A 70,104-nucleotide genomic window follows, 5' to 3' on the forward strand; every position below is an offset into this window, starting at 1 on the left:
ATTATTTATTTATAAATTATTTTTTTATAAATATACTGTTTAGTGTTTTCGTAAAGAAGGCTAAACAATCATTCCATGCTATTAGTACCGTGTAGCAGTCAAGTCAAGCAGTCGCCAGGCGGGCTGACGGCTCAGCGCGCGCGCCTGCCTTGCGCCCCCCGTGCGTGGCGGTGCATGTGCGAGGCCAATGTCGGACGCTCCCGGCCCGCGTGCGTGCGCGCGGGGCGCCCATGCCCTCTTGTTCACCGGGAAAAGGTCGTCGTTTTTATCTTGAACTCACCATGTGGTGTTTGGCAGCGGCACCGGGCAGCTGAGAGAGCCAACCACGTACGTAATCGGATCTCAAGGGCGCGAATGGACAGGGCAGGCGGGTCGAACCACGCACCGATGGATTGCTCGCTCGATTCCTGTCTGCTTTGCTACTAGTATTTGCTAGTAGCTCTTGCTCATGGATTGCATGCACAGAGAATGCTGTGGTTAATTCAGTTGTGATTAAGCCGGTAGAGCTTCGCTATACTGCCCTCTATTGGCAGTACTTTAATGCAAATGATCGTTGTAAACGATTCTTAACTGTCGATTTAGAATCTATTACCATTAGAGAAAATATTATGCTATTGTTGTAGTGTAATATTTTTTGATTCATTAGATTTATATAAAAAACAATGAGAATGAGAATAATGTAAATCATCTATATAAGCTAACATGCTGCGCCGTCTAATGTCTACTTCTATCGATATTATTCTATTATTTTGTGGAGATAGAGATCCGTTGAATGGTTTCACTGTATATTTGTCAACGGGTTTACAAAGAAAAAATTATCAAACTTTCAACCGTTAGATTTCTGCATCAATGAACGGAAGGAAAATCAAACCACACGCGTAGTTTCCCCATGAATGGAAAAAAAAATCAAACCGCATACATATTTGATAAGACACTACTACATATGATCAAATAAGCTACATTTAAAACCGGCACACATGAAACATTTCCAGACACACGGAGGAGGGTCAAAAAATCCAAGAACCGATATATGGCCTCACATGTGCTATTTCTCAACAATCATATACAAGACATTTCGATACGTGGTGACGGTTCACGGTGCTAGGTTGGGGTTGTCATGATCTCGAATCTAGCCGCCACGAGCAGGGAGACCATAGCACATCTTTTAAAAATTGTACATGCCATTTACTTAGAAGTTATATTTAATCATATTGTAATTACACTATGTTACGAGGCTGAAACTCAGTCAGCTCCTCCGTCCTGACTGACGGGATCCATAAACCATCACGCACGATTCATTAAACTCGGCATAAATGCGAGCGTGCGCGGCATGCAAGAATCGCGTGAGGCCGGCCGGCCGCGAGCTGACTGCCATGTCCATTACGGTCATCATCAGTAGAGCAATGCAGGGCAGGCCTGCTTTGCTTTGCTACAGTCCGCATATTTACCAACGAAAAATAATTTATAAATAAAAATTATATATATATATAACTATATAAAATTCAATGTTGAAAAACATACTTTTGAAAAAAATCTAAAAATTAATTTTAAATTTATATTTTTATCTATAATAGTATATATAATCAGAAGCAGCAAGAAGACGAGTGGCATATATCCTTTGCACGTCCGGATCCGCGTCGGGTACACCGTACACGGTACACGCCGCCGGCCGGCCCCGTTCACGTGCGCGCGCGCGCGCCCAGCGCTGCCGACCCACGTCCGCGTGCGGCGGCGCACGCCAACTCGCTCCCGCGCGCTTCTGACGACCGCGGAGTACGTGGACGCCTACGTTTCCGGGATTCCCCCACGCACACGGGCGATCCGCGATCGAGGCCCATGTCCTGGCGAACTTTTACACAAGTGAGAGCCTCAGAACGCGCGGGCGTACATGCAGCCACGGCGCCCTGGGATACTCCTCGCGCTCTCAGCTGCTCCTCGTCAGCTAGCGATGGGTATCGTGGATCAGTCCCTCTACAAGTTAGTATCTTATCTAATTATCTAATTATACTATGATTAAAATATTATAACTATTGATTAGGTAAAGATATCAAATATACTATAACTATTGATTATGCAAGATATCAATTGATTAATATGGTATGTGTTAGTCGTACGCATAGCAATTTTCACGACGAACGCAGGTAAGTGGCGGTGTCTGTTCGTCGGTTGGTTACCATTGATTACCCGAGTCCGTTTCGAGAGGGAAGTTAAATTCAGCACCGGTGCTTTCTTTTTTTTTTATCTGTACCACTACAGCTCAATGCGTGGCACATGAAAACGGATCATCAATCTACTGACCACTGATGCATTTGCACCCGCGAGGCAGGCAATTAATTGAGCCACTGCAGGAGCAGCAGCAGGCTCCAGGACAAACGCACGCACAGATGGGGATTCTCGGCAGACGAGAGAGGAAAAAGAAATGCAGACATTAATTAATTGAATTAAGTAGGGCAAACGCGACCACGCATTAATACAAGATCAGCTTGCTCTTTAGCCTTGAATGTTTATCTCGCTGCAGGAAAGTAAGGTATCCCAAACCATTTACGTCATATAGTTATCATAGCATTAAATACATTACCACATAAGCAAATAGAGTTATAACGAGGAAAGAAGAAAAAAGATAAAACCATTTTTCATGCAAAAAACCATTTCTACACATGAACCAAGATGATTGGTGGATAAAAAGAGAGAGGAGAGATGATTGGATGAGAATTTAATTTGAAGACATCATCCATTAAATATATAATTTCTACGTATATTGTTCCTACGATAAGTATAGAAACTACACACGGTTCTTACGTATAGTGTCTATACCATGTATAGAAACTACTTGATAGTCTATGGATCGACAAGGATCGACCATGGCCTAAGCGCGCATCTCCGGACCCGAACTGAGTTTACTGATCACTTTTTAACCGCTGCATGTAACTTGAGGAAACGACTATGTAGGATCAAAACAGAGTTAAACAGACCTACCAGAGTAGGGTGAATGGTAGAGAAAACCAAAACCTAAAAATCTTTCGCGGAATAAAAAATTACCTCTGTCGAAGAATATCTTGATCGCCTCGCTCCTATGTCACCGCTACCTTGATCGCGTCCCTCCTGTGTCGCCGATCAGATCGTCGAAATCCAGAAAGTCACCAGCGCCGATCAGATCGTCAGAATCTAGAAAATCCCTAGTAAATGAAAGCCGAAAACGTAGATCGAATGAACTTGACTTCATTGCATCAACTAGAATTTACAAAGCGCACCAACAACGCTTCTCTCAAAATTGTTAATCTAGAATCAACAACTATTCAACTCAAATTTTCTAATTCTAATCTAAATATCATAAAAAGCATACCGGGGACAGACCCCCTCGGTACCTATTTATATTTAAAATAATCAAGCTATTTAACTCTATCTCCGACGCTCGTGGCCGCATGCAGAAACAGAATCGAACGCCGCATCCGGACGCATCGGGCATCCGGACGCATCGGTTTGCACAAGCACGTATGAAGCTCGGACTGCTGTTCCATACGGCCACGTCAAGCCATGCATGCACGAATCAGATATGTACGCACGAGATAGAGTCTAGCACATGCTTTCTTGCCGCAGATGATTTCCTCACCACGTACGTACAGGAGTCCATCCATGTACGTTCCTTGCCGCAAAGCCAAACCGGGCCTACGGCCCATACGACTCCAAATTAACATGCTACAGTACCTCACAGGTACTGTAGTATATGTGTGCAGTACCACGTCTCTCTTCCTTTTCTTCACCGGTTTATCTCTAATTTATTTCACGATTTTTCCGGCGCTTGCACATACAACATGTAAGTCCTTTACATATCCATCCCCACACGGCATCCATCTATCATGTATCATCTCGTATTCAACATCGTCACCCCGCATCCTCGATCGTTCAGAACTCAGCTTGTTCCTGAGCCTAGTCACGATCTCACCGCCGTTGACCGATATTGACCTCCGAGAATCACGACTTTAGTCTAACCATATCACGTGACATTCCGACCATCCAGACCTCGGTTTCTCCCTGAACCTAGTCATGATCCTCGCCATTGACCACAGCTGAACTCAAGTCATGGTCCTCACCATTGACCACAGCTGAACTCAAGTCACCCGCACACACAGAGACTCACCATTGACCACAGCTGAACTCAAGTCACCCGCACACATAGAGACAAATCAACCGCTTTCGGGCACAGACAAATCAACCGCTTTCGGGCACAGATATCACAACCTGACCCACATTAGTCACACACACTCACACCAATTTATAAGCCAATAATTTATAAGCCAATTGTTCATCACAAAACCAATTTATAAGCCAATTGTTCATCACAGAACATATTATTCATTACATGTCGGGCACAGATATCGCAACCTGACCCACATTAGTCACACATACTCACACCATGTCACACACACTCACACCATTTATAAGCTAATTGTTTATCACAAAACATAACATATTGTTCATCGCATGATATTACAGACTAATGATATTACAGACTAATCAAACAAGCGTAGTAGCAGTGGTACGAGTAGCTGGGTACAGATGTACAGTAAAGCTTACGTCTCCGATTCACTCTCGCACGCGATGCTTGCCATACTGTCCGTCGCATAAACACCATGGTCACGCAGGTAAAATTAAAACAGGATGGATAAATTAACATTTGAGGCATTGAGCCATGCATCAGGTCGTTGATGAATTACCAAGCGAACTATAGTACCAGTAGTACGTCTCACATGTGCGTGACGTCGTCGTCTGACTCACAACCGAGATAGCTATAGAGAGAAAACACACAATGACACAAGCTAGATTCCTTGCACAAGCACGACGAACAACAGACAGAGGAACACACAGGAGAAAGAGATTAAACTCGACACCATCCAGACTGCGCCACTAGCTACAGCGGTAGCAGCGGCATTTTAGGCCGCATCACTAGTCATCACATGCACTCCACGACGACCACACAGAAACTATGCTACAAAGCTACGACGACGTCGGGCCACGCAGAGAACGCCCTGCGGTTTATATGTCCACGGCCGCGGCCGGCGCCAGGGCCGCCGGTGGAGCTGCCGCCGGCGCGTCGACGGCGGTGACGGGGGAGCTGTCGGCTGGTGCGCCGGGGCCGGCGCCGGCGGCTAGGGCGAGCATCATCTGGCGGAGGCCGCGCGCGTACTCGAGCAGGCGGTCGACGGAGGGGATGGTCTCCTGGACCTCTTCTTGTGCCTCGAACTCCCGGAGCCACGCGTGGAAGAGCGGGAACGCGCCGGCGTCCACGAGGCGCACGCCGGTGACCTCCTCGAACACGGCCAGCCAGTAGGAGCCGCACCCGAGCACGACGTCGAGGAAGCCGATCTGGTCGCCGCCGAAGAACCTCCGCCCCTTGAACGCCCCCTCCCGGAGCTCCGCCTCCAGCAGCGCCAGGCTGTCATGGACCTGCTGCCCCGCCGCCTCCTGCTCTTTCCCCGTCGAAGCGAACACCGCCCCCACCGCCGGCCCAAGCTGCACACGTACATCGCACGCAACAATGTCAATCTAGAACCTGAAGGAGGTCATCTGTGGTGTCACGCGGCGAGCACACACCTTGTCTTCGGCGAAGTGGCACCAGAAGCGAGCGAGGGCGCGGTCGAACGGGTCGGCCGGGAGGAGGGGGCGGCTGTCCGGCCAGGCGTCGTCGAGGTACTGGAGGATGATGATGGACTCGGCGAGCGCGCGGCCGCGGTGGACGAGCACGGGGACCTTCTTGTGCACCGGGTTGTGGCGCAGCAGCTCCTCGCTCTTCTTGCCGAGGTCCTCCTCGGCGTACTCGAAGTCCAGCCCCTTGAGCCGCAGCGCCAGCTGGACGCGGTGCGTGTAAGAGCTCGCCCACGACCCGAACAGCTTCAGCTCCGGCGCCGGCGCCGGCGCCTGCGCCTCGCCGCCCTTCTCCTGCTTCTCCATTAAACCACGAGGTAGTAATCACCACGGCTTCGAACGCTAAGCTCGAGTGCTCTGCAGGAGAGTGATTACTCAGCTTTGTGCGTGGTTGTCGTGTTGGCGTGTGTGGCATTCGGCGGTATCGGAGTTGGCTTTATATAGAAGAGCAGGGGTTCGTTCGGGCGTTCGGGATGGGGGTGTGGTGAGGTGAGGTGAGGTGGGCAGGTGGGGGCCGAGGTTTTTGGTGGGGTCTTGGAGTGCCGTGTTGGGCCAGGGGAACCCGAGGATGGGCCGGGTAGGCTTCCTGGGCAAGGCAGGCACGCCACAGTCCACACGCACACCGCGCGCCGGCTCGTCGTGGACTTTGGACTCCCTGGGGATGTGTGAAACCTGCTCGGTTTAATTACTTAACTGCCTGAGTTGAATAATCAAGGGGAGTTCTCACTGGGCGGTGGATACAGAATACTGGTTGATGAGTAGGGCTGCGTTCGGCGGGAGTATTGTTAGATTAATACTAACATATTAGTATATAATTAATTAATTATTAATTATAAAAATAGAAAAAAAGATTTTTTTAAAATTTTAAGCACCTTTTATTTAGAATTTTTTTAAAAAATGTACCTTTTAGCTGTTCAGACAATATGCGCGTGGAAAACGAGGGAATATGAGAATAGTAGGGGTGACACGAACGGGGCCGAGGGCTGCATTCTTTTTTCCAATTAAGGACTTGTTTAGTTTTAAAAAAATTTTCCAAAAACATTTCATCGAATTTTTGGACACCTAAATAAAACATTAAACATAAATGAACCAAAAAACTAATTACACAGTTATGGAACAAATCTTGAGACGAATCTTTTGAGCCTAATTAGTCCATGATTATTTCATAAGTGCTATAGTAACCAACATGTGCTAATGATGGATTAATTAGGCTCAAAAGATTCATCTCGCAGTTTCTAGGCTAGCCGTGAAATTCGTTTTTTCATCCGTGTCCGAAAGCGCCTTCCGACGTCCGATCAAACATTTGACGTGACACTTCTCCCAAAAATTTTCTCAATCTAAAGGTGGTGTTTAGTTTGCAAAATTTTTTTCAAAAACATCACATCAAGTTTTCGGATACATATTTGAAGTATTAAACGTAGTCTAATTACAAAACAAATTTCATATTCCGGTTGGAAACCGCGAGACGAATTTTTTGAGCCTAATTAATCCGTCATTAGCACATATTGGTTACTGTAGCACTTATGGTTAATCACTTTCTAATTAGGCTCAAAAGATTCGTCTCAAGATTTCTTCCGTAACTGTGCAATTAGTTTTTTGGTTTATCTATGTTTAATGCTTTATTTAGGTGTCCAAAGATTTGATGTGATGTTTTTGGAAAAATAATTTGGGAACTAATAAACAGTACATTTTTCAAAAATGTTTCTATGTAAAAGTTTATTATTTATATTTTTAAAATATATTTTAAATTTTATAATAGCTAATAATATCGTTTACACCAATATTATTAAATAAATATTTTTATCTTTATTTTCAGCTATAAAAAGAACATAACTTAGAGATGGAAACACGGTGAGAGTGAAAGCGGAAGAGCGATTGCAATAGCATAAATGATATAGGTGAACTCTAAGACCTTTTTAACATCTTGAAAAGTAACTTCAGGTACCAAAGTTTATATAAAATTTTAGAACTTTAAAGTACATTGTGCCTCAAAATACTAAAATTTTAGTCTGAAAAATATGGCACCTCAAGATATTTTCTAAGAATGATAAAAAAGCTTAAACTATAAATATTGTCACATCATTTGCGTGCTTAGGTGAACTAGGGTGATAAGGAGGGAAGAAAGATGAGAGATATATATATTTGTATGCACCTACTTACGTGATAGGTTGGTCACAAGTTAATATTGTATTATGCACTAATAATTAACTATTGTATAAATTAATTTTTATATTAGTTATGAACTATGTACTTATGAACTATGTCCTACTCTGTACTATCGATTTTTAGAGCCAATACGTGTATGCTCTTTTTGCCTGATTATTATTATCCGATTTCTTTTGGCTTTTACACACGTACGACTACTCAACTGCTAAATATTTTTTTAACAATGTTCTATATTAAATTTTATTATATCATATATCTACAATAAATACTTAACTTTGTAACCGTTAGTCCATCTTTTACACCATTAAACATATATCAAATAATCAACTTTTATATTTCATCATCAATAAGGAATGAGCACAGCCTGCGTGTCTTCCTCTTAACGCAAGACCAGACCCCACAGCCCTGGTGGATTTGCGTCCGCATTACCAAAAGCAGAACAGCTGCGGCGAAAAACGCGAGAACAGACGCAGCCTTCGAGGAGGGGTGGACTCTGACCTCGACTATCATGTTCCCCAATGCATGCTTTGGCTTGCCGAACAATCCGCCCGGCAGGTTTTCACCGCGGCATTAAGCGTACCAGAGCTCGGTCAAACAAAGTGATGTACTATAAAAAAAAAACAGCCTAATGAAAATTTTGTTCATACGGCCGAATTAGGCTAAAACTCAAAATTTTTTCGCAAAAACATCACATCAAATATTTGAACATCTAAATAAAAAATTTTTTCGCAAAAACATCACATCGAATATTTGAACATCTAGATAAAACATTAAATATATATAAATATTAAAACTAATTACACAGTTATAAGGAAAATTGTGAGACGAATCATTTAAGTCTAGTTAGGACGTGATTAACCATAAGTGCTACAGTAACTAACAAGTGCCGATAACGGATTAATTCGACTCAAAAGATTCGTCTCGCGATTTCCAGGTGGAATCTAAAATTTGTTTTGTAATTAGACTATGTTTAATACTTCAAATATGTGTCGAAAAACATGATGTGATGTTTTTTCAAAAAAACAAATATGTGTCGAAAAACATGATGTGATTGTTTTTGCATTTGTTTTTTTGCAAAAACATCACATCATTGTTTTTGCATTTGTTTTTTCAAAAACATCACATCATATTTTTCGACACATATTTGAAGTATTAAACATAGTCTAATTATAAAACAAATTTCAGATTTCGCCTAAAAACCGTGAGACGAATCTTTTGAGTCTAATTAATCCGTCATTAGCACATGTTGGTTACTCTAGCACTTATGGCCAATCACGTCCTAATTAGGCTCGAAAGATTCGTTTCACGATTTTCCTCATAACTATATAATTAGTTTTAATATCCATGTATATTTAATGCTTCATTTAGATATCTAAAAATTCGATAGAATATTTTTCTGAAAAGTTTTTTTTTTTAAGGTATCATACTAGCCAAGGTCATACAGTGGGTTTGACGGACCATAGCACACCTGCCCGGCCGGCCGGTATTGATGGAAAGTGATTTACGGGTGCTTGTTTTCGTAACTTTTTCCGGTACTTGTCATATCTAATGTTTGAACACTAATTAGAAATATTAAATATAGACTATTAATAAAACTTATCTCATACTCTAGATTATTTCACGAGACAAATCTATTGAGTCTAATTAGTCCATGATTAGCGAATATGATGCTACAGTAAATATTTATTAATCATGGATTAATCAGGCCTAAAAATTTTATCTAATGAAATAGTTTTTATTTATGCAATTAGTTTTATTATCAATCTATATTTAATACTCTTAATTAACGTCTAAATATCCGACGTGACCAGGGACTTAAAAAAGTCTCTAGATCCAAACACAGCTTCTTAGCTAACCGCCTTCACTTAATATACTTTTAATAAATTTTAATTAAGACATACTTCTTTCATTGCAATATAAATATATTTTTATCACTGCACAGTTAAATTTGTTATATCACAAATGATTTAAATGTTCATCGTTAAATAAGAAGATGACATGCACCCTTATAAAAAAATAAACTTTCAACATTATATTGGAGTTAATTTTGGTTTCTTTTCTCGTAGTTTATTTATCGAATTTGACTTTAGATCGTTAAAAATACATATATAAAATTATATTTACAAATTAATTTTTATTTGTAAATATGTCGTTTCACTTATAAGTGGAATAAGTGAAATGATAGGAACCATAGGGTGAGAGATAAGTAGGGGTAAAATGGATAGAGATTTAAATATAAGACGACTAATGAACAAAGAATAATTCACAAATACACCTTTTATAAAATAAATTTAAATTCCAAAAATACAGTTACCGTGGAAAGTAATTTCCTAATGCAGTTTGAAATCAGACGTGGGTCAGATTCGTTTCCTGAAAAACGTAATAATATATTAGTACATGATTAATTAATCTCTAGTTATAAAAAATAAAAGATAGATTAATATGATATTTTAAAGCAACATTTCCTATAGAAAATTTGCGTAAGAAACATACTATTCAATAGTTCGGAAAGCGTGCACACAGAAACGAGAGAATATGAGTTAGTAAGAGCAAGGTCAATAGCATAGGTAACAGTTAGCTCCAAAACCTTTACATGTAACTAAGAGCTAACGTAAAATCAACTTATACAATAGTTACACATAAACATATAATACATCATCAATGAATGATCTATCTCTCATATGTATATAATGTCTTGGAATTTATGCTGCTACTAACTATAAATATATAACCAATTTTCTTCTATCTCATTTTCTCTTTTTTATATTTAAGTATAAATATGACATGACAATATTTTTTTAAGCACATTTTACTCACTCAGGGGGAGAAAGAACTCGGCCTTGGACTTAAGGCTACGTTTAGTTTACAAAAATTTTTGGAAGACAAGTCACATCGATGTGTACGGTCACACATTTAAAGTATTAAACGTAGTCTAATTATAAAATAAACTTTAGATTTCGTCTGGAAACCGCTAGACGAATCTTTTAAGTTCAATTAATCCATCATTAGCATATGTTGGTTACTGTAGTACTTATAGCTAATCATGTACTAATTAAACTCAAAAGATTCGTCTAACGATTTTCGCATAACTGCGTAATTATAATTATAGTGTTTTTGAAACTAAACCGGCCTAAACCAAGCTGCCCATGACCGCCACCGCCCCAGGCGGCCGGCAAGAAGCATACTATCGCCGTTCATGTGGTAGTGGTACGGTACACTCCCCGTTGAACACGTCACAGAAGAAACTGGCCTGTACTTGTAGTGAAGACTTCTCCACTGTGCGTGTACAGCAAGCAGCAGTCGGGCCTGACCGACCACGACCAGACCCGACCTTCTGCGTGGCGTGGGTGGCGAAGCGGGGAGGCAAAGCGAGAGGAGAGGAGGGGGACCGTCGGATGGGGGAAAGCAACAGGGCGCGCGGGTTGACGGCACGGCAGAGAAAGGCCTCCCGAGAACGAGAGGAGAGGTCCGTCCTTCGAATTGTTTCCATCACCCTGGCTGCTACTGCTGCTGTGCCCGGCTGCCTTCCCGCTGTTTGCATCCGCACTTTTCTCGCGTGCCAGGCGTGCATTCCCCACGCACAATCACAGCGAAATGTACCGGTCCGTTCCGTCCGTTTTTTCGCCGTTTGCTAGATCTAGTACTACATCCGACTCAAAATAACCAGTTTTCAGGTTTTTATATAATGATTTAATTCTTCGTCTTATTTAAATTTTTTATAATTAATGTTTTTATTTTTACTGGATGATAAAACATGAATACTACTTTATATGTGACTAATTTTTAATCTTTTGTATAATTTTTTAAATAAGGGGTGTTTAGATGGCAAAATTTTTTAGGGGAAGAGGTCACATCGAACGTTTGACCAGATATCGGAAGGAGTTTTTGGCACGAATAAAAAAACGAATTTCAGGCTAGACTGGAAACCACGAGACGAATTTTTTGAGCCTAATTAAGTCGTCATTAGCACATATTGGTTACTGTAGCATATATGACTAATCATGGATTAATTAGGCTCAAAAGATTCGTATCAAGATTTCTTCCACAACTGTACAATTAGTTTTTTATTCATCTATGTTTAATGCTCCATTTAAATGTTTAAAAATTCGATGTGATGTTTTTGAGAAAATTTTTTTAAAACTAAACAAGGTCTAAGACGAATGGTCAAACGTTGGACATGGAAAAATGAAAAATGAAGTTATTACGGGCGGAGTTAGGGGTTGTTTAGATGGGGCTAAACTTTTTAGCTCGAGTATTAGCTCGATCGATCGCCCAGCTGTGATGCAAAAAACGCAACATCCGCATGTGGTTGTTACAGGCGAAAGGCGATCCCACGTCGGCGGTGGCCGGCGCAGCCGGGTGGTGCAGTGCAGGGAGCCAGGGGATACATACGTACGCGCGCTGCATGCAGCGTGCAAATTTACTCTGGTTTCATGTGTGTGATGATGGCCGGCTGGCCAGCTTTCCTCCGGGAAACAGGCGGAAGCGGGGTGATCAGGGGATGCAACAACCACCTGCAGATGCCCACGATGCAACCGACGAATCTTACACGACACGGCATATGCAGCGCTGTAGCGTCAATGCAGCGTCGGGGGAGCTCTTTCGTGGCATTATGGCTAGTCTAAAACTAGTACATAGGCAATAAAATATTCTATTCAGACACCTAAAAACATTGTTAGTCTATAGCAGTAAAATAGTAAAAGCCACCCATAAGCATGTAGGCTGTCCATAAAGGATAAAATATGTTATTTGTCTCTATTTCCTCTCTCCTCCTAATATTAGTTGCTATCTATATACTTGTGAAGATGACAATAGTTATAGCTTATATATATTGGTACTATATATAATGGTCTACTTTTGCTATATACACTGTGGATGCCCTTAGGCCATGTTTAGATGGCAAAAATTTTTGGAGGTGTCACATCGAACGTTTGACCGGATGTCGGAAAGAGTTTTTCGACATGAATGAAAAAACGAATTTCACTGCTCGGCTGGAAACCGCGAGATGAATTTTTTGAGCCTAATTAAGCCGTCATTAGCACATGTTAGTTACAATAGCATTTATGGCTAATCATGGACTAATTAGGCTCAAAATATTCGTCTCAAAATTTCTCCTTTAACTGTGCAATTAGTTTTTCGTTTCATCTATATTTAATACTCCATTTAAATGTCCAAAAATTTGATGTGATGCTTTTGGAGAAACTTTTTGAGAACTAAACAAGGACTTAGGGCTTGTTTAGATTGAAAAACATTTTGCAAAATGTCACATCAAACTTTTAGATATATATTCGAAGTATTAAACGTAGTCTAATTACAAAATAAATTTTAGATTCCGCCTAGAAACCGCGAGACGAATCTTTTGAGTCTAATTAATCCATCATTAGCACATGTTGGTTACTTTAGCACTTATGTAATTAGGCTCAAAAGATTCGTCTCACGATTTCCCCCACAACTGTGTCATTAGTTTTAATGTTTATGTATATTTAATGCTTCATTTAGATGTCTAAAGATTTGATGTGATGTTTTTGAAAAAAGTTTTTAGGAACTAAACAGGGCCTTAGCGAGAATTCCTACTTTTGAACTGTGTCCGTACCTGCTGGTTAGTTTGCGCTGGCTTTCCAACTGGAATTTTAACATTTTGGTCATTTTATAAAACTTATTGCAGAAATATATTTTTTATCGCGCCAACGTCATTAGCATTGTCGTTGTATAGCACAACGTCACGCTAGTGACGTTGGCGCGGTTAAAAAGGTCTATTTATGCAACAAGTTTTTACAGGTGTTTATTTGCAAAATAAGTTTTTTCAAATCACCAAGATATCAAAATTGGAGGGCTTCCCAACGCGTCAGTTTGCCATGCATCGTGTGTGGTGTATTGGTATAACGTATACGTACGTATTATACGACAATACGTGCTCGACGATCGGAATGTACGCTATTACTCCGTGTCATTTTGCAGGGTTGTCTTGATGCTAGCGTTGTCTCAGCAAGATCTCGTCTGCAGCATCCCGGTTTGGCAGCATTCCGGATACGTAGTGTTGAAGATGAAGTATGAAAAACCATATATTTTTTACTAGTTATTTAATATTTTTAAAAGAGACAATGAACTTATATATATAAAATTTTTTAAAATATTACACCGTCCAGCTGGTCAGAAACGTACATGAAAAACCAATTTTTTATAAAAAAAGAGTAAAGTATATCGGCGGTTCATAAACTTATGTGCATGTGTTATCTAGGTCCTTGAACTCTCAAAATATATTCTTCGGTCCCCGAACTTGTTTGGTGTATCATATAGGTCCAAACGGGCTCTGACCCGCTCCATCCGTTGACTTAGCATGTCACAGTGACGCCTATGCGTTGGTGGGGCCATGTGGGTCCCACATGTCAGTATCTCTCTCCTCCTTATTCTTGTCTCTCCCTTCTCGATTCCTCCACTGACATGTGGGACCCACACAGCCCCACCAATGCGTAGGCGTCACCGTGGCATGCCACGTCAAGCGGATGGAGCGGGTCAAAGCCCGTTTGAACCTATATGACACAACAGACAAGTTCGGGGACCCAATAATGTATTTTGAGAGTTCAGGGATCTAGATGACACATGCATATAAGTTTAGAGACCGCTGGTGTATTTCAAAAAAAAATAATGGAGGACGTGTGATGAACACATATGCACATGTCACATGGTTCCATGCCAAAATAATAACATTTTTTTACATATCACACATATATCAATATAAAAGCAAAGGAGTAATATGCCTTCATTTTATCAAATAATAGTGCTATGTTATTTATAAGTACTTTATTTGATCCCAATGTATTTATCCCATGTATTCACTAACTCCAATAAAATAATCGCTCGAAAGATAAAGTTATCTTGAAATAATAAGATGATAACTGTTGAAGCTATTATGAGACGGATTGATTACTAAGCTATTATATCTATTTCACATTTCAAATTGTAAGACATTCTATATATCATTAGCTAGTACCAATATATCTTATAATATGAATGATGTGTTGTTTTTACACACGAAAGATAAAACATTATTTGATTTTTATATCTATTTAATGCTATAAAATATGGAATTAACTACTATAAAGTTAAAATCTTTTTTAGAATTATAAGAAAATAAACATATATATATAAACCTTTAGCAATAATTATATCATTTAATGGTCAAAAATCTACCCACAAAAGCCAGAAAAAATAAGGGTTCAAAAATATACACACAAAAGTCGGAAAAAACTAAGGGGTGGTTGTTTGGCTTATCAACAAAAAAAACCAAGACACATATTTGCAAATAAGAAACAATTCGTGTATAAACTACGATAAAAAATCCAAAAATATACTATAAATATAAATTTAAAGTAAAAAATCAAATTTAACTTATAAGGCTAAGCAAAAGTGAAATGACAGGAGCATAATAATAATCTCAGACCGTATTTGTTGGTGGTTGTATGTGGCTTAGTTAACTAGCACGAAAAATGTAGCAAAGGATTGATATATGATTAATTAAATTATTAGCTAATAAAAAACTTGAAAAATAAACTTATATGCTTTATCTATTTTTTATTAAAAATATACCGTTTAGTAGTTTGGAAAGCATGTTTGCGAAAAAAAAAAGAAAATAGGAGTTATATATCCGGGCAAACTAACGCTACCTATGAAGAAAATGCAGCCGGCACGGAGCAGCTACCATGCTAGCCCCAAGTCCCAACTAGCTACCATTTGCGTTAGAGCAGTTAAGGTCTTGTTTAGTTCCTAAATTTTTTTTTAAAACATTACATCGAATTTTTGGACACCTAAATAAAACATTAAATATAGATGAACCAAAAAACTAATTGCACAGTTACGGAAGAAATCTTCGTACGAATCTTTTGAGTCTAATTAGTCCATGATTAGTCATAAGTGCTATAGTAACCAATATGTGCTAATGACGGATTAATTAGGCTCAAAAGATTCGTCTCGCGGTTTCTAGGCTAGCCGTGAAATTCATTTTTTCATTCGTGTCTGAAAACCCATTCCGACATCCGGTCAAACATTTGACGTGACAATTCTTCCAAAAATTTTCTCAATCTAAACACCACCTTACAATGGTAGACTATAAGCCAGCTAGCTATAAGCATATTTTAATGTGATAAGATAGAAGAGAGAAGAGCAGCGAGATATATATTTATAGACAGCTGTAACACGGACTCCAAGATACATGTGTGGATGACAGGTGAGACCGTATATTAATTGTGTAGTATGTGACTATTGTATGAATTGGCTATTAAGTTGCCTATAGACTATTTGTAGCCAACAATTAGCTATAATATTGAACCTGCTCTTATAAGCCTTTTTTTAAAGTGTTAGGGCATTCCCAACCCATAATACTATATATGGTTTCTATAAACTTCCCATAATCAAGAAACTAGTACTAAACACTACTCTTCCAATGCAAACACTACTATTCCACACTTAAATTTAATGCTACTTATCTCATATGATATCTTGGATATTGTGTAGAAACCATGTCTCATCATTCTCTTTCCTTATTTATTCACTTGCCACATCATTTTTTATTCTATGTGGCAACTTATTTAATGCTATGGAGACCATCTTAGTCATTAGGTTGGGAATACCCTTACAGCGCTTATCTGTTCTTATATTTATAAAGTAGAATTTCAGCACTATTTATAGTACATATGTCTTCAACCACTTCTCAGTTAAAATGGTTATCATATTATCCCAACGTAAAATCTCACTCCTACTCATTTATTATATATTAAGAAATTTATTAATTATTTTATTATAATTTAATTTGTTACTTATAAATTTTAAGCATAACTTATATTTTACATATTTAGACAAAAAATTACGTAGATTCAAAAATCAATGAGCTCAAATAGAAAAAACCAAAAGCCCGTATAAGAGCATCTCCAACGGCTCATCTATCACATCATCTATCCTGAAAATAGAGGATGAAGATTATAAATTGAGCTCCAACAGAACGACTATCATATCATCTATTTTTAGATATCATCTATGTTAGGAGATAACTTTCATATTTAGATGATCTCTCCATCCTCTAAAGAAATACAGAAGATTTATATATGAATGATCTAGTAGGGTACAAAGAGATACGAAGGATAAAATTAGTTTAGATGACCATTCAAATAAAGATATGGATGACCAATTTTAGATGAGCTGTTGGGGATGCTCTATGTACTCTCCTACATGCGGCCCGCGTGTTTTCCAGGCCTAAGGGGTTGTTTAGATGGAGCTAAACTTTTTAGTTTCATGTCACATCGGATGTTTGGACACTAATTTGAAGTATTAAATATAGAATAATAAAAAAAACTAATTTCATAAATAAGTGGTAATCTGCGAGACGAATTTTTTAAGCATAATTAATTTATAATTAGAGCATGTTTACGGTAGCATCACATAGGCTAATCATGGATTAATTAGTTTAATAGATTCGTCTCCAAGATTATGGATAATTTTTATTAATAATCTACGTTTATTATTTATAATAAGCGTTCAAAAATTTAACTGTTGTCCCAAATACCACCTAACTTACTCGTACGGGCCCAAAAGCCCACGAGTAAACCCCTAAATAATCTCATTTTGACGGTGCTGCCCCTGTCAACGAATCCCTCCACTCCGCGCCGCCGAGTTCGGCGATGTTGGCCGCCGTCCGGCGCCGCGGCCTCCTCCTCCTCCCCCAGCATCTCCGCTTCTTCTCCGCCGTCGCCGCTGCCAGCACCACATCCGACCCAACGGTCGTATCCTACCTGGTCTCCAGCTGCGGCTTCTCCCCTGCCGCCGCCGCCCGCGCCGCCGGCAACGCGCGCTGGGCGCCCCTCGACTCTCGAGCCTTCACCAGCAACGCCGACGCCGTCCTCGCGCTCCTCCGCCGCTACGGCTTCACCGACGCCGACATCTCCGTGACCGTCCGAGTGTTATGCAAGGTCCTCGCATCCGATCCCACCCGGACTCTCCAGCCCAAGCTGGACTTCCTTAGCTCCGTCGGCATCACCGCGCCGCTCCTCCCCAAGGTCGTCTCCCTCTACCCCGCTATCCTCCACCGCAGCATCGAGAATCACCTCGCCCCGCTCTTCGGTTCCCTCCGCGAGGTCCTTGGCTCCGATTCGAACATCGTCGCCGTGCTGCGCCGGATGCCGTTCGCCATCCGCTGCAACTACAAGGCCACCTTCCTCCGGACGCTCCCCGTGCTCCGTAACGTCCATGGCCTTACACCCAGCGCAATATCCCAGCTCATCGGCATCCAGCCGGGTGTCATCCTGCTGGAGCCGGACCGCGTCGAGGAGATCGTGCAGACTGTCAAGGACGCCGGCATCGGACTGGCCAACCCCATGTTCGTCCACGTCTTCGCCGCCTTCGCCAAGCTGAAGGCCTCTAATCTGGAGAAGAAGTTTGCGCTCTACCGGAGCCTTGGCTTCGACAAGGATGACGTCGCCGTGATGCTGCAGCGGTGCCCGGCCATGATAAGGGTCTCGGACGAGAAGCTGAAGAAAGTCGTCGGCTTCTTGATTGGCAAGGCGGGGCTGAGCCGGGAGGACATCATCAAATTCCCGAACATGCTCGAGCGGAGCCTGGACTCCCATTCCAGGAGGTGCGCGGTGCTCGCCGTGCTGAGGAGGGAAGGCAAGCCGGAGGAGCGGCGCCGGGTGCCCAAGTTGCTCGTTGCCAGCTTCGCACAGTTCACGAAGGTGTACGTGCGGCAGCACGAGGGAGAGGTCCCCGACGTCTCACGGGCTATCAATGGCGAGATCCCTTTTGAAGGCTTCGATGGGTTGGAGAAGAAACCACAGCGACAGCAGATGAATTTGTGATGTGCCTTCTGTTCATTTGAGGCCTTGCCATCAGCCATTGTTGTTCTCTCTTGTTTCTTCTTTGTAGGACAATTGCCGCTGGCCATTGATGTCATTGCAAGTACTACAAGATTAGCAGTGCAACACTCAAACCCTACCGAAGTGTACAAGTAACTACTAACCTGGAACCATTTTGCCGTTAGACATTGGCAATTCATATTTCAATTATGAGCATTTGCAGAGTAGGTGTTCGGTCTAGTGCTCATGGTTATGTATATATGTACTGTTTGAAACTGGTTTCCTCCTTGCATGGTACCCCCATACATTTGAGTGCATTGAGGGCATATTATTGTAGGACCTATTCGATTCGATTTGAAGGAAAATCAAAGGATCCAATTCTTAAGGATTGGATTCCTTTGAAAGCCATTCAGTTTGCAGGAACTAAGGATAGGAAAACCAAAGAAAAAATTTCATTCCTACAAATTCTAGAGCGAAAACATAGGAAAATTTTCATCCACTCAAATCTCTTGGAAAAATTCCTATGAATTAATGTCGCAATTCCTCCAAACTGAATAAGCCCGTACAGATTTTACATGTTGCCATCATATTTGTGCTCTCTTGGAAATTTGTTCTTGTGTGTTGAATTCAACTTCAACCCAAGCTGTGAATTTTAAATTTGGAACTGGTTGATGAAATTATCGGAACTGTACAGTTCCAGCCAGAGTACCTATTAGGCTGTTACTATGTTATTTACAGCTGTTTGTTTCTTATGCTTTCATTGAGTAAGATTGAGTACTGGACATAACATGAAAAATGATGATTACAGCTGGATTGGAGTACAACCTGGTGTTTGTATTTTATCAGTGTTTTCCTGGTCTGTTGGAGTCTCCCTGATGTTTGATGCCAAAGTAGAAATTGTGAACATCGGCTTCAGGGTTTAGGGCTCTTCGTTGGTTCATTTCTTGTACTGATGCAGTACGGAAATCCTTCACATGTGATTATGTGTACTATTTTATTTGTGCATCTAAAGCTGCTGAAATTCTGCAATGTTATGCATATGTGATGTTGATTTGACTGCTTTGTGTGCTGAGATGTTGCTGATATGGAACTACCCCTGGGACGTGGAGAGTGGGAAACAGAGCGGTCAGAGCGTCTGCTCGAGTGTTCTTTCGATAACTAGTCTTATAAGCATTTGGTTTGTACTTTGGATAGCGAAAAATTGCCACCCTACTCTACTGGGAGGTGCTTATAGACATGATCTTTCATATGGGCCAAGCCGATTGTTTCGATCATGAAACGAAAGGATGAAGCTTCAACGTGAGCCCTAGCACAATTATCCCATACACATCGATCCCGGCCCAATTGTTAATATCGAACCTGGCCCAATTATTCATATGTGATGCTGAATTTATTTCAGAAATCAAATCAAATCACCTTTTGTTGCTTCTGCTTTCCTTTATCTAAAAACAAAAGAATATTAGAGAGAAGACCGCAAACCTAGATAAGGTAGTACAATGTGGATCAGCCAATGGCATCCTCATGAGAGGACAAGGCAACCCATTAGGTGCAACGCTACCAAAGGACCAAACCACGACAACTTGTCTTCCTCTCCGTGCTGCGAACTTGCGATCTACTCCCTCCCTCCAGAATAAGTCAATCTTTAGGTTTTCGAGTCCATCTTATTTAAAATTTAAAAAATTAAAAAAATTTAGTCACACATAAAATACTATTTATGATTTATCATCTATTAGAAAAATATTAATCGCATTTTTTCAAATAAGACGAACAGTAAAACATTATAGGTAAAAAGTGAAAGATTGGTTTATTTTATGACGGAAGGAGTAGAGATCAGGGCGTGCGTAGTTTCACCACGTAACTTCTACAAGTCAAAATTCAAATTTTAAAGTTGTTTTTTGACTTTTTATCATAAATTAATTTTATAACATTTATTAATTGGCTGTTTATATTATTGACAAGGCCATCGATCTGGTCAAAGAGTCCTGACCCATGTCGATCGAAACGGAGCTCATGGTAGCTCTGACCAATCTGAACACAGTTCTACATGGATCATGTACCATGTACATGTTCTGAATTCTGACACAACGTATGTCTGGGGCACTGATTGCTCATTGCACAGTGCCAGAGTCATTGCATTACCATTTGCCAAGCGCTCAAGCTGTCAAGCAGCGAAAGCAGGCCATGGTTGGACGAGCGGCCGAACACCAGAACATGCATGGTACCCGGCGCCGGACGCGGAGCTGCCTGTCACATTGTGCAGGTCCGTGGAAGCAGTTTTTTACATACGGATGTATATACACTTGTTGTTTTGCTCGTATGTCAGTCATTAAAAAATATGAAAAAAACAAGATAGTTTAATATGAGTTATATCACTACACCAACATATAAGTTTAAATTCATCTACTTGTAGCAAAAATAACAAAAACAATTATGAATATGAGTATAGTTAGTTTTAGTTTTATTTATTTTTTGCTACAACTTGCAGAAATTAAATTTAAACTTGCATGTTTGTGAAGTGATATAACTCATATTAATCTATCTTGTTAATTTTTTCATATTTTTTGATGACTATTTAGATGTCATGCAAGTACCCGGGTGTATCTACACCCGTGTGCTGCTAGCTGATTACAGTATGGTAAAGGAGGGGATTGTTTGGAAAAAAAAATCCAGATGACATATTTACAAATAAAAAATAATTTATGAGTATAACGTTTATATACGTGTTCTTAACGATCTAAAAATTAAGATTAAGAAATAAATTAACTCTAAATTTAAGAATGAAAATTTAAATTTTAGCCTATAAGTATAATCAGAAGCGAAAAGGCCTCGGTGATGTACTCCTGATAGGTAGGGATTAGGACATGGACTCATGAACGTAAACGAAAGGATCCTATGCCTTCTTCTCTGTACGTACGTTGTCTGTATACTGCTGTCTCAATGGACATGGAGTCTCACTTCAGGTTGCTAGTATTTCACATCCTGCACAGACAGAAGGAATAAAACGGTACTACTAATTACCATCTAGTACATAGATCAGTAGTAGTAGCAATCGGACAGCACAAGAACAATTATACATTTAGGCCTTGTTTAGTTCCCAAAATTTTTTTCAAGAACACCACATCGAATCTTTGGACACCTAAATAAAGTATTAAACATAGATAAACCAAAAAACTAATTACACAGTTACGGAAGAAATCTTGAGACGAATCTTTTGAGCCTAATTAGTCCATGATTAGCCAAAAGTGCTACAGTAACCAACATGTACTAATGACGGATTAATTAGGCTCAAAAAATTCGTCTCGCGGTTTCTAGGCTAGCTGTGAAATTCGTTTTTTCATTCGTGTCTGAAACCCTTTCCGACATCGGATCAAACATTTGACGTGACATTCTTCCAAAAATTTTCTCAATCTAAACACAACTTTATACTATCGGTTATTGCGAACAAATAAATAAATGTATTATCAATGAGCTATTATGCTCTGCCAACACATGGGCTAGGGAATCTTGGAACAATATTACATTGCCAGGGGTTCCAGCAGGTACCCTTCTGGTATGAATCTTGGATATTTTAACTGATTTTTTATGGATATATGGAACCTTGGATATTTTAACTGATTTTTTTATGGATATATCCACGCAGGAAAATTTCCTAGTTATATAGTAATTCGGACAAATCAATCATCAGCTAGCTAGGTACCTTCGTTCCAAACGGCTCACTGTTGGGTTCACTACATGAAGCCAAACGGAGCAGATCGATGCATCCTGCTAACCACATTATCCTGTAATATACAGGTAAGCCTGCTGCATGTGAGGTACAGCTTCCCAGCGTACGTAGCGTTCATTGTTATTGCAAATAACCAGCACAACCGATCGACTAATCATATTGCAGGTTTGCAACACGAAGGAGAGAAATAATCTAACAAATTGGGCATGTCTAGATCAGGGAGAGGTGGGGGATCAGAGGCCGGATAGCTGGCTAGCTAGCTGAAGCGATCGATCGATCGATGCCTAAACCAAGAAACACGCAAAGGATTAGACAATGATCCGCGAGCTAATCGGGTTGCCTGACTGTGTTACTTCTTCCTTACTGTCACTAACGCTACTCGCCACCTTTCAGTGGTTGCTGGAAAACTGCAGCATCACCTCGTTGCGCATGCATATGCTTCGCTTCGCTGTCGTGTTCTCTTTGGTGGGATGGGTGAAAGGTTTCAGTTGCGGCTGCGCTGGTCGACAGCGCCAGAGCAATTTGCTCAAATATCTGAATTATTGAGCAGCATGACAGTTTGCTTTTTTTTTCCTACTCCCTCCATTCTATTCTTTTATGTTTGACGTTTGGTTAGTGTAAAATTACACTAACCAAAGTCATATAAATAAAGATGGAGGTAGTACTAATTTGGATATTATATATACCTTCAGGGTTGTATCATCCTTAATATTTTTGTGATACTCAGGGGCAGTTTGGTTTGAGGGTAAAATTGACCTTAGCAAAATTAATTTGACCATAGTGATATTCAAGTATTTGGTTTGGTGCCAAATTTTGGAAATGCATTTGCCTAGAAGCCAAATAAGATTATATCAAACTTTGATTTGGCTCATTTTAGCCTGAAACGAATATAGTTTACCTTACTTAATATTGGCAGTGACAAATATTGTTATAGTCACATTTTGATAAGGCCAATTTTGGCCTCAATCCAGATCAGCCCCTAGTGTTTACTGTTATTAGGAATCGAGATGTATGCAACAACTTGATAAAAGCAATAATGTAGGACTAAAGGATAATTTTGAACAATCATTTGTGATTTGCACATATAATCTATTAGGGCCACGTTCGGCGTGTACCTCTAAGTTAACTTACCGTCTCATTTTCCGCACGCACGCTTCCCGAACTGCTAAGCGGTTTTTCGCAAAAATTTTCTATAGAAAGTTGTTTAAAAATCATATTAATTTATTTTATATTTTATAATAATTAATTAATCATATACTAATCTATTACTCTATTTTCCGTGTAAGGATAAGTTAACTTACCATCCCTACGACGAACGCAGGCGAGGTACCTTCTTTCCAAACGGTTCACTGTTGGTCTCACTGCATGAAGCCAACGCAGCAGATGCCTACTACATTAGTATCCTGTTGCATCCACACTAGCAGTCTAGCACAAACATATTGCAGGTTTGGGAATCTAGAATAGAAAATCACCGGTGACTATTATACCATAGATCATCATTGTGTACAAACATACTAGCATGAAGCATGAATTTGAAGTGCAAATCATGCTGTGCTACGACACTAGTTAAAAATGGTTAGAAACAATATCATGTCTATAGAAAACAACACTAGATCCATAAAATATCTTGAGTAAAATACATATGCTCGATTCTTAAACTTAGGATGAATTTATTTAGGTCAGTAAGATTGAAAATTGCACATCAAAATCTTTAAGGGCCTCTTCGTTTCAAAGGATTTTTACAGAAAAACTGAAGGAATGGAACTATTTCCTCTAAAATTTCTGTAAAATTCATGTGAAACGAATAAGCCCTAAACTTGGGAGTAATGATATTTATATCCCTAAACTTAAAAATTACAAATCTAGATCAATCCTCTTGGTTTAATGAATTATAGACAGTCTAAACTTAATCTGACTAAAGTTTATCGTTGACATGACATTTTACGTATGTAGCATATTTACAAATAACCCCTTCTGGGATAAAAAAAGTGTCGGAACAATTACAAGCCAAATTTACCGTTGATCATGCATGATGATTTGTTATCGAAGCATGGTTTACCAGTCACCTATCTTTTCATTTCTATATATGCTTATAAGCCAAATTTGAATTTTCAACCTTCAATTTTAAGTTTTTTACCGAAGTTTATTTTTCATCATTGTCTTTTAGATCGCTAAGAATACATATATATATATATATATAAAAGAGTTTTATTTGCAAATTATTTTTTATTCGTAAATATACTTTTTTGGTTTTTTTTTCCATGACAAATTCAAACAATCCCCCCAAGTGATTTCCATGCCTTTCTAGTTTCAACCGTTCAGCTTCGTGAATAGAAAAAAAGAACAAAATTACCGGCAGGAAATCAATCCCGCTTCTACCCCGCCCTCTCCAATTCGGCCAAGGGCATATCCGTCATTGTACGGTTATACCCCCGGCCCCGCTCCCACCCTCGGAAAATTTCAAAATCCAAAAGCCAGCAACGGGCCAGCCGGGGCCGACGCGCGAGACCGTCCGATCGTCCCATCCAACGGCCAGGATCTCCCCTGCGCCTCCTTGGAGGGAAACCGCCTGGGCCGTCCGATCCGGAGCCCTAGCCTCCCCCACCCCGCTCCCCGCTATAAAAAAACCGCCCCCATTTCCACGGCCTCCCAAGAACGAACGCGCTCGATCCCACGTACTCTCTCCCAATCCCCAAATTAGCACGATCCGATCGCTCCCCTCCCCTGATTTGAGGTAATTTCAGCAACGAAATCGTTCGCTTCGCTTCCCTTTCCCGGATTCTTGAGCGCTTTGTGATTTTTTTTGGGGGTCTGATTGGTTCTTTTGTGTGGGGATTCTGGTGGTGTTCTTGGTGGGATCGGAAGTAGTAGTAGTAGTTGTTGTTGTTGTCCTGCTCCGTGCTGTAATTTATTTTTGTAGCGTTTGAATTGCGAAGAGATTTTGACGCGGGCGTTTTGCGAGCGATCCTGCAGGTGAGGAGAGGCCAGGGGGGCCGGAGCGGAGGAAGGAGAAGAGATGAGGGAAATCTTGCACATCCAGGGCGGGCAGTGCGGGAACCAGATCGGGTCCAAGTTCTGGGAGGTGGTGTGCGACGAGCATGGCATCGACACGACGGGGAGGTACGTCGGCACGTCGGAGCTGCAGCTGGAGCGCGTGAACGTCTACTACAACGAGGCGTCGTGCGGCCGGTTCGTGCCGCGCGCCGTGCTCATGGACCTGGAGCCCGGCACGATGGACTCCGTCCGCACGGGGCCCTACGGCCAGATCTTCCGCCCGGACAACTTCGTCTTCGGCCAGTCCGGCGCCGGCAACAACTGGGCCAAGGGCCACTACACCGAGGGCGCCGAGCTCATCGACTCCGTCCTCGACGTCGTCCGCAAGGAGGCCGAGAACTGCGACTGCCTCCAAGGTATAGGAACCGTCTCTTAGAATTCTTCGCGAGGAATCCGGCGATCGAATTCTGCTTCATGTGCGCGCGCGCTCGTGTGTTCAGGTTTCCAGGTGTGCCACTCGCTCGGTGGCGGCACCGGCTCCGGCATGGGCACCCTGCTGATCTCCAAGATCAGGGAGGAGTACCCGGACCGGATGATGCTGACCTTCTCCGTGTTCCCGTCGCCCAAGGTGTCGGACACGGTGGTGGAGCCCTACAACGCCACGCTCTCGGTCCACCAGCTCGTGGAGAACGCCGACGAGTGCATGGTGCTCGACAACGAGGCGCTCTACGACATCTGCTTCCGCACCCTCAAGCTGACAACTCCTAGCTGTAAGCATATCCTTACCATTGATCACTTTTTTTGGTTATTAAGCAATATTATGAGCTTAATCTAGTTTCACTAGTGCTTTATTATGAAATAAAGGTTGGTACCCGTCATTTCGTTTCACCAGTGCAAAATTACTGCTTGATGTACGCAATATGTTGTGAGGATCTTGCTAGCTTGATCGTCCTAATTAGGTGATGGCAGGCAGCTAAATCAGTTTGGTAGTTTGGTCCCCTGTAATGGATTCTTAGTGTTGGCTCTGTATTACTACATCATTATATATGGTTGGTGTGCTCAGCTTGTTTAGAGCAAGTTTAATAGCAAAGCCAACCTGCTAGCTATAAGTTTATATTATAGTCAACACATATAATAGATTGACTATAAGGTTGGCTATAATTTTTATCTATTATCTCTTTCTCTTATCTTTGCATTTGATGTATTTTTTTTGGAATTAGTCTATAGTTGGCTCTTGCATGAGAGCCAACCCCATTTCTTTTTCATTATCTCTTTCCTTCACATCAGTTTATAATCAACTTATAGTCTATTATTATACTTGCTCTTATCTAATCTTATCAAACCCCTACCCAAGTGGACCCTTAGGTGGTGTTTGGGACAAGTGACTTATTTTTAGTCCATTGTCCTATCAAATGTTTGGACGCTTATTATAAATAGTAAATGTAGACTATTAATAAAACTTATCCATAATCTTGGACTAATTCACGAGACAAATCTATTGAGCTTAATTAATTTATGATTAGCTTATGTGATGCTACAGTAAACATGCTCTAATTATGAATTAATTAGGCTTAAAAAAATCTTCTCGCAGATTGCCACTTATTTATGAAATTAGTTTTTTTATTAGTCTATCTTTAATATTTTAAATTAGTGTTCAAACATCATATGCGGCTAAAAAGTTTAGCCTCGTCTAAACAACCCCCTAGTTGAATATAATGGATGTGATATTCCATAGTGTGTTACTCCTATTTAATAGAAGTACTGACGAAGTACAAACTGCAAAGTGGTAGAGATGTTTCCTTCATTTTCGTAAGTATGAAATCAGGAATGTATACTGGAAAATTTACTGTAAAAATGTTTGCACTGAAACCAAAATATCAGTGAAATTTGTTACTCCTATTTCTATATTCTTATGTAGTAACATTTGTTATCATTAAAAGCCATCCTACTATGTGCTAATGCTCATCTGATTGTCGATTTTGTTGGACAGTCGGTGACCTGAACCACTTGATCAGCGCCACCATGAGCGGCGTCACATGCTGCCTGCGCTTCCCAGGACAGCTGAACTCCGACCTCCGCAAGCTCGCCGTCAACCTGATCCCCTTCCCGCGGCTCCACTTCTTCATGGTGGGCTTCGCGCCGCTCACCTCGCGCGGCTCGCAGCAGTACCGTGCCCTCACCGTCCCCGAGCTCACCCAGCAGATGTGGGACGCCAAGAACATGATGTGCGCTGCTGACCCGCGCCATGGCCGGTACCTGACGGCCTCGGCCATGTTCCGCGGCAAGATGAGCACCAAGGAGGTGGACGAGCAGATGATCAACGTGCAGAACAAGAACTCGTCCTACTTCGTGGAGTGGATCCCCAACAACGTCAAGTCGAGCGTCTGCGACATCCCGCCGCGCGGCCTCTCCATGGCGTCCACGTTCATCGGCAACTCCACCTCCATCCAGGAGATGTTCCGCCGCGTGAGCGAGCAGTTCACGGCCATGTTCAGGAGGAAGGCGTTCTTGCATTGGTACACCGGCGAGGGCATGGACGAGATGGAGTTCACCGAGGCGGAGAGCAACATGAACGACCTCGTCTCCGAGTACCAGCAGTACCAGGACGCCACCGCCGACGAGGAGGGCGAGTACGAGGAAGAAGAGGAGGCGATACAGGAGTAGAGCTGAGCAAATGATACCTCATATCCTACCGGTTGTGACCACCACATGTTTGCCTGAACATCATGTCATCATCGTAGTTGCTGCCTCCGCACCTAAATTTGCTGCTTGTTTGTATGATATCGTGTGTATCAGATCGGCGTACTGGTTCTGTATGCAAGTCTTGGCTATTGATGTTCTGTTTGCTTACTTCCAATGCTGGGTGAGCCTTTGCGAGAATGCTGAGCTGGTGAACTTTTGGAAACTCTAACAGAAATGTTTGTAAGCACAAGCACTAGCCAATATTTTGATGTGAAGCGTTAAATTCTAAGGAAATGACTGAGAAAACAAATTTCAAATCTGCTCAAAATAGTGTAGTAGTAATACCCGAGAGAGGCAGGGATTGACCTTCCCTAAGCATGGGCGCATGGCCTATTGGTTCATGCTCTCTCAGAAGAGAGGAGGAAAGTTGAGAGAGCTGGAGGAGGACGTACATGCTCGAAGTGAAACAATATGCAAACATATAGGGGTGATTGTTTGCTGGCCTATTTGTAAACGAAATAAAATTATGAATACAACTATTATATATGTTTTCTTAGCGAAAATAAACGAAATAAAAGTCAAGACTGAAAATAAATTACGATGAAAAAATCTTTAAATTTATAGTTAAAAATTTAAATTTTGGCTTATAAGCATAAGCAGAAGCGAATATACGAGGGTGACAACCCAAAGTGAAAAATATTAGTTCTATTGTGGTTCAAGTTGCAACTATGGTAAAAACATACCTCATCCGTCCCAATATAAGTTGATTTCTATCTTCCTAATGCAAGTTTAGTACTAATCATTAGTACTTCTCTAAAAAGAAATGGTAAGTGGATAAATTCCTTGTACCGCTCCATCACCATCTTCACTAGCCTGAGAGATCTGCGGCACGAAGGCAACGACCTTGCTCTGGCGGGATCCATGGCTATCAAAGTTGCAGCCTTCCCAACTTCCCGCGTCGTTGTAGCCTTCCCAACTTCCCACACCGTTGCAGCCCAATAGGCCTATGTTGGTGGCGACCGACCTTGTTGAACTCCGTAGCCGCCACCTACAACCCGACTTCTTGGATCTAGCAGCGCCTCCATTGATACCCTCATCACCACTAGGGTTCATAGGTGAGGATGAGCCGGCAAGAGGAGCGGATCTCAAAGATAGTATGGGCTGACGCGACCGGGTGAAATTGAGAGGGTCGCCTCTTGGAGTCAAAGAGGAAAGAAACAAGAGAGGGAGAAATGAGGGACACGATAAGGCTTTCTTAGCCACTTATCATGCCGTGTAGGATCTACCCGTGCAGTACTCATTCAATTACCTAGTTTTGTTTTAGCAAAATCACATTTTTGTCGGACAAAGTCTCTCTCCATAAAATCGGTTTATATTGGGACAGATGGACTATGATCCAATAAACAATTCACTAAGTTTTTATTTTATAGTCTAAGAATTGTTATTAAGTTGTTATTAACCATAGCAACAATATTTATCTCTCTTCTGTCTTACATGTTGTTAGTGCAAGGTTCACCTTGCTCCCTATTCGGCCAAAACTCGGATATATGCATAGTGTTGAGCATTAGGCTATCTGTAGGATGGAAAGGTGGATATAGCACATAGGCAATAAAGATACCCTTAGGTATTTATAATCACTTCATGAAATGAAGGGCAAGTATGAAGCCAAGATAAACATCTTTACGGCAAACAGAAAGCCAAGATGAACCTCATCACTGTAAAGCAAGTAGGAAGCTAAGATGACTGAAGGATAAGTGTGAAGCCAAAATAAACCTTGCCACTACAAATACAAGTAGGAAAGCAACATGAACATTGCCACCGCAAGGCAAGTAAGGAGGCAAGATGAGTTGCCCATAGGCATGCTATCTTGTTGGTGCAGGGTCTTCTTTTCCCTTGTTCAACCAAAACTTGGTTATGAGCATGTAGAGAATGCACCTTTCCATTAGGCAAGTAGGTAAGCTAATTGCACCTTGTCATTAGTTAGTGTGATAATTAGGCAAGTGGATTGGCTAGATGAACTCTACTATTGAAGGGCATGAAGAAAGACAAGATGAACTACTTGAGGGAAAGTAGCTGCTCGAAGGATGAATTTGACCAAGGACAAGGTGAACTGTATCGCTCACATTGCCGAGAAGAAATATGTTCTCAAGATGCATGTGGACCGGTACTTATGTGCAACTATTAGCTCATGATGTGGTCTAAGATGTCATAGGTATTAACCTTAGGTCCATGTGTCCCCTTAATCTTTCGAAGGGCAATATTGTAACTTCATTATGTAACCTTCGGACTTTAAAACCCCATCACTTTTACTGTACACGGCGAGATGACATGATAAATGACAATATAGTAGTACTTGAACATTCCAAATTCAAATTCACATTTAACTAGAATATATGGGTAATTGACTTCTACTACCTCCGTTCCATAATAACTTTAATTTTCGATTTCTATGTCCAAAATTTGATCATTTGTCTTATTTAAAAAATTTGTAAAAAAACTTAAAAAATTAGTCATGCATAAAGTATTATTTATGTTTTACCGTATAGTAACAATAAAAATATTAATCATAAAAAATTTCAAATAAGATGAAAAGTCAAAACATTGTATCTAACAACTAAAAATAAACTTATTATGAGACGGGGGTAGTACTATATATTCTAACTCTTGTTCATGACTTTAGGTCACAACACATGTTAGCAAATATTACTAGTAAGGTTAAGAGCCATCTATTAATGACTATTGTCCATGCCATTATTTGTAGCACCAGTTCATATCACTGTCAACCCATGTTCGAAGATATTGCACTTGCAACCAGTGAGGCAGAGTACTAATTATGGTCAAGTGGTCAATTTCTGATGTCCCATTAAACCGCTGTAATACCTACTAATTTGGGCTAGGGAGCGACAAAGGAACTTTGGAGCATTGAAATCCTTTGTAAAAAAAAAATCCTACATGGTCTTTTGAAACGAAGAAATGATCTTCACAGTATCCTCTAAGGCGCTGTTTTGATTAAGGGGAACAAATCACATGAATAAAAACCCAATGTGTTCCTGTCTTCTTTCAGATGTACCCCGAATATAAATAAGTTTGGTATTCTCCAGGGAAATACGTATATGCATGTTTTTAGTATGCTTTCAAAAATTTGTAACCAAATATTATAGTAGGAATTTCAAAGGATTGGACTTCAAAGCAACTTATTTATTGGGGTTCTTTTTATTTTTCTATGAAGCAGCCAAACGACTCTTTTATTAAACTCATGTCTTTTTCATTTCCTGCAATATTCGTCTAAGGCCTTGTTCGGGAGGGGACATAAGTGACACGAAAAACGTAGTAATATGTTAGTAAATGATTAATTAATTATTAGTTATTAAAAAAATATAAAATAGATTAATATGATTTTTTAAAACAACTTTTCTACAGAAATTTTTTATAAAAAATACACCATTTAGCAGTTTGAAAATTGTACGCGCGAAAAACGAGGTATGCTTAGTTAACTTATAGGGGTGGCCGAACGTGGCCTAAGTCATGATACTCTCCCCTACATTTTTTTTCTATCCCGCATTCCAAATGAGTCCTCACGACCTCACTCTGGTACCAAAAAAAATGGTAAAGTACTTTTGACATTTTTTTAGTTTGCTCGTCAGAACTTTTGGAAAGTTATTACTGATACAAATTTTCATAAATCCTAACCAATATACTGTATACTCAATTTACTACAAATAGAAGTATTTCAGTGATTTGAATCGTGCACCAAAATTTGGACAAATAGTTTATACTACTACTCGTTTAATCAATAATTTCTTATTCAAAATTATCACCATTTTATCTATACTCTTTTCTCTCATCCAATTTTCATTTATCAATGAGCACCATAATCTTTTTTTTATCTTTATCCATGCTAAACAATCTACGAATACATATATTTAAATATAAACGTATAGTTCCATCACATTAAAAATACTTCAATACACTATCTATTTTATATAGTAAGAATTTTAACTAGATTTAAATATTAATCAATGTATATGGTCTTACATGAAGCTATATCCATTAGAGCTCTCTAATAGAGTTGGTAAATGACTTTCCAAGCAACTTAGGCTAAAATTCGTCGTCCAACAGAATGACCAACCAGATGGCCAAACCACTCCTATCCCTGGCCGAATTTGGCCAGCCAAAATACACTTGTCAAATTAAGGTCCCACGCGTGGCTAACAAACAAAGTACTACTACTGTACTACTACACAACAATGCTACTACAAGCCGCCGTCGGTCATCGGGGAGTCGCCGCCGCGTCCGCTCAAGCCCAAATCTAGCCGCCACTGGCTCGTCGTCGCGCCGCGTCGGCACCGGGCCTCCCCACGCCGCCCCACCTCCTGCGCCGCCGGCTACCTCTGCTGAGGAAGAAAATGAGAGAGAGAAAGAGAAAAAGAAAGAGAGAAGGAGATTGAGGGAGAGGGAATAAAAAGAAAAGAGTAGAGGATGACATGTAGGGCCTAGCTGTCATACACTCGGAATAGAAAGGGTGGATGAATAGACTATTGGAGTAAAAAATGAATTTAAGTGACCAAACAAAATAGAGATTGGCCAAATCAGCATTTAAAGAGTTTAATTTGGGTTGTCGGTTGAAGATGCTATTATGAAGCTACTTAATACAATTCTTGCCTGTTGAACTAGGGGCAGTAAAAAAAACGAATTTTAGGGCCTATTTGGCACAACTTTGCTATAACTTTTTCCTGCTAAACGCGTCCAACTCCAGAAACTCCGAATCCGAAAAAATCCTAGTTGGAGGCCAACTCTACGTTTTTCATGAAGCTCCTCAAGGGATGCTCCAAAAACCAATCTTATCGACCAAAACATGAGTTGAGGGGTAATTACCCACCAGTGCCACCTATTACACACGTACCCCTTCACTAAAGAAAAAAAACCCGAACCCCCTCCCGTCATTACTGTTTACGGGGTACTGTTCACCCGTGAACAGTAGCATCGCCGCCCCTCCCTGACCACCAAACCCTAGGGCATCGCCGTCCCTTCCGTTGTCAGCGGCCCTCCATGAATGACAGAATGAATCTCCCTAATCTTTATGATCCCTTCAATATAAGTACTCGCTACAGTAAAAGGATAAAAAAAAAGTCATATATTACTACACTCTCCTTTTCCTAGAGCTAGATACACAAATTTATCAAACATGTAGTTAACATCAACCAAACCAACGATTTCACGATTCCTTTTTCACACCCAAGAAAACGTGAAAAATTCCACGAGAAAAAGCACCACGTGTGCACGTGGTGTGCCGACCCAAACCACGCCGGAAACACAAGCTTGAAAATCACCTCCCCGTTTTGACTCCGGGCGCCATCCATCCCCATCCCCATCGCCACGCCAAATTAAACCCCCGCGCCGCACCGCCCGCACGGCCCGCACGCAGTCGCTCCTTCGCTAGCGCCTAGCGGTCACAGCGGTAACAAACTCGCCCGGCCGGCGGCCACGGCCGCGCCCAAATCCATCCACCCCTCGCCGCCCGCCGCCGCCCGCACCCACCCACCCAACCCAACGACCCGAGGTCCGAGTGCCTGCTTCCCTCCCCGCGATGGCGGCGGCGGCAGCCCGCTCCCTCGCGCCGCTCTCGTCCGCCCCCGCGTCCCTCGGCCGCCTCGGCGTCGCGCGCGCCTCAGCCCGCGCGGGCTCCGCCTCCTCGTTTGGGTGGGCCCTCGCGCTTCGCGGCCGGTCCTCCTTCGCCGCAACCGCCGCCGTGATGGGGAAGGCCGGAGCCGTCGGCGCCGACGCCGGGATGGACGCCGTCCAGCGGCGGCTCATGTTCGAGGACGAGTAAGTGGCCGCCACCCACCGCCGCCTTCCGGTCACGCCAGCTTGGTCTTACTGCGCTGCTGACGCTGCTGTTATTGTGGAAATGTCGAATTGGGTGTGTTGCTCGGCGGGTTTAGCATCTTAACCCGGGGTATGGTCGTACGGATGCTGGCAGAGTCGATGGTGAATACAGCTGAAGTAGTGGCGGTCAAGACTGTCTCTTACGATGATCCGTTTTAAACTGGCATAGTTTTCCACCATGCTTGTTCAGCCAGCGCACGCCTATGATTTTTCTCCATGAGTGTCTAGCTTGATTGCTTGGTACTGTTTTAGCTTCTAGTTTGATAGATTATTACATCTGGTTTGTGCTGTGGGGAAAGAAAAGCTGGATAAAGCTCAAGTAAGTTGCATTTCATCTCATGACAACGTCACTGAAGAACTCCTTCTACCCTGCAGGTGTATTTTAGTTGACGAACAGGATAACGTCGTTGGACATGATTCTAAGTACAACTGTAAGTTTCTGTTTCTATGGGTTGACCTCTCTTTTCATTTTTGTGTGGTTGCCACATTTTTAGATTGACTACATATAAAACCGCCGCTTGTTGTTTTTAAGGCCAATCTCAATGGAAGTTTCATGGACAATAAATAGAGTGTCATACATTTTTAAGGACATGGCAATGTATTAATGAAAAGAGAGAAGAAATGAATTTCATGGAGATAAAACCTTCTATGCATTATTACCTAGACAGTTTGTGTTTTGCATGTAACTTAGGAAACAACAATAGATGAAATTATGCATTCAGAGATGAGTGTTTTATCCTAGTTTCAAACTTTTTAGATGACATGTCACTCTAGATAATCGTGTCCATGAAACTTACATTGAGGATGGCCTAAGTACACTCTCGATACAAAATCAGTATATTTAATTTGGTTACTTCAATTATTCTGCTAGAAATTGCCCTCATATGTATCTGGTCTTGGATAGAGTGTCTAGTTGAACTAAATATTCGTACAGTCTCGGTCTCTTTGTGTGGTATTTGTGTCAAGTGCTAGAGGCAGGTCTTGCCTTCATTTGTGCATGCTATACTGGATAGTGGATAAAACTAATGAAATACAATAGTGTTAATGAAATCGTGACTGGATCAAATCGTCGACTAACAAAATAGTGTAATTATAAACTCATGTCTAGACTAGTTTTAAAGTTCAAGATCTTTTGTCTTGCTATTACCACAAAAAGCAAATTGGTATTTGCTAGAATTGCAATTATTGAGTGATGAGGTAGTGCCAATAAAATTGTGAAATTGTTTAAGATCATTGTTATAACATAATATGTAAACACAATATGCCTTAGGAGGAGCTTTAAGGCATAAACCAAAGCAAAACTTTGTTAAGCATAATTGGACTAGCTCTTCAGTCACATCATTGTCATAACTTTCAGGCCATCTGATGGAAAAGATAAATTCTGGGCATGTCCTCCACAGAGCGTTCAGTGTTTTTCTCTTCAACTCCAAATACGAGTTGTTACTTCAGGTATTGTCACAGCATTTAGTTTATTTACGATGTGATATTTTTGTTGTTGTTTATCATGGACTAGTATCTAGTGGACCATATTATGGTCTACATTGTTATAATTCCCAGTAAAATATAATATATAATACTTTGTGCTATAAGGATTGGAACAAGCTGACATTGCTAGGAATTCAAAATTTTGGCTTTTTTCTGTGTTTTGGTTGGTGTAGCTCATGAATAAACCAAGTTAGGACTGTCAATCTCAGAACTAAACTCTACTGTTGTCTGCTTACATGGGCAATGATAAAGGTAGCCTTGGGAGCCTAGGCTGATAGAACTGCAATATTTGTGAGCATGCGCATTGAATTCTAGGCTCATTCATAGGTAGCTTAATCTTGAAATCAACTCAGAAAAGTATACTCCCTCTGTCCCAAAATATAAGGTGTATTAGCCTTTTACACGGTCTACAATTTATTACACTTTGACCATTAACTTATTTCATAATATGTTATTAACAACTATGGAACTAGATCATATTAAAGTACTTTATTTCATAATATGTTATTAACAACTATGGAACTAGATCATATTAAAGTACTTTCAAATATGAATATAATGATATCACATGCCTGACACTTAACATATATTGTTAGTTCAATCATTAGTAAAATATATAAATGTTGATTTTCCTAAAAATTAAGGATGTCTTGTATTTTGGGACAGAGGAGGTACTTCTCTTAGTTAAAATTCTATTTTGAGTGAAGCATGTCCCAATCATGTGTAACTGGTGGAACTGATGTTTCTTCTACTCTCTGCCTGCTTGCCCCTTGGATTGTCAACTGGACTGCTTGCCACTCATATTGAAGAGACCATCTGAAAGTTTTTGAAACAACAGTGCATGCAACTTCATTGGAGCTTTTCATTCTTATGCAATAATTGCTATGAGTACTTCATAAGCAAGAGCTTATACTTGCTCCTGAATCAATTCATAGTAACACGGCTCAAATGTACAGGATGCCATCATACTTGCCATATGTTCTGGACTTTGCTATTTCTTTTCTTATTTTCCACACTATCTTATCAAATAAACAGGAGTGTCACTTGAGCTTGTTCAGTCATAGAATTCCTTTTTAGAATATAATGTGTTGATCCTTTGCAGCAAAGGTCTGCAACAAAAGTGACGTTTCCACTTGTCTGGACAAACACTTGCTGTAGCCACCCTCTATACCGTGACTCCGAGCTCATTGAAGAGAAGTGCCTAGGTATATCTATCTGCCCTTAAATGCAAACCCATACGTATATCTGTGCTGTCTATACTGCTATATTCACCTTACTGAATACTACTTGCAACATTGTATCTCAGGGGTCAGAAACGCAGCACAGCGGAAGCTATTTGATGAACTGGGAATAAAGGCTGAAGAACTACCTGTTGACCAATTCATTCCTCTTGGGAGGATGCTTTACAAGGCTCCCTCCGATGGGAAATGGGGCGAACATGAACGTAAATAGCTGCCCACTGCCCACTACCTCGTACATTTTCTAGTCTCTGCAAAGTTTAGAATTTAACCATCATTCACCATTTCAGTGGACTACCTCCTGTTCATGGTTCGCGATGTGAGGCTCAGCCCGAACCCTGAAGAAGTGGCCGACGTCAAGTACGTGAACCGTGATGAGCTGAAGGAGTTGCTCAAGAAGGCAGACGCTGGCGAAGGCGGCGTTAAGCTGTCCCCTTGGTTTAGGCTGGTGGTCGACAACTTCCTCATGGGCTGGTGGGATCACGTAGAGCAGGGGACTCTGGACTCGGCCGCTGACATGAAAACAATTCATAAGTTGTAGAATGCAGTAGATCATTGAGCAACGTCCTTAGAAAATAAAGAACCGTTTTTTTAATCTTTTTGCTGGGATAGAAAACAAAGCACTGTTATTGTAACTTTTTGAGCTTTCATGCAAATAATCGACAAAGAAATACATGGTGTGCAGGTTATATGACGCAAAAAAAACAAGAAAAGAAAAAAGACCACCGGAATCATTTTCAGACGGGAGCTTATGCTAGTTTTATATTGGACTAGAAAAAAAATACGGATGTGTTGTAACGGGTAATGAATAAGCGATGGCGCCAGGGTGTTAGATGAATAAAACACTTGAAAAAAAGATAATTGTGTAGATTACTAAAAGATTATAATGTTACTTTCTATTATTGTTTTAAAATTGTATCTCAATAAATTATATATCCCACGGTAATATAGAAATTTGACTCTTAACATGACAATCGAGGCATCTAGGAGGTCCAAATGGAGGAGACGCCCAAGTTGTGGTGACGGGAGAATGTCCAGCCGACAATTCTTCGTTGCTCCCAATGGCTACTCAAAATCCAAATAGAAATTTCTATTTCCTTTCTATCGTTGTGTAAAATAGGCGGCTTTAGGAAAAGAGCATGCACGTACTTCCTCTGGTTCCTTTTATTTGACACTATCGACGAGTTGCGCTTGGGAGAGATCCAACATCTTGAACCAGAGCATGGCAAATAGTTAAATATCCTGTCGATAATGGCTTGGGTCCCCAGATCACTGGATGCGTCTCAGTGTCAAAAACGATGGTCTCTGCAGCGTGATCTTGACCACTAAAGTGACCATAAGGAAATATTTTAATATATTCTTAGCCTATGATAAACAGCCTGTATATATAACTGATGTACTTCCTCTATTTTTGACTTTTTTTACGACGTTTAACCATTCGTTTTATTCAAAAAATTATGAACATATCATTTATTTGCATGTGACTTATTTTATTATCAAAATAACTTTAAGCACAACTTGTCAATTTTTATATTTGTACTAAATTTTTGAATAAGACAAATGGTTAAACATTGCAACCAGAAAAGTCAAACATCTTATATTATGAAACGGAGGTAGTAGTAAGTAATAGAAAAAAACTATAAATGTTGGTGAAATTAACACTTTTTATGTTTGCTTTTATCGGCTTTTAAGCTAAAAAAAGTATAATATGAAAAAAATGGTTCTAAAAATAAATTTTAAAAAGTTTAAATTTTTGTTGTGGCTATTTACATTTCATGCGCTAATGCTAACTGCATAAGGTATATTTGCAAACAAAAATTATTTGTGAATACAAATTTTAACTATGTATTCTTAGCGATCTAAAAGCCAAGACTAAAAAAAGGCTTCAGTGAAAAAACCTTAAAATCAACTAAAAATATAAGATTGAAAATTTAAATTTTGGCTTACACAAAAGCGGAAAGATGTGATGAAATCCCTCTCTCCTCTCCAATTTATCACCCCTGGTTAATTAGGTCGTCTCTCCTCTCTAATTTATCACCCCTTATTACTTAGGTCATCCGTCTAGTTTGAAAAAAGAAGAAATAAAAGAAGACTCTAAGTATCAACCGAGGACCTTACCTTACGCTTGTGAGTCACATCTTATCCGTCTTACACTTGTAGAGCCATGCCTTATCCATTGAACTATAAAGCGATTTTGTATTTGGTTGAGCCTGAGCAGAATTCACATTATTGGGTCACGCCACAGTCCGGATAAATAATGGAAGACTTATCAATTTTTATAAAAAGTTAAGATTAAGATTTAAATAAGACTAAATTTGCAGACTATATCGATGTGCCGTCTCAATGCCGCTGCTGTAGTACAAGTCCAACTCAAACGGCCCGCAGAAACGTGGCAATCCCATTCGGGCCCAACTAATATAGAGCGCACGCGAGTGGCAGTCCAAATCCGGCCCAACTTTACTTGGTCCTGCACACAAATCGCAACACCGTTCCGGCCCAACTTTTATGGGTCGCGCGCGCGTGACAAACAGAAGCCCACCACGACCCGATGCGCCCCGCCCGTCGCCGTCGGAGCCAGCAGCGACGAGACGCTGCTCTCTCAGAAAAAAAGGATGAAAAGCGACGAGACGCAGAGACGATGGAGGACAGGAGGAAGCAAGAAAACACGCCGCCGTAGCGATACGAAGGGCAAAGAAATCTCACAGAATCTTAAGAGAATACGGCTAACATCCGGTCTTTTCGTTTATACTTAAAATTTAAATTTTCAATATTAAGTTTAAAGTTAATGCTAGATTTTTTATCGAATTTATTTTTAACATTAGCTTTTAAATAACTAAGAATACATATATAAAATATTTATTTATAAATATATCGTTTGGTTTTTTTTCACAGCTACCCTCTAAATTCTGCCATCCACGGCACGTGGTTGAAGATTAGCGACAGCTCGATCATCGTCGATCAGGCGCCAGCGCAATCCAATCGCTTCTTCGACCAACATAGCCATCGTACGCATGCCGTCGACAGTAACGAACTAGCTCTGCCATCTTGTTTGTGCAAACACGTCAGGAGAGCGCACCGCCAGCTGCAGCACTAGCTCTGCCAAGTGGAGGCGAAGCTTTGATCGATTTGTCAGTTCTACTGAAGGGAACTTCAAATTGTCTCGTCTCAAGGGATGATAGCAGAATTTGTTGCTGAACCAAGACAGTACCTGGGCCCATTCGTTTCCAATGAGGGTTTTTGGTTTTCGTGGACACGTTTCCTAAATTTATAAACAACTTTCTCCGTAAAGAACTATGTATAAAAGTTTATCATCTGATCTTTATTGAACATTTTTTAAAATTTGTCATAGTCAAATAAATTATTTACGATATTAGATAGCTCTCAGATAAATTATATAAAACTTTAACCATTCTATCTCATCTGTTCAAAACACCACCTTGCGAAATGTTTACAGCAATCGATGGATGTTGTCGCGGTCTCGCACCGAACACCTGCACCAAACACAATTACACACCGAGCAAAACTGCAGCAAAAAGGGGCAGCAGATAAAAAAAAGGAGGCCCCAGCCAACAACCTCCTTCTCTTCCGTCCAAACAATTATCGCCACTAGCTAGAGATCCGGGGCCCCCATGAACCTGAATTATTGATGCTTTTCTGCCGCCAATCTTCTGCGCATCTACAAAAAGTCCCCCCTTGCAAGTATCGATCGCCAAAGCTGTATCTACTGTATCCCAGTAGTACTTAATTTCTTCACGGTTTTCTGTAGTTGATCGAATGATTCTTCTCTCCACCGGGGGATATGGATGCAGTCATGCGGTGCGTCTGCTGCGAAAATATTCAGCTTTGCAGCCAGCGTGCTATGACTTGCAGATTTGTTGAATGCAAACTTCGCTGCATGCTAGTCCGTCCCTAGAAAAAACAAATCTCATTTTCAGAGCTGAATATATAGCTACGTATTTTAATAGATGATATTATTGATATTTTAACACTCCGTCTTATTTAAAAAATTTACGTAATTATCATTTATTTTATTTTGATTGGATTTATTATTAGCTATATCTTAATTATAATTTGTATATTTGATATATGTTTATAATTTAAGACGAATGTTTTAACCTGCGACTTTGACGATGTATTTGTTAAAATACGGAGGAAATAGTATTAACTGTGTAAACTGTGACTTTGACGATCACAATGGGTTGCTTTTGTCACAAGAGAGTACTCTTTTACCCTCAGACTTAAAGGTTTATTCTGTCGTCACCGGCCTGTGCCGACCTAATTAACAAGAAAACCTATCCATTTCAGTGCATCAGCACAATCACGGATCATACTGGTTTTGCCCATCGGTCAAGCTACCGTGAGCTGAGACGTAATTAACATGGTTTTAGCACTCGCAACTCGTGCTCTGCGTAGGCAAGAATTCAGGCACATTCAGAACCCCTTGCCCCCAAACCGAAATCCTAACCGAGTATTATCTGGCACGATTCCCTCTTTCGATCAATGCGCTTGGCATGATCAGTGGCTTGTGCAATCCACCAACCGAGAAAACGACCGGCGATCGATCAAAAAACAACAAAAAAAAAGAGGGAGAAGAAGAGAGGAAAAAAAAAAAAGAGGCGCATGAGCAAAGCAAATAGCGTTCCAGTGGCGGAGCTCGGTCTTGACCACCGGCAGCGCACTAACAGCGATGGTTGGATGGAGCATCGAAGCCGCAAAACCCCTCGCCGCGTTCCCACTCGTCCCAGCTCCTCCTCCGTCGTCGTCGTCGGCAGTGGCTGCCATGACCGGAGTGGACCACCGGCCCCGCCCGGCCGTCCACTCCGCCGCCTACACGGCCGACCGCCCAGGAGGTGGCGGTAGCTTTTTCGTCAGCGCTTAAGAGCAAGTTCTAGCCACTATACTAGCTCCAATTTATCTATAGTCAATCTAATAGTCAATTTATATAATAGTTACTTACAAAGCATTAATATATGATCATACATATCATACACACGGTGTACTAAAGCCCGTACTACAGCTGGCTATTTACTGCTTTTCTTTCTTTGCTCTTATCTCTTTTAAATATGTTTATAGCTGGTTTATAGTATGTTATTGTACTTGCTCTTAAACAAGCCAGGGGAAAGACCAGAGGTGATTGTTTGGGTGTTGCTTGGAGAAAAGTTAAACAGTATATATTTGTAATGAAAAACAATTTATGAATAAAAATTCTATTTATGTATTTTTTTAGTGATCTAAAAGCTAAAGCTGAAAAATAATCTTGGGTGAAAAACCTCAAAACTCCAAATTTAAGGCTACAATTTTAAATTTTGGTTTATAAGTATAAGTATAAAAAAAGAGAGAGTGTATGACAGGTGGGCCCTCACCGTGGATCACGTACATGGCCATGGCTAGTCTGGTCCTGTGGTGTGTGGTCCATTTGTACAGTTGGGTGTTCTTCATGGAAAGGTATCAGTGTCAGTTCGGTTACTGGGACGGGTACAATCATGTGTACAGATAGGCTCAGATTGAAACAACTCGGCTATGTAGCTGCTGCACTTTCTCCGCAATTAAAACACAGTACTGAAAAAATGGAGTAGGAAAAAAGTATAAAATTTTGATAGAAATACATGTGTAAAATAGATATTGGAAACTGCATGAAAAACACATGAATGGTCGTCGCATCATTCATGAAAAAGATGGTTTCTTCTCCACGATTATCATGGGCCTCGCTGTAGAAAGCCGTGATAATCATGCTCCACCGGGTGGTGGTTTCAGATCTCTCTAAGGTAAGATACACCCTGATTGTTTGCATAAAAACAGAGAAATTGGATAAGAGGGATAGACTCAAATGAATTTCTTTTTTTAAAAAAGTTAGAGTTCTTGCAAACTTTCCTTCAAAATCTACATGCACTGTGCCATTTTGTAGGAGTTTCATATGATTTAGGAAATTCCAATTATTTGTTTTAAATGTCTATAGAAGGAAAAAAATGTTAGATTCAAACCCTATAAAATTCCTACACATATCCTTTGATTCAAATTTCAAAGGGCCCCTGAAAACACAAGCAAGTTTTGACACTACTGTTTGATTGCCACACGGGACAAATACATGAATTTAAGTCAATGCAAGAAGAAAACATGAGGTGAAACCTCATGCCTATTTTTCTCCGAATCTCTAAAAGTTTGTCCAGTCCGTTGGAATTTAGAGGAAACAATAGGATCCAATTCTTTGTATCAAAGGGCATTATCAGATTTTTTTATAGGATTGGGATCATCTTAACTTTCTTTGTTTTTCATGCATATCAAAGAGGGCCTAATAATTCAGATTTTTACCAGATTCTTAAAATTATTGGCTACGAAATCTTAAATTGAATTAGTACTCATAAGATTAGAAAGCAACCTTTTCTATATTTTCACAGAAGTTGCTTCTTTAAATCTTCATGTTCCTCAAGTAGGATATCATTAAAAATAAGAGTTCTGAAGTTAGGGAGAAGAGAGAAAAAGGAGACCTTGCCATTTCTGGAAGTTAATTGAATTGCCAAAAAAAGGAATTGGACGATTTAATAAAATTATGAGAAATTTCAAATAAGAGAGAGAGATGGCGAGGACTCCATCGACGATGCCAACGGTGGTGGAAAATTATTCCTCTTGTCCAGCACTAGTATGCATTGGTGGATGCACACTAGATTAGGGTTTAGGCTAGGAGGGGTGGTTGGGGGGAGGGAGGGGAGGGGGTTTTCTCCGAGTTAGAAGGGTGAAAGGGAAAATAGGTAGTCAATACGCTAAGACTAACAAGATGGCGACAATACTGCCATACTTGCGAGATTGGAGGATGGGGGAGAAAGCTAGAAGACGGGATGGTGGTTGCCTCGACAGCCTCACCACAGGTGGGGGAGGAGAGTAGTTGTGGTACTTCGCATCTATTTAATTGCAATATACGAGCGTGTCGGGTCAGTTGTTCTGAAAGTGACTAAAATTTACGGTTATTCCATGTGATTGATAGATACTTCCAAAAACTGTTCATTCTATCTATAATACTCCTGCATTGTTATATTATGTTTGAAAGAAAAACTTAATGTACTTTTGTTCCAAGTTGGAGAAATTAAACCACCGCGAATGTTGACATTCCAGAAGCAGGCCTATTCAATACCGTGGAACCCAAGATCCAACTCATAACAAACTCAACCATCCACTGTCAGAGATCCACTCCAACAGACAGAACAAAGCTACAGCTATAGTACTTACTAGTAGTCCTACTGGAACGCTTCTCTGAATCATCCATCATAAATGGAACCACGGCACCACATCACACTCATGTTCCGTTTTCACCAAACAACTAGCCAGCTGATCTGAAGATGCAATATTATTTCTAATAATTGGCCAGTTTTATCATTACATCACGCGAAAAAGGACCAGCTTTTGTTAGGCGCCACAGTAGAGCCACACGTACAGATACTGTAGCGATCACACGATGAACACAAGGGTAAGACGCATACAATAATCCCTATAGTTTTGCGACTGAGGGAGGAAGTAGCTTACTGAAGCATAAAGTACACGTCCATCTTGAATATTTACGACCCTCGTCTTTTAGATTATGATTATCTTTATGTTTATAAGCTAAAATTTAAAATCTTAACCTTAAATTTAAAGTTAATTTTAGGTTTTTTATCGTAGTTTATTTTTCAACATTTATTTTTAGATCGTTCAGAACACGTATATAAAAATGTTATTCATAAATTACTTTTTATTTAAAAAATATATTATTTTGTTAAAACAAATGACCAACCCCTAGCCATTAGCATTGATAATACTACTAACAAAGATGAGGAGGACCGAGGTGCAAGGTAGGTAGGAGAGGACTTGCATGACGCACATTGTCTCTCTCTAGCTCGACGAGGAGCCAGTCAAAGAAAGGGGCTCCCAACCGCAACGCACATGCGAGTGGCGTCCAAAGGGATCGAAATCGTTAGCTGTGTGAGATACTCGAAGTAGAGAGCGGCATTGGCGTCTGCACGCTCGCGTCTCCCGGTACCTGCAAATCCAGTGGTTCTGTTACATGTGCTAAGCAAACGATACACAATCTACTCGTCGGCCTCACTCCACATGCTACACGTCTACGGTTGCAGCTCTCTTCCTCTAGCAATAACTATTATTATCCGGTTTATCAGTGCAGAAACCCACGGATAATCTGATCAAATTTGAGAGATTAATTCTTAGCTCTTGAAACGAGTAAACCGACCCGATGCTTCAAATATAAATATGCTCCAGGCTAAGAGCTAGATCAAACTTTGGGACACTGTGGATTGCTGGAGAGAATTTTTTCGTGGAATTATTGGAGCAATGGATAATGAGGCAGGAGTAATTCAGTTGGGGGGTGGGGCCGTCCCGTCTTTGGGTGGCTGTTCATGCTAATGGCCGTGCAACCACTCCGCCGGTGGAATCCACGCTCTCCCAAATCCACTCAGCGCCCACACACACACATTGACACATATCTCAATTCTCCAATCACTTTCTCTCCGTTCCAATCCTCTTTTCAATAGCCAAACAAAGTGTTCCTTTTTTTTAATGGAATCGTATGAATTCACGCTTTGCATTGCCGTGCAAGACAGACGGTTGATAGTGAAATATTCAACATGTTGAACTTCTAGCAACGGCAGATCAGAGGTACCTCAATATCTGATCAATTTGGTAGTCTGGCCATGACCAATATGTGCACTACTGCCATCAGCAGGAGGGTGTTGCCAAGGCTGACCTTATGTTTGTATGAGAGGAGCAAAGTAGCTCAGTCATCAGAAGCAGATTTATTCCACAGTTGTTGCAAGGAAAAGTCTAGTGTGAGCTGTGAATGTTTCAGTGAATAAATCCATGTAAAAGTTGAGGACAGATAGAATGTACGGAAATGTTTGACGATTATTCTATCTGAGTATCTACAACTTCCTTTGAAGAAAAAGAAGAAAGTAACCAGGCGGTGCAGGTCGAACTACATGCTCCCTCTCCTACTAACCAGACATGACTAAACTCTCCCAAATGCAAGAAGTTACTTATTGGAATGCTTGGATTGCATCCAGTGCAACTCTTGCATCTTCAAAGAAACCACCCATCAGAGGTGTTTATATGTTCAAAAAAAAGTCTGTTTCTAGCCCTGGGAACTAAGTTCAGCTGTTTCAAATCAGCATGCATATGCGTTCTGACCAGCCAGGCATGGTAATAATTCATTAGATGAGGGGGAAAAAATTCATAGCAGAATTATCGCCGACCATTTGCCCAACTTCTAATGTGATTCCTTGACTTCAACATAGCTTGTCTATTTTGATGCTTAGGCTTTGGTATGTCACCCAGCTCCATTACTTGTATAGTGCGTTGCTTTTTCGCTGCGTTAAGGAGCAGCAAGCAAATTAGGCGCAACCCTCAATATTAGAGTTGTAAAAGTAAAATAACAAGTAATGAGTGTTGACAATGAATACATACCATTTTCAGCTTCCTGGTAGCGCTCCTGAAGCCTCCTCTTTGCTGCTTCCAGCCTACCATTGCTTTCCAAACTATCATAGATCTTCGGCTTTGCCGACTCTAGCTTGACTCCTGTCGAAGGTTGTGCAGGAAGCCTTGATTTCTAGAAACAAAGTTCGGATGTGTAAGTTATGATGTTGTGAGCAAGATCATAGCTTAGGCCTTAGTAGCATGTATACTTACATTCACAAGGCTTGCTGCAGGTTTTCTTTCAACAGCAAACTGTTCTCGAGCCACTCTAGATTTCATCTCAGGAATGGGTTTCTGCTGAGGAGCTGCCCTTAATGGTCTCCCAGGTCCAGATTCAGAACTCAATGGTCTAGATTGCCTGTTGAGCATGGCCTGGTGTCTGACTTGCAAACTTGAATTTTGAGGGATTTGTGGGTTAGGTTGCCTCGATGATGGCTCTTGCCTTGGCAATTCTGGCTTCCTGGATTGAACTTTTTCAACAGCTCCCATGTTACGGGGAGGCTCTTGCTTTGCCAAACCTGGATGGCTTGTAGGTCTCCTTACATTATTTTCTCTCTTATTTCCAAGGCTCCCATCGTTGTTATGTCTCAAGTCTGTCGTAAATTTTTTAACTTGAATTACTATAATGTACAGAAAGAAATGCAAAACTACGAAATTTGAGGAGTTGTACTTACTTCCATCTTCATCCATTTCATCAAAGAACTTTAGGTCAGGAAGGTGAACCGGAAAGAAAAATAACAGTGCAAAGTTAACTTGGTGTTCTACACAAAAAAAATTCAGATACCACGAACGAACAAAAAATTAGTACCTCAGAGAGTTGAATAGCAGTGGTCTGGGGTGCAAAGAACGCCCCTTCATCCAGAGGTGGAGAAGGAAGCCCTTCATCATCAACATCATCCACAACAGATGTTTTTGAAGAGCCCGGGGAGTTGTCTATGTATCAAAAGACCCATTTCATTTTAAGGAGTGAACATTCACCTGTAAACTTATGAATCGGACGCGATATGAAACACAATAACTTCTATTACCTGTAAGGGCAACATTTGTAGTGCTAACCCACTCATCAACCAAAACTTTCCAACCTCTGAAACAAAATGTTTCAAGACGTCAACAATGTTTCCAGGACTGGTTAAGAACCATTATACCAATATGGTAAATTAGTCACCCAAGTAGAAATAGACTGGACAATTCAGAAAAGCTAAAGCAGTGGATTCATATAAGGTTTTTTCAGAAACTTCTCGGTACAGTTGAGTATCAATTTGCTTCAGTGAGCTCTCTAAATTCAGGCTTGGACCAACCCTAGAGACTGAAATTTACTGCAAGCATATTGAACTTACTCAATGAGAGTGCGGACAAGGTGACGAATCTGCTGTGAGTTGTGCTTCCGCAGCCCGTTAACAGCTCTCCCGATTTCAGTAGCCTACAGCAAAGCCATGAGATTAGCAAACCAAAAGGCAACAAGAAACAGCTTTGGAATCACTCTGCGACTATCCGCATAGCTCATATGCGCTTATCCAATACAGTACCTTCAGCGTGGAAACCGACAATTGCATCAACTGCAACCTCCTCAGCGATTCGAACAGAGTAGCATCCGACTGCAAAAAGAAAAAAAAACATAGTTAAGATCGATCAAATTTGTTGAGTTAGTTGAAGGGTGACGAATGACAATCTCTAGTTGAAGTTGGGAAGAGTTCATACGTGATCCTCCTTGTGCAAGAAGAGGTCTTTGATTCGGAGTACCTCCCCGACGACCTGAGACTCCTCGTCGATCTCGTTGGTGAGTGCCTCAAGCTCCACGGTCTCAGGGTCCTCCTCTTGTTCTTCCTCTTCTGCCGCCGCGTCCTGCTGCTCCTCCTCATCCTCCTCGTCATCATCGTAGTTATGGCCGTAGTTGCTCGCTGCAGCGCGGCGGAGGCGTTCGTCGTCGGAGTCAGAGTCAGAGTCTTCGTCCTGGCCGTCACGGCGGCCCCCACCGAGGGCGCCGTTGCTGCTGCTGTCCACCTTGCTCTGCTTCTCGGGGACGCGGCGCACGCTGCCCTTGTCCTCCTCCACGGGCGTGGCCGGGGTCGGGGTGGTGGCGCTGCCGCACCCGTGGTGGCAGGGCGGCGGGGCGCGTGGCGCGGTGAAGAGAATCTCGCAGATGCGGTCGCGGCGGCGCAGGAGCTCCTGCGGCGCGTCGGCGGCGGCGACGAGGATGGCGTTCTCGATCACGTCGCAGATTCCGGCGGAGCCGGCGGCCCCACGGAAGAGCTCGCGCCACCGATCCAGCCGGTCGGCCATCGCCGCGGCGGGCACGGCCACGCCCACCCCCGCCGAGATCGGTCTCACCTCCGCCCCGATTCCCGACGCCGCGCACGGCACAGCCAAGAATCGATGCCCCCCTCCCAATCACCTCCTCCTCTTCCTCCCAATCTTAATTTTTTTCCCCCCACTCTGTTCTTATCAGATTACGTTGCACCAAAGAATCTAATCCAACCCGATCGCGAATCAGATGCCCTTCCCGAGCGGAATCCCCAACCCGTGAAAGCGAAATTCCCCGGGGCACCGCAAAACCAACCAGGAATACGCAGCGCCAACAACGAATCACCTCGGCAAGAATCAATCAAGAAGGGAGAGCAGGAAAAAAAATGGAAAGAAATCAATTTTTTCTCTTTTCCTTCCTGTTCCTTTCTTGACGATCTCAACAAGAAACAGCCAGGCAGGCAAGCAGCTCCTCCTCCTAAACCAAATCTTATCTGGCCGTCGCGTCGCGGGAGGAGGAGGAGGAGGAAGACGACGGCGCGGGAGGAAGGCACAGCGCGACTAGGCGTGCGGGGGGGCAAGGAGGAAGGAAGAAAGAAAGAATGCCAGGGGCAACGAGGGGGTTGGATAGGGACGCGGGTGGCAGGGCACGCAAGCCCACGAGAACTACGCAACTACCAAACAACTACTCCTCCTCCTCCTACTACTACTACTATTCCCCTTCTCCCCCACACGCACACACCGCCATGGCGGCCCCCATGCTCCAGCGGTAACAAACTCGCGTCACCGCCTCCCTCACTCCTTCCTTTCCCCTTCCGCCCTCGCAATCGCAACTCGCAAGGCCGCAGCTTTTCTTGGTGCCTCCTTTTTTTTTACCGGGTTTGGGGCGAGCTCACTGCAGTTTTGGAGAGAGCGGCGACGGCGGCTTCGTGGTTGTTTTTTTTTTCTCAGCTTTGACCCTGTACTAGTAGTACGCTTTGCTATAGTTTTTCTTTTCTTTTTGTTGTTAATGATTCTATTTCATCGCTTAATCCAAGTTTGGTTTCAAATTTGAGTGTGCTAGCTACAGTGGATCACTGTTCCATGCACGCAGTAGTATTATTCATTGCCAAGGCCCAGTGGGGGTATCTCTCTCTCTTTGGCATCGTGTTCAAAAACAAGGGTGCTAGCAAAAGCTTTGGATTAGCAGATGGCAATGGCACAGTACACCGTAGCATCAAAGAAATGCTTTAAAAACTTTCTTTTCTTAGGCCGCGTTTTTTAACAGTTTCTAGTTGGAGCTTTCTTTCTCACGCGGAAACACAGGAAGCATATTTGTATATATTTAATTAAGTATTAATTATTTTAAATTTAAACATAAATTTATTTAACTATTAAAAAAACTTCTGTATAATTCTATTTGCATCTGTTTAGTAGTTTGAAAAACACATAAAATTGATACATTAGCTGAGACCATAAGTCTTTCCAAGTTGGCTTTAATATGAAATAAAATGCTACACAATTACACAGTATCAACAAATATTAACGAAGTTATTGTCAGTCTAATTTAATTAGCTGAAAGTTATATAGAATCTAAATTTAATTAGCGACTTAGGGTCACATTTGTATCTATTATTTATGATAATATTTGATAAACGTTTTTTTTCTAAATTAATCAATTCGTTTACCTACTTAACGGTTAATACATACACCTTTTAACATAACGTATAATAATAATATTAGGCATTGACAATGGTTTCATGGAAGGATAGGATCCGGTCTAAGGGCTTGTTTGGAGAGTTTTAGATTTTACGAAGCAGCTGTTTGGTAACCAGTTTCTGGATTTGCAGTTCATTTTCCAGAATCTGTAACTATAGATTCTCATAAGCTATGAACCGTTTGGACAGCTTCTGGCAGAAGCAGCTTTCTCAAAAGCTGCAGCTAAGAAAAACTCCCTAAGAGCAGGTATAATAGCAGGCTATAAGTCAGCTGTAGACATATTTTAAAGAGATAAGAGATGAGAAAGATGAGAGTGGGCTATTAATTTGTAGCTAGCTACAGCACGAACTCCAAGACACCATGTGTGTATGACGTGTGGGACCATGTATTAATGTTTTATAGACAACTGTTGACTATTAGATTGGCTACAGATGAATTAGAGCCAGTAGTTGGCTATACTATTAAACTTGCTCTAAACAGACCCTAACCGTTGGTACATATGGTTTTTTTGGTTTTCACCGGGGCCTTAGGGGTGTTTGTTTGTATGGGCTAAACTTTAGCGCGTAGTCACATCGGATGTTTGAATACTTATTATAATAGTAAACATAGTTTATAAATAAAACACATCTATAATCTTGAACTAATTCACGAAACGAATCTAATGAGTCTAATTAATCTATGATTAGCGTATGTGATGCTACAGTAAACATGTGCTAATTATGGATTAATTAGGCTAAAAAATTCATCTCGTGGACTAGCTCTCATTTATGAAATTAGTTTTTTGATTAGTCTACATTTAATACTTTAAATTAGTATCTAAACATCCAATATGACATAAGGCTAAAAAGTTTAGCCCTATATAAACAATCCTAATTACGCGGCTGTTTCCCAAAACACCCAGACACACAGACACTAGCCGCATCGTCGGCTGTGCAGCTCAACGCTTGGATACCCGACACGAGGGTGACACGTGTTACTTGCTTGCTTTCTTTTTTTTTTTTTCTTTTGGGGTAGTGTTTTCTTGGTTTCTTTGTCCACGGAATATGTGTTTCTTGCTTTCTCTGGGCCGTTCAGTGCGTCACGCACCTTCCACCCAATTTGTTGCTGCCTTTTGGAATTTTGGTTGAGGGTTTGAACTTGTTGCCACGCGCGGCTGCCTGCTGGACAGACCAAGGGCCAACCATCTGTCACTGTGTGACCAATTTGACTATATGAAGGGGAAAAAAGTGGACGTTAGTGTCACTTTTGTGAGGGGCTTTCAGGTTTTGGAATTGTGAAAGGCTCTGTAGTGCTTGTTTCAGGGTAATGGTTATACTGTGCAGTATACTTTAACGTTGAAATGGAAGCTAGCTTGTATTTAATGAGCATCTGATTCGCTATGAGGGTTTATTTTGGCATGCAGTAAATATCATTTATTTTAGTTAACTGCCGATATCGATATATCTTAAAATAGCAGCTACACAAATATGTATAATATATTTAGTACACACTCACCTTAACAAGTGATCTGTTGTGAGACATCATATTTTTGACCGTATGAATAGATATAAGCTATTCAAGTAGTCCGCCGGTACCAACGGTAACAAACAAATGACGGTTGTGTTCATTTGAGCCAAATTAATTCTAGTCTTTTACGTGCATATATGTTTACCGAATTGCTAAAGGATATACTTTTTATAAAAAGTTTTTATATAGATGTTTACCATCACACCTTTGTTGAGTATATTTTTAATTTTATATTAGTTAATTTCATTGTTTATACTATTAGTCAAAAAAATAAATATTTTTGTGCTACTCCACGTATATCTTTGTGCTAGTCTATTTTCCTAACCATCCTTAATAAGTCATGTCTTTTCGGAAAGGGCACTACTTTTAAGATCTATTTAAACATATTCTACTTAATATATATCACAACACAAATCCAAAACTATATATTTAAATATAATTTATAAGATGTATAAATTAGTAAATACAAACATGGAAGTAAGTTTTCCTGGTAAGAACTTATACCGTAAGAGAGAGGACATAAATCCAATGAAGTGTAATAGTAATATATAATTTATATAACAAACTAGCAATAGAAGCAACCTAATTTGAATATCTAACATTAAATTTAATGAAAGCTAAAAGCAAATTACATACATTATACAAGTAACTGTGCGTGAGAGTATAGCAATCGATTCCCTGATTTGTCTTTATTGGTTTTGTCTCTCACGTGTTGATTGATAGTTGCCCTGGGGTATATCTTGTTCACAGTATACGCAAGAGGGACGGACTGGATATTATTTGTGCCATCCATCTGCGCTGTCCTCACTCCCATTACGTGAATAATAGCAGATACTAGTATATCGGAGAAGAGAGATTTGCCATATACATACTTGCTACATGTGTTTGTTATTTTCGTAAAGAGAGGTGTTGCCGTTTAAGTTGATTTGATGATCGTAGCCGCTTCCATACAGATAAAATTGTTTTATATTAATTGGGTGACCAATGAGAAAATTTGATCCAGTAGGGGCGCTGTACTATGTCCTGCAACACTATGCAGGTTAGTTAAGGGGATGTTTAGTTAGGGAAATGAAAATTTTTGATGTCACGTCAGACGTTTGACCGGATGTCGGAAGGGGTTTATGGACACGAATGAAAAACGAATTTCACGGCTCGCCTAGAAACCACGAGAGAAATCTTTTAAGCCTAATTAACTCGTCATTACCGTACGTGGGTTACTGTAGCACTTATGGCTAATCATGAACTAATTAGGCTTAAAATATCCGTCTTAAGATTTCTCACAACTGTATAATTAGTTTTTTTTTCATAGTATATGTTTAATACTTTATTTAGGTGTCCTAAGATTTGATGTGATGTTTTTATATAAAAACTTTTAAGAACTAAATAGGTCCTAAGACGATAACGGACTAGTACACGTACTAGCGGGCTGTACGTACCGCTGTAGTATACCCTGCATGGCAAATCTGGACGGCTAGTTAAAAGGAAAACCGAACTGTCACGGAAGAGCCGAGTCCGCTCTGTTTCAGGGGACCAGCAGCAGAGACCTGTACAGACTGGACAGCAAGTCATGGCGCCGACGATGCGGTCTCGGACCCCCTCACCACTGGACCGGCCGAAACCGAGCAGGACGGTCGGTCAGTCGGCGCCGCATGTGTTCCACCTGCTCGTATCGCACGCGCACCGCTACGGTAAAAAAAAAAAATAGCAACGGAAGAAGAGCGATCCCGTCACGCGCACGCGCTCGCTCATGGCCCGGCCAAGGGAACCCGGAGGGGGGGGGGCTGCTGCTACCACCACGTCCACGTGAGCAAAGCGCGCGGCCGGACGGTGTGGCGCGGCTCGGCTAGCGCGCGCCCACGCGGAAACCGGGGGCGTTTCGTTTCGTGTTAGGCCAGCGCGCGCCGTCACACGGTGGTCTTCTTTTGGGGCTGGGAAGTGGCGTGGGTGAGCCGCGGGTTGTTTTTTTTTTTGATCGGCAGGTGCTGGCTGGAGCTGGGGGCGGACACGCGGAGGCAGGCCGCGAAACAGGGGGAAGCAGCCGCGGGCGGGCGGGCGGCGCGGGGATGGGAGGGGGGGGGGGGGGGGGGGGGGGGAGCCGAGCAGTGACCTCAGGGCGCGGGTGGGTAGGCGTGGCGGCGTGGGCCGTGGGGGTGGCTGCTTGCCTCCCTCAGTCTCAGCTGAGCGGAAGCATCCTGGTAGTAGGCATGTGCATCCGAGTTTAACAGGAACCAGGGTCGTGTTCGTCGGATAGGAGGTAGGTTAACTTCCCTGCCATTAAAAACGTAGTAATAGATTAATACATGATTAATTAATTATTAATTATTAAAAAAATAAATAGATTAATATAATTTTTTAAAACAATTTTTCTATAGAAAATTTATTTTAAAAATACACCGTTTAGCAGTTCGGGAAACGTGCACATGAAAAACAATGGATAAGTTACTACTCTTTAATTCCCAAATTTTTTTAAAAAAACATCACATCAAATCTTTGAACATATAAATGGAGCACTAAATATACATGAAAAGAAACTAATTACACAGATGCAGGAGAAATCGTGAGACGAATCCTTCGAGCCTAATTAGGCCTGATTAGCCATAAGTGCTATAGTAACATGTGCTAATGATGTATTAATTAGGCTCAAAAAATTCGTCTTGCAGTTTCTTGGCAGAATCTATAATTTGTTTTTTTATTTGTGTTCGAAAACCGCTTCTGACATCTGGTCAAACGTGTGACCTGATATTTCTTGTAAAAATTTTTACAATCTAAACACTGCCTTATCTAAGAGGGGGCAACGAACGCATCCCAGGTCTGTGTTTCTTCTCCTTATATTTTTCTCAGCTTTTTATATGCTTTTAGGTGTACGGGTCTTAAACAGCTAAAGGGTATGTTTTTATTAAAAATTAAAAAATCTCATATAAATCTTATTTATATTTTATCATCAAATAATAAAAAATATTAATCATACATTTTTTATTAAATAAGACGTCAACCAAACGTTGAAGATAATAGTGCAAAATTGCACTTTTATGGGATATAGACACTTAGTGCTACCTCGTCTCACAATAACCTTATTTTTCGTTTTTCCGTGTCTAACATTTGATTATTCGTCTTATTTAAAAAATTTATAAAAAACTAAAAAAATTAGTCACGTATAAAGTACTATTTATATTTTATCATCCAGTAAGAATAAAAATATTAATCGTAAAAAAATTTCAAATAAGACAAATGGTCAAACGTTGGACACGGAAAAACGAAAAATGAGGTTATTATGGAACGGAGGTAGTAGTAATTAATTTCATTATTTATATTATTAAATAACTATAAAAAGTTAAAAAGAATCTTTTACCTCCCATGTTGCAGTTTTCAGCTATCTCAATCACATCTTGTGAGTTCCAATGTATGGATAAACCTGCGTATGGTAGACTGGACTCGGTTCCATGTTTGAAGCTAGAAAGAGTAGCCAGGCAAGGCTCTACACCCATAATTCCACAAAACACATTTTCCAATCTCCGGAGTACGGCATCACCAAATAAATGCTCAGACTGGAAATTTTTTGTTCGGGTTCTGCTTTGCGTGGAGGCATTCCTATTCTGTGTTCTCTGCTTCCAACCAGCTTGGTATTTCCTGGAGAGTAGTATCTTATCTTTCATTTTGCTCATGGAAAATACCACTGTATTTTGTAAATCCTTGAAATATATCAGATGTAAAAAAATATCAAAGACTTTTCTAAGATGACTGTATAAACAACATTGCTATACACGCATTAAAAATGTACGGATGTATATAGACTCTTAAACTTCAACTGGGCAAACTGACCATGTGACCATGCCTACATTTTTTTTGTCATATGTTCATGCATCTGTCTCAGACTTGCTACCCTCAAAATAAATATCATCACAACTTCTCTAATACTTTTGTGACAGAAAAGCTGGGTATCACTCAACCAAACGTAGCTAATCTATTATGAATTGCATACTAAAATGACCCTGGTACGGCACAAGCTTTTCAATCTTTATTTTGGCCAATTTTAATAAAGCTACCAGTTGGCAAGTGAAGTATAATTTCTTTTCAGAATTCTGCCGCAACAAGCAAGCATAATGTCAGAAAGGAAATGCTGGCAATTTCTCCGTATAATAACTTGTGAATCATAAGTACGGAGAAATTCATTTCTGTCTAGGTATTTAATATGCACTGCTATTTTCTTCCAACTTACAGCTAATGTCTTTGAAACATTACATTAAACCAGGCAGGGAAAGTTGCTGAAAGTCTTAAAAATGGTTTTGTTGACTCTTCTGATGGCTTGACCTGTTCATTTGTAAATGGAGTATTACTACTTGATCCTTTCTTGGGAAAACGGTAGGGAGATAGTTATTAAATTTTAAAGGTACCAAAGTTGACCTGACCAAAACATAAAGCTGACCTCATAATTTTAAAACTAGAGATACTCCTACAAAATAAACTATCTGAGTCAATACATTAATCTTGTGCATGTACACGCTAAAAATGTACGCGTGACAATCAGAAACTGCACCGAGTCCTCTGTAGTAATTAAGGTCTACCAGAATAGTCAAGCATGGTAGGTCAATTATGTTAGGCAGAAATTACACATGCTAAAGGTTAAGGGGATAGTCTTAGAAGCCTCACTTTTAGTCATTTATTCCAAAGTCCATTAAGCAAACTCAGATTGACCATGGTGGAAAGGGACAGAAATTTTGCAAGCATGACTCAAAAAAGTGGCAGAGGAAACAGAAGTGGTGTTTCAGGTGGGATGTTTCGCTTTCCTGGTATTAGCATTGGTATTTTCCAGGGATTGTTGTAACCATGCAACTACTAGTATTGTTTACACAAAGTTGTACTTAATTATTCCAAAAAGTGGGGGGAAAAAGAGCCTTTGTAACTAACGGAACAATGGCTGTAGCATGCACACATTTTTCTTTCAAAATAGGCTACACAATTTTCGGAGTAGGGCGAGCCAGCCCTATGAGCAAGTTCAATAGTATAGCCAACTGTTGGCTCTAACTTATCTATAGCCAACTTAATAGTCAATTCATACAATAGCATAGACTACACAACTAATATCCGGTTCCACCTATCATACACACATGTGTCTTATAGTCCGTGTTGCAGCTGGCTACAAATTCCCGCTGTCTTTCTCTTCCCTCTTAATCTTCTTAAAATATGCTTATAGCCGGTTTATAGCACGTTATTGTAACTGCTCTAAAAGAGAAACCAGTGCTTCTGCACCCTTTCATGCTCTTTTCCATATTTGATTTTCGTTCTGAGCGTAGTTGCGTTTCAAGTCAAAAGATTCAAGAACTAAGAAGGATATTACTCCCAAAAATCCCTTTTTTCCTAAGACAGAGGAGGTACTCCCTTTGTGAAGAGACAGACCTCACCATCTACGAATTCCCGTAAGAGGGCGTTCAAATCAGAGGTTGGCTTGAGATTTTTTTTTTTGGTGCAAGCAGAATGACATGAGACATAACTATCAGTACAAACAGAAAATATATTTATGTGATTTTTAAAGAAACTTCCAAATAGAAAGATTTTACAAAACGCACACCATTTATCAGTCTAAAAAACATGATCACTGGAAGCAAGAAAGTAGTTAGGCCGTTAAGATGTTAAGAACAGATATGCCTTGTGGATGCGATGGAACTTTTCAGAACCTACCTGAAAATGTTTTGGCATTGCCAATAATGACAGAACAAACCTATGTTTTGGGATATCTCCGTTGTTCCTTTTTAGAAAGGAGCAAAAGACAAGTACGTATATGGGCTGTGCCATATATGGGCCTACATATATGATAATGATATATCTATCCTGGACTATTCAGATTGATCCATTTCGGCTCAATGCTTAAAATAGAACCATCTCCACACAATGGTTTATTGAGCAGCATTCAGATTGTTCACTCCATTCTCCTTCTCATCTTCGATGAATTAAATCAACAAGTCTTGCACCCGTTTTCGCTTCTGCCTATGCTTATAAAAATTTAATTTCTTAAGTTTAAATTTGAAGTTGATTTTAAGTTTTTACCATAATTTATTTTTTAACATTTGCTTTTATATTATAAAAACACACACATATATATATTATTTATAAATAATTTTTTATTTATAAATATGCCACAAAACAATCACCACTCCCCAACCAAAAATGAGATCCCATTAAGAACTCGCAATAGCCATATACTCCCTCCCTCCGTTCTATATTATAAGACTTTTTAGATTTATCTAAATTTATCCATGTACCAATGTATATGTGTCTAGATTTATTATTAGACTAATGAATCTAAGTAAAAATAGAAAATCTTGTAAAATGGAAAGAGGGAATGCTATTTTTTAAAAAACTTGTAATGGGCCTAAATCGAAGCCGTCTCCAATACTGCCTACGGCCCACCCCCAGCCGCATCGCGCCATATATACACGGACACATGGGCCGTGGCCCATTTGGCCTTTTGTCAGACGGGAGCGGCGACCGCATCCAGGCCGGCCGCAAATGCCGTGCCGCCGGCGGCGCGAGGAGCCCTCCCCCTCCGCCCCGTCGGCGCCGTGAACCGGTCAGAGTCAACGCCCCTCTCCGGTCGCCGGAAATTGTCCCGATATGGCGAGAGTACGGCCAAAGTTTTCTCGTCACGCCGACCACCCGAACCTCGCCTCCGCCATAACCGTTGACTCGAAGGAAGACTCGCCACCACCAGCAGTCCACAGTCCACCGCCACCACCACCACCACTGTTCGTCCTCCTAGACCACGGGTAGGAGATGGTGGCGGAGGCGGTGGCCGGCTGGCTGGTGTGCCCGAGCATCAAGCTCGTCCTCGACAAGGCCAAGTCCTTCGCCGACGAGAGGTCCGGCTGGCTGCTGGGCGGAGGCATCCGGGAGGCGCTCGATCAGCTGGCCGGCAAGCTGGTCCATCTCCGCGGCGTGGCGGCCACCGTGGAGCGGCACGGCTCCAGGGAGAACGGGGAGCATCAGCAATGGCTTCAGCAGCTCAAGGACGCCGTCTTCGAGGCGGACGACGTCCTCGACGACTTCCTGTACCAGCAGCAGCAGGAGGCCACCGGGGCCTCCTCACCATATCTCGTCAAGTTCGCCAAGCGGGTCTTCGGCTCCGACGAGTCGCTCAACAGGCTCAAGCTGATGGTCAAGAAGCTCGGCGAGCTCAGCTCCAGCTGCGACCTGCTGATGAAAGCGACGGGTCTGGAAGCGGCGGCGGCGGCGGGCGAGTTGGGCCACCACCACCACCACCACTTGGAAGGCCGCGTCTTCGGCTCGCTGCTCGAGGACGACGAGGTGATCGGGCGGGACGAGGAAGTGCGGCAGATGGTTTCTTGGCTCACCGCCAACGACCGGACCGACGGCGGCGGCGACGGCCGCGTCCCCGTCCCTGTCGCGGCCATCATGGGCCACGGCGGGATGGGCAAGACCACGCTGGCGCAGCTCCTGTTCCAGCACGAAGCCGTGACGAAGAGCTTCGATCTAACGGCATGGGTCGAGCGGCTCCAGCCGGCCGGCGCCTACGACGAGGTCGCGCTCAGCAAGCAGATCCTGCTCTCGCTGGGCGTCGAGGTGCCCACCGGCGCCACCAGCTTCGACTGGCTCCAGTGCAAGATCACCGAAACCGTCTCCTCCCACAGGTTCCTGCTGGTCCTCGACGACGTCTGGAACAAGGAGAAGATGCCGGAGTTCACCTACAGGGAGATGTGGAGGAAGGTGCTGGCGCCACTCAGATCCGGCGAGCTCGGCAGCAAGATCGTCGTCACCACCCGGAAGAAGATCGTGGCCGATCTGCTGGACGCCACCAAGCTCATCTCACTGGACGGCTTGCAATTCGATCACATCTGGACGCTGTTCAAGAAGTTCGCTTTTCACAAGGACGACCCGGAGAAGCACCCGGCGCTTCTGGCGATCGGGGAGGACATCGCCAAGAAGCTGAAGGGGCTGCCATTGGCGGCCAAGGTGGTCGCCCAGATGCTCAAGGACAGCCGCAGCGTCGGCTACTGGAAGAAGGTCCTGAACATGCAGGTGTACGACGACGTCAACAAGACGCTGGCGCTGTGCTACCACAACCTGCCGGAGCACCTCCAGCCATGCTTCGCCATCTGCAGCATCTTCCCGAAAGACTGGAGCTTTAAGCCCAAGAGGCTGGTCAAGATTTGGATGGCGCTCGGTTTCATCCACAGGGAAGAGGGGAACGGATTGGAGGAGGAGGAGGATGTAGGGAGGGACTACTTCGACCAGCTCGTGGCAAGGTCCTTCTTCCACGCGCACAAGGAACGCCGGCGGCGGAGCTGCTACTACATCCATGACCTGATGCATGATTTGGCCGAAAACGTCTCCCGCCATGACTGCGCAAGAGTTGAGGGTGACGACAAGGCGACGGATGTCCCCAGAACGGTTAGGCACTTGTCAGTGACAAGTGATGCCGTGGCGCAGCTCAGGGGGCTCCATGATCTGAGAAGGCTACGGACATTGATAGTTCTCGAGCAGTCTTCGTCTTCCCTGGGTCAGTTACCAGATGATCTCCTCAAGGAATTGAAGGGCCTTCGCGTGCTTGATTTGTATGGCTGTGACATGGCTGATCTGTCTGACAGAATTGGCCAGCTGATACATCTGAGGTACCTGGCTCTTTGCAAGACGATAACCAAGTTCCCACAGGCTGTGACAAGGCTGTTTCATCTCCAGACTCTGAAAGTTCCCAAGAAGCGCCACTTTGACAAGTTTCCGAAAGAAATGAAGAACTTGAGACATCTCCGGCATTTGGATATGGATAGTGCAAGCACATCGCAAGTTCCTGGTATTGCACAGCTTGTTAATCTTCAGGGATCCATTGAGTTCCACGTTAAAAGGGAGAAGGGCAACAGCTTAGAGTCCTTGAATGATATGAACAATCTTCGCGGGAAGCTCCATATCAAGAACCTTGATGTTGTGGAGAGCAAACAAGAGGCCTGCAAAGCTGGGCTGAACAAGAAGCAGAGCATCAAGGTGCTTGAATTGGAGTGGAATTCCACTGGCAGGAGTGTCCCTTCTGTCGATGCTGAGGTCTTAGAAGGCCTGGAGCCACATCCTCAGGTTGAAGAGGTTCATATCAGAAGATACCATGGTTACACTTCACCATGTTGGTTGGACATGAACATCCGGAATGGCAGTAAATTTTATCTAAAATCTTTACGTTTGACCAACTGTCGAAAGTGGGAGGTCCTGCCTCCTCTTGGTCAGCTTCCCTGCCTAAAAGTTTTGCATCTGAAAGAGATGTGCTCACTGAAACGAATTGGAGGTGAGTTTTATGGAACCAATTCGACTGCATTCGAATGTCTGGAAGACCTTGAGTTTGACGATATGCCAAAATGGGTTGAGTGGACCAAAGAAGAAGAGAAGCACAGCATGGTTTTCCCTAGACTCCGTAAGCTGAAGCTTTTGAACTGTCCCAGTCTGATTAAAGTGCCTTCTTTCCCACTGTCCGTGAGGAAGGTCACAGTCGAAAATACAGGTTTTGTCTCACACCTGAAACTGTCTTCATCATCATCATCAAAAGCTAGCCGATTTAAACTGGAAACATGTTCTGCTTCCATCTTTACCGATGGTTTGTTCCACCAGCAACAAGTGCAAGAAATTGTTGATTTGACCCTCAGGCACTGCCAAGATGTGAGGTTCGAAGAGCTTCATGCACTTGCTTCAGTCAAGAGGCTGCAAATATCTCATTTAGATATTACTGATGAGCAGCTGGGTACTTGTTTACAAGGTTTACAATCGCTGACCTTACTAGATATAGTCAACTGCAGCAAAATAACCACTCTTCCACAGATTGAGAGCCCAGGAAACTTGACGAAATTTCATGAGCTAAACATTCGGCAATGCCCCGAATTGTCTTCTCTGCATTCTTTACCTGGTTTTGCCACATTGGAAACGGTATTGATCGAAAATTGTTCCAGGGTCACTGCAGAATCTTTCCCTGCCAACTTCAACAGCCTCGTCTCTCTGAGGAAACTGAGCATAATGAACTGCACTGGATTGGAGTCCTTGCCAAGCAGCTTCCCATCTTCACTGCAAGTTGTTCATCTGATTGGGTGCAAGCCAACGTTGTTAACCCGACTGCAAAACAAGGATGGACCAGAATGGGATAAAATAGCCTCTATCCCAATAAAACTGATTCACTGAGCCAGGTGTGCTTGATACCATTATCATGCACATGCCACTGTACTTGTAGGTTATAGTCAATAGTATGTATCTGTGTTTCATTGCATTTCAGTGGTACAGACATTTGTGTCTGAAACTATGAATTTCCAGTACTAAAGATGGATGATTCAGGAGGAACGCCAACAGATTTTTCTGGCTGGAATAATTGTAGTGTCTGTATGTTGTCTAGAATGTATGTGCTGCCTCTGTATAATAAAACCGTCCGCAGTTCCTAATATACGTTCTGTTTTATGTTAGACGGTGTATTTCACCTGTACATATGTACTACCTCCGTCTCATAATAACTTTATTTTTAAAGTTTAGCCATTCGACTTATTTGAAAAATTTATTAAAAACTTAAAAAAATTGTCACACATAAAATACTATTCATGTTTTACCATATAGTAACAACAAAAGTATTAATCGTAAAAAATATTTAAATAAAACGAAGAAAAAAAAATCTAAAAACTAATAAATGATTTTATTTCGGAACGGAAGTATTAATCATAAAAAATATTTAAATAAAACGAAGAAAAAAAAATCTAAAAACTAATAAATGATTTTATTTCGGAGACAGTAAATAATACTAGTATTTGGCTTCGGTTTACTGAGCTGTGAAAGTATGAATGCATTCATGAGCTAAATCAAATGTGCGTATGACATCAGTCTTCTTATCGTGAAATTGTATATTTGTTGTTCATTCCTCCCCATGGCCACAGATAATTCCATCATCACAAGTTAACTTTCTTTGAAACTAAATCACAATTTATTTGTTTTCCCTTCAGTTTCATTACTTACATGACTTATCTCAGGAATTATAAAGAACGAAGCAGAGAGATAACAAATGTGGTTCTGGCCCTCAAGTTTTACTTTGTGCGTATATCCATTCCCCAACTTTTATCGGAACTCGGGTATCTACTGCGACTCAGTACTGAAATCCAATGCGCAGCATCACGAAATGGAGTGCACAATGCAGTAGGGCAACATGCGGCCAAAAAGTAGTCTCAAATCATCATTCGTTTCTTCTTTGCTTGAATGAACAGTAGGGGACAAGCCGAGTGAAATAAAAAAGTATACAATAGCTTACAAATGTGAAAATGGAAATAAACGGACTGTACATATCTTGTCAGGATACCAGAGTACTATAAGCAAACTGGCAGCTACTCCAGTGATGGCTTGAAAATATTGCCAATTAACCTGGAGAAGATTGGCAGATACAAAACCAACAGGAAACACAACAACAATATGAAGATGTGCGCAACCCCTTGCTTGACGCCATTCTGGAAAGACTTGATCCACCAAATTAGAAAACACCGAGTCTTGGAACAGATTTGAGTCCACAAGATATCTTTAACCCACTCCGCAGCATCTTAACCAAGTTCAACCCAAAAGGCACATAACAGAGCTGATAATGTCACTAACCGATCATCTTCAGAGTTACCAACCACACCCCCTTTTTCTCTTTATTTAAAATGATTAATCCTGCTTTTGTTGAAAGCAAAAATTAGGTCTTCATACAGTCCAACTAACCCTTGATGTTGCGACAAGTTTCATGATGTTTTATGTCTGACCAATTTACTCATACGTCTGGAATGACTATCAGAAAATAACAATAGAGGCATATCCAGCACCCCATTCTGTAGAAATCTGTACACACACTTGGGAAGTTTGCTAGTCATGCGGCACAAAGCTAGGTAATGGAGATGTAACAACTGACTAATGGTTTCTGGTAATTCTAAAATATCAGACTCACTAAGATCCAAAACACGCAAGTTCTTAAATTCAGACAGAAACTTACTAGGAAGATGACTTAAGGATAATGAGGAGCTTCTAAGAACGAATAAGGTCCGCAGCCTTCCCAACCTACACTTGTTCTTGAGCTGTGGAAAATAATCAGTTGAGATGGACAAGTGGCGCACCGTTGGTGGGATCACACCAGGCATGCTTTCATCGATTTTGATACAATCATGAGCAGAAGCGTGCTGTGCCAAATCATGCATTAGGTCATTTAGGAAATATAATGTTTGATTGTCTTTGCTGGCCATGCAGAAGAATGACCGTGAAAGCAGATCATGAAAGTATTCTTGTGCTAAATCATATTCACTTTTTCCTTTCTTGCTTGATAGTTGAATAAAACCCACGGCGACCCACATCTTCACCAATTTGTCTCGGTGAAACCTCCAGCCCCTTGGAAAAATGCTGCAGTATGCAAAGCATCGCTGGAGGTGCACAGGCAAGTGCTGATAACTGTGTTGAAGAGACGACATAATGATGCTATGACTAATTTCTGTGTCCAGAAGTGTTTTCCACCTCCATGTACTACTAGTGTTTCTTAGCATCTGTCCAAGAGCTTTAGAAACCAAAGGGGAGCCCTTTGCATTTGCAGCAATAGTTCTCCCAATCTCTTGCAAATCAGGGGGAACACCCATGCTTTCTCCACCCAGAGCAGCCTCCTTTAACAATAACCAGCAATCCCTCATTTCCAACACATCGATGGGGACAACATGAGTTGAATTCAGAAATTCTGCTACTAGTTTCATTCTAGTGGTCACCAATATCTTGCTCCCACTTACGGCAGACCTAAGAGGTGCCAAAACTTTCTTCCACAGATCCTTATTCTCCAGCTCTGTCTTACCCTCATCATTCCAAACATCATCAAGAACCAGGAGAAACCTCTTTGACATGATCGATACTTCAAGTTTTGCCTGTAGGATTTCCAATTCGGCTGAACTATCACCATACAATGCATAATCAGGAACACCAATTGACTGCAATATCTGCCTTGTTAACTCAGCCGCATCAGACCTATCCCAGACACAGACCCATGCTCTGAGATCGAAGTGCCGTTCAATCCTCTCACTGTTATAAACAAACTGCGCAACCGTTGTCTTCCCCATTCCACCATGGCCGACGATCGCAACGGCAGGAAGATCAGAAGAGCATGTTTCATCGGCAGAATCGACCAGCCTGCTGACTATCTCGCCACACTCTTTCTCACGCCCAATCACCTTCCGCTCCGTAAGCACGGAGCCTGTCACCCGGTTCGGCGACCTCACGCCGAACCCTGCCTCGCCCGCTTCCTCCGCCGGGTCAACGAGACGCTCGGAGCCGTCATGGATGCGGTCGATCCTGCCCACCAGTCGCTTCACCTCCCGCGATGGCTTGCCGCGGGCAACGCAGGAAGCGAGCGCCGGGCCGAGCCGGCTGCGGCGGCGCTCGAGGAGCTCGTCCAGGAGGTCGTCGGCCTCGGCGACGGCGTCCTTGAGCTGGAGGAGCCACTCCGTGAGGTCCGCCCCGGCGGCCCCCCGCCTTTTCTCGATCCCTCCCGCCACGGGCTGGACCCGGAGGAGCGCGGCCGCGAGGTCCCGCAGCCCGGCGTCGCCGTCGGCGTGGGCGAGGAGGCGTTCGGCGAGGTAGGAGATCTCCTGCGACACGGGCCACGGCGCCGCCGCCGGCACGGGCGCGGGCATCGGCCAGGCTGCCTTCGGGAGGGGGATCGTGGATCGTGGACTAGGGTTAGCTTTGCGGTGGTGAGGAGGGACGCTTGGCGCGGCGGAGACCGACGGTTGGTCGGGCCGACGAGCAGCGGCGGTGCCGTCAATTTTGGGGGAAAGTTTTGGACGCTTCAGATTTTCACGAGTCCAGCTGACCAAGTCGTTGCTTGCTTTACGCTTGGTAGCTCTTGCTGACCGCGTCAAAGTGAAAGTATCGAATAAACATATTAGAAGCGGATAAAGTAAAAAAAAAATTAAATCGATATTTGATAAAGTGAAGGGTAATTATTTTTTATTTTTTTATTAATACAATTGATAAGGATGAAAATAGAGTTATTATTTTAGACGGCTGGAATACCCCGAACTTACCAAGCAGGCTACTAATTAATTTCCCTAAACTCTAACACGATTACTTATTGTTTTTTATTTGAGAACAGCAATTATTTCTATCGTTTTTTTTACATAACGTTATTTTCATGTATGAAAACTACGGGTGATTTTTACCTGTGCAAATTAGGTTTTTAAGTAACTTTAGTTAGTGCTTCACAATTTAATTTTACCAATTGAATGGTATAAATATACGGTGGAAACATAACTTTTAAACAAAAAAAGTTTAATTTCACCTTGTCAAATAGTATTTTTATTTACTTTCATACACATTATAAATTTATTAAAGGATATATTTATTTACCTAAATTGTTAATGACACCATCGACCAGGGGCAGATCTAGCATATGAACTGTGAAACCTCCACTGTTAAAGTCATGGAAGCTCTTGCTCGTACCTCTAAATTTTATGTCAAAAATTAATAAAATGATGCCCAATTTATTCAAGCATCTCTAACATTATACCGCTGCCATCGACCTCGCCCGCCGCTGGTTCGGGTACGGCACCGTCGCGGTTGGACGCCTCCACGACCACAAGCCAGAACCATCAGCATTGCAACCGGCAACATCGGCAAACTAGCAAGAACCTTACCACATTCAGACAACGCTCAGGTAAAATCCAAATAGGTTTCGGAAGGGGCGCATATACGCTTGGGATGGCCTCGACACGAGAACAAACATTAAATCAACCGACATTCCACGGATTTGCATGCTACCAAATGTGTTATAGGAGTATCACATGGCTTTACATACTACTACCGGTATAGCACCAGTCCACCACTACCACTACTACTACATTGCTTTGCATATCGCCAACACTATCATGTCATAGTTTTGCATGCTACCAGAGTGGCCACACAACCAGAATACACCAGATTTCCCCCCACATAGACAAAATATACCCCCAGTGACAAGAGAGGCAGGATCAGTCAGCCTCCAGCTTCATGCCAAAACATCATCCTCCATCCCTTCAAGAACAGCAAGCTCAAACTCAAGTTCATCGAGTGAAAGTTCAGCGAACTCTAGAAAATCAGCCGGGGCGCAGGGCGCAAGATAACTTGCGTCGCCCCCAACGTCCCAAAGCACTGACTCTGGATCTGTATAGTAGAACTTCGAGGTTCTCGCCAAAACCCGTAGGTTGGTGTGAACAAACACTAGATCATCCGCCCATTTAGGACGACCCTCGAGCTTCATGATCGTGCGGATCAGTTTGTAAGTGGTCTAGTTCCTCTCGCAGCAGGATGCCGAGGCAGGATGGCCAAGAATCGTGAGGGCTAACACTCCTGCAGCCTAGGTGTTGAACTGCCATGAGTCACCCACCATGCCTTTGGGTCAAGAAGATCCCTGTCAGTGATACAATCCAAACTAAAGCCTCCTGCACCCGAGGAAGCAAGCTCTGTGCCCAAAAGAGAAAACTTAGCATACTCTGCCTCGATTGCCCTCAAGTCATCTGCAGCAGGAAATAGTTTCTTCAAGCAGTCATTTGCCATCTCATTAATCGCAGTATCCTTATGCGGGGGTTGACGATTAGCACCTTCATCAATCCAACTAGTAGTGTAACATCTGCAATACAGAACAAAATGATGTTAATACATAGCTTAAAAAGGAAATCTTTTAGTAACTAGTACCAACTAACTAAGACTCACCTTGGGTTTAGTGCATGAGCTAAACCGTGGAGTGGACTTCTGGTCTTGCCCCACCAATCCACTAAAATGCCACTTATAACAGAATAAAATGTTGACTCTTCCTCAGCTCTCTTCTCTTCATGTCTAAAAATGATATCCTTTACCTTCTCTATCATACCATTGCACATTTCATAGATCAAATGAATACACTGCTTTTCAGTGTCCGTGCTGCGTATCATTGAATATGTGGGTTCTGTCAAAGCAAGAATGTAATCAACTTGATCCCACCACAACTCATCAGTAAGTTTTTTCTTCACAAGCTGTGCTTGCCCCTCATCATCCTTACTATAAGCAGGCCACTTCTCGTTGAGGACCAGCCCTATAATAGATTGCTTAATCAACCGAAGCCTCTTTAGCATGACAATATCTAAAGCAAATCTTGTGTCAGCAATGCCAAGCACCTTTAGCTTACTAAAATCACTGATCATGGAAAATAGCATGGTATGTTCACATATGAAATCATTTATCATTCTTGCATCACCTATAACTTCTGAAATCCAGTGGCAGTCTTTGTAGACAACATTTTCGGCATTCTTAGCAGCACAAATATTATCCAAGGCAAGACTTAAAGAATGAGCAACACTTGGTGTCCCTTGGATGTGATCATACTTCTGTTCAATCAGCACCCCAGAATCTCTACAAACAGGATCATTGTCTGTGATCACTTGGACAACATTTTCTGATCCAACACTTTCAATTGCAGCAATGAGCTTCTCTGCTATGTAGAATTCCTTTGTCTTCAACTTATCTTTATTGTTAACTGCTTCCAAAAAAACTGGCCCATTTTCATTGATGGCTATGATATTGATAACAGGTCGCCTCTGAGCATCTGACCACCCATCAGAAACAATTGTCACACCTGCCTTCCTCCACATGCTTTTTATGGTCCACAGGGTTCTTTCAATGTTAGCCCTTTCTTTTTGCAAAATAGTTGTCTTCAGCTGGTCATACCCAGGAGGAACATATCCAGGAATATGGAACATCACGGCCATAGCAAATGAACTACGATAGTATGGGTTACTTGCAACAGTGAAGGACAAACCTGCAAATATGGATAATATTGAAGGACAAGCCATACAATATAAACTGAAGTGTTTCAAGTTTAAGATGTTATCCTTCAGAACATAACATTTTTAAAGCTAGAGGATGCCAATCCTTTTGACTTTCATCCTCTTCCTCATTCGAGGCGGAGGTGGCAACAGAGAATAAGCTCACATAGTATGGGTTCCTTGCAAGCTTGAAGGATAATCCTGAAGATTTCATGTTTAAATAGAAATATAAGGCATAAGCTAAATAGCATTCCAAATAACATGAACACAAAGGTTTCATGTTTAAGATGTTAACCTAAAGAATAGAACATTCTAGCAATTTCAGCATCCAATTTAGTTTGAAGTTTCATATGAAGATCCTCATCTAAAGCTGTACTCTTTCTTTTGTTTGGCTGAAGCATAGCTTTGTGTGGAGGGGGCATTCCATCAGAATAGTCAACATATCATGTCAACGGATCATTTGCAGCCAAGACAAACTGATCAGATCCCTCTGAAGCTTCTGCATGTCTCCCTAAAGGCTCTTTTATTGCAAATTCTCTTTTATTGGTTTGTATTTGAAAATCCTAGGAGAAAGCATATAAACCCTGAAAGACTAGCACCCCCCTTCTTTTGGCTCTTTCATCATAGTTTATTTTTCAATCTTAGCTTTTAGATTGCTACGAACACGTATATAAAAGTTTTATCCACAAATTATTTTACGTTTGCAAATATGCTATTTGGCTTTTTTCTTCAAAAAGTGAAAAGATGACCCCTTAGCTCCCCATCAAAGCTGCACTAACAAAAAAACTTGGCTAAAACAAAGAGAACAGGCTCCTGTAAAATGGCCACTAAAATAGTAAAATATATAGGCAGTCAACAACAACCTATTGTTTCTGAACTTCCCATTATTTCTCATATCACCAGATACACATAAGTATAACAACTTAACAAGGAACCACAAGTTGGCATAAGAGACATGCCATTCAGGCATCCAACTTTCAGACGCCCAAGGTGGCTAGGTTCCAGTAATCCAATCACCCTCCCAGTCTTTTGTTGGGTCCTCTCCATCACGAATTTGCTCCCAATATATGAAAATCCTAATAAAATGGTTCAAATGTAAATATATCCCCCATCATTGCGCCTCAAAATGAGGATTTTGATAGAAGGATTCTAAACCCTTGTTCGGTTAACCCCTTCCCCATGGTGAATCCCCTCCAAATCCCTCCAAGACTAACCGAGCAGCCCTAACTGGGAATCTGTCCACGAAATTTATGAGTGCCTCGTGCGCTTTGCCTCGAGACGCCTCCTCCGACGTCAAAGCCCGCGTTTGGCACCGATTGCCAATAACGCCTGCGCATGTGCAGAGAGAGACCCAGACAAAGAGAGTGTGCGTGTGTGTCATAGAGAGGGGGAGAGAGAGACGAGGATGCATACCTGTGTTCGTGACTCCGTGGCAAGCCGGCGTTGGCACCGGCGGCAGGGCTGGCTGTAAACCCTCGTCGCGAGACGCGGGAAATCTCTGCGCCATTTCGCCTGGACCCCACGCAACGCCCACTCGACTCGACGCCTCAGTGCCTCACATCGAGTATTTCCTGCTCTTTGCTGATTTTTTTTTAATTTTTAATTTTATTTAATAAATATTCCCTCCGTTTCATATTATGAGATTTTCTGGTTGTGTCTAGATTTATTTATGTGCTAATGAATATAGACACATATCCAAAACATATACACAGAGATATGGATAAATTTAATCAAACCCAGAAAGTCTTATA

The 70,104-nt window shown here is 41.8% G+C and overlaps 9 protein-coding genes across 9 annotated transcripts; 5 read left to right on the top strand and 4 right to left on the bottom strand.

Moving 5' to 3' along the window:
* Positions 1-4,808: 4,808 nt before the first annotated feature.
* On the bottom strand, positions 4,809-6,037 carry LOC102716136 (glutathione transferase GST 23-like). The gene is made up of 2 exons (XM_015837115.2): positions 5,593-6,037; positions 4,809-5,511 (listed from the first exon to the last, which is right to left on the bottom strand). The coding sequence occupies exons 1-2, from the start codon at positions 5,947-5,949 to the stop codon at positions 5,035-5,037; spliced, it is 834 nt and encodes a 277-aa protein (XP_015692601.2). The 5' UTR covers positions 5,950-6,037; the 3' UTR covers positions 4,809-5,034.
* Positions 6,038-17,415: 11,378 nt separating this feature from the next.
* On the top strand, positions 17,416-19,137 carry LOC102716417. The gene has a single exon (XM_040524333.1). It carries the CDS (start codon positions 17,481-17,483, stop codon positions 18,651-18,653), a length of 1,173 nt encoding a protein of 390 aa, XP_040380267.1. The 5' UTR covers positions 17,416-17,480; the 3' UTR covers positions 18,654-19,137.
* A 5,893-nt stretch (positions 19,138-25,030) lies between these two features.
* Positions 25,031-28,225, top strand: LOC102705253 (tubulin beta-1 chain-like). Its single transcript, XM_006654340.3, has 4 exons — positions 25,031-25,108; positions 25,348-25,784; positions 25,869-26,138; positions 27,359-28,225. The coding sequence occupies exons 2-4, from the start codon at positions 25,391-25,393 to the stop codon at positions 28,030-28,032; spliced, it is 1,338 nt and encodes a 445-aa protein (XP_006654403.2). The 5' UTR covers positions 25,031-25,108; positions 25,348-25,390; the 3' UTR covers positions 28,033-28,225.
* A 5,299-nt stretch (positions 28,226-33,524) lies between these two features.
* On the top strand, positions 33,525-37,254 carry LOC102716694 (isopentenyl-diphosphate Delta-isomerase I-like). The gene is made up of 6 exons (XM_006655259.3): positions 33,525-33,876; positions 34,312-34,367; positions 35,294-35,385; positions 36,524-36,626; positions 36,728-36,865; positions 36,950-37,254. Exons 1-6 carry the CDS (start codon positions 33,638-33,640, stop codon positions 37,198-37,200), a joined length of 879 nt encoding a protein of 292 aa, XP_006655322.3. The 5' UTR covers positions 33,525-33,637; the 3' UTR covers positions 37,201-37,254.
* An 8,216-nt stretch (positions 37,255-45,470) lies between these two features.
* Positions 45,471-49,215, bottom strand: LOC102705816 (probable mediator of RNA polymerase II transcription subunit 26b). The gene is made up of 9 exons (XM_006654342.3): positions 47,811-49,215; positions 47,639-47,707; positions 47,450-47,532; positions 47,141-47,196; positions 46,921-47,045; positions 46,787-46,814; positions 46,326-46,705; positions 46,104-46,245; positions 45,471-46,006 (listed from the first exon to the last, which is right to left on the bottom strand). The coding sequence occupies exons 1-9, from the start codon at positions 48,390-48,392 to the stop codon at positions 45,882-45,884; spliced, it is 1,590 nt and encodes a 529-aa protein (XP_006654405.3). The 5' UTR covers positions 48,393-49,215; the 3' UTR covers positions 45,471-45,881.
* A 9,110-nt stretch (positions 49,216-58,325) lies between these two features.
* Positions 58,326-58,860, top strand: LOC121054483. The gene is made up of 2 exons (XM_040524366.1): positions 58,326-58,706; positions 58,822-58,860. Exons 1-2 carry the CDS (start codon positions 58,326-58,328, stop codon positions 58,858-58,860), a joined length of 420 nt encoding a protein of 139 aa, XP_040380300.1.
* A 119-nt stretch (positions 58,861-58,979) lies between these two features.
* On the top strand, positions 58,980-61,802 carry LOC102716974 (putative disease resistance RPP13-like protein 1). Its single transcript, XM_015837263.2, has one exon. It carries the CDS (start codon positions 58,980-58,982, stop codon positions 61,719-61,721), a length of 2,742 nt encoding a protein of 913 aa, XP_015692749.2. The 3' UTR covers positions 61,722-61,802.
* A 795-nt stretch (positions 61,803-62,597) lies between these two features.
* LOC102706102 (putative disease resistance protein RGA3) lies at positions 62,598-65,353 on the bottom strand. Its single transcript, XM_006654343.3, has one exon. The coding sequence runs from the start codon at positions 65,207-65,209 to the stop codon at positions 63,290-63,292; it is 1,920 nt and encodes a 639-aa protein (XP_006654406.1). The 5' UTR covers positions 65,210-65,353; the 3' UTR covers positions 62,598-63,289.
* A 930-nt stretch (positions 65,354-66,283) lies between these two features.
* LOC102717254 lies at positions 66,284-69,910 on the bottom strand. The gene is made up of 3 exons (XM_015837116.1): positions 69,767-69,910; positions 67,266-68,346; positions 66,284-67,182 (listed from the first exon to the last, which is right to left on the bottom strand). The coding sequence occupies exons 1-3, from the start codon at positions 69,858-69,860 to the stop codon at positions 66,894-66,896; spliced, it is 1,464 nt and encodes a 487-aa protein (XP_015692602.1). The 5' UTR covers positions 69,861-69,910; the 3' UTR covers positions 66,284-66,893.
* Positions 69,911-70,104: the final 194 nt, after the last annotated feature.

Source organism: Oryza brachyantha, chromosome 5, assembly GCF_000231095.2.
Source record: "Oryza brachyantha chromosome 5, ObraRS2, whole genome shotgun sequence".
Classification (NCBI taxonomy): Eukaryota; Viridiplantae; Streptophyta; class Magnoliopsida; order Poales; family Poaceae; genus Oryza; species Oryza brachyantha.

What these genes read in the sequence shown, in the direction of transcription:
- LOC102716136 (XM_015837115.2), bottom strand. Translation starts at nt 5,949, where the DNA reads ATGGAGAAGCAGGAGAAGGGCGGCGAGGCGCAGGCGCCGGCGCCGGCG. An exon ending in GCCACTTCGCCGAAGACAAG is followed by an intron (nt 5,512 to 5,592) that starts GTGTGTGCTCGC and finishes GTACGTGTGCAG; the next exon opens with CTTGGGCCGGCGGTGGGGGC.
- LOC102716417 (XM_040524333.1), top strand. Translation starts at nt 17,481, where the DNA reads ATGTTGGCCGCCGTCCGGCGCCGCGGCCTCCTCCTCCTCCCCCAGCAT.
- LOC102705253 (XM_006654340.3), top strand. Translation starts at nt 25,391, where the DNA reads ATGAGGGAAATCTTGCACATCCAGGGCGGGCAGTGCGGGAACCAGATC. An exon ending in GAACTGCGACTGCCTCCAAG is followed by an intron (nt 25,785 to 25,868) that starts GTATAGGAACCG and finishes TCGTGTGTTCAG; the next exon opens with GTTTCCAGGTGTGCCACTCG. An exon ending in CAAGCTGACAACTCCTAGCT is followed by an intron (nt 26,139 to 27,358) that starts GTAAGCATATCC and finishes TTTGTTGGACAG; the next exon opens with TCGGTGACCTGAACCACTTG.
- LOC102716694 (XM_006655259.3), top strand. Translation starts at nt 33,638, where the DNA reads ATGGCGGCGGCGGCAGCCCGCTCCCTCGCGCCGCTCTCGTCCGCCCCC. An exon ending in CGGCTCATGTTCGAGGACGA is followed by an intron (nt 33,877 to 34,311) that starts GTAAGTGGCCGC and finishes TCTACCCTGCAG; the next exon opens with GTGTATTTTAGTTGACGAAC. An exon ending in ACATGATTCTAAGTACAACT is followed by an intron (nt 34,368 to 35,293) that starts GTAAGTTTCTGT and finishes CATAACTTTCAG; the next exon opens with GCCATCTGATGGAAAAGATA.
- LOC102705816 (XM_006654342.3), bottom strand. Translation starts at nt 48,392, where the DNA reads ATGGCCGACCGGCTGGATCGGTGGCGCGAGCTCTTCCGTGGGGCCGCC. An exon ending in TGTCGGTTTCCACGCTGAAG is followed by an intron (nt 47,533 to 47,638) that starts GTACTGTATTGG and finishes GCTTTGCTGTAG; the next exon opens with GCTACTGAAATCGGGAGAGC. An exon ending in CTGCAGCAAGCCTTGTGAAT is followed by an intron (nt 46,246 to 46,325) that starts GTAAGTATACAT and finishes CTTTGTTTCTAG; the next exon opens with AAATCAAGGCTTCCTGCACA.
- LOC121054483 (XM_040524366.1), top strand. Translation starts at nt 58,326, where the DNA reads ATGGTGGCGGAGGCGGTGGCCGGCTGGCTGGTGTGCCCGAGCATCAAG. An exon ending in TCAACAGGCTCAAGCTGATG is followed by an intron (nt 58,707 to 58,821) that starts GTCAAGAAGCTC and finishes ACCACTTGGAAG; the next exon opens with GCCGCGTCTTCGGCTCGCTG.
- LOC102716974 (XM_015837263.2), top strand. Translation starts at nt 58,980, where the DNA reads ATGGGCAAGACCACGCTGGCGCAGCTCCTGTTCCAGCACGAAGCCGTG.
- LOC102706102 (XM_006654343.3), bottom strand. Translation starts at nt 65,209, where the DNA reads ATGCCCGCGCCCGTGCCGGCGGCGGCGCCGTGGCCCGTGTCGCAGGAG.
- LOC102717254 (XM_015837116.1), bottom strand. Translation starts at nt 69,860, where the DNA reads ATGGCGCAGAGATTTCCCGCGTCTCGCGACGAGGGTTTACAGCCAGCC. An exon ending in CCACGGAGTCACGAACACAG is followed by an intron (nt 68,347 to 69,766) that starts GTATGCATCCTC and finishes CCATATTTGCAG; the next exon opens with GTTTGTCCTTCACTGTTGCA. An exon ending in GCTCATGCACTAAACCCAAG is followed by an intron (nt 67,183 to 67,265) that starts GTGAGTCTTAGT and finishes TCTGTATTGCAG; the next exon opens with ATGTTACACTACTAGTTGGA.